The sequence below is a fragment of the Martes martes genome (genome assembly GCF_963455335.1).
Source record: "Martes martes genome assembly, chromosome: 2".
Lineage (NCBI taxonomy): Eukaryota > Metazoa > Chordata > Mammalia > Carnivora > Mustelidae > Martes > Martes martes.
Window position 1 is genome coordinate 158851118 of NC_137889.1, and position 72089 is coordinate 158923206.

Sequence of the window (72089 nt, forward strand, 5' to 3'; positions counted from 1 at the left end):
CATCCACGCTTGGCTGGTTCTCTAAATCCCTCAGACGAAGGAATGTTCGCCCGCAGCAAGGTGACACAAGAATCAGCAAGAGAGATTTTCTTTGCAGTCTTGACACCAGAACAATGGGCTAATGTGAGGGTGTGTGAGTGAAGTGAGGGCGCCAGACAAACTGGTTATTTGCTTTTGTCTAAACCCTAAATCCTCCTTCTCTGACTGAGCGTTTCACTCTAACACCTATGAGGTGGGTGTCGCCCTGAGCGAGCAGTAGCTCCTCCATTCTGGTGGGTAAAGGAATTTCCTGCTGGTTGTGTCAGGACCTGTCCAGTCTCCACGGGTTCTGACTAAGTTGCTTTGAATGAACCCAGGACAAAGCACATCAAGCAAGTACTATGTAGGGTTCCCTTGTAGGTGCCTCTCAGCGGTAGTTTAAGAAACATGCTTGCTGGGGCACCTGGGTGGCTCAGCTGGTTAAGCATCAGCCTTTGGGTCAGGTCATGATCCCAGGGTCCTGGGATCGGGCCTCATGTCGGGCTCCCTACTCAGTAGGAGCCTACTTCTCCCTCTCCCTGCTGCTACCCCTCCTTGTACTCTCGCTCTCTCTTTGTGTCAAATAAATAAATAAAATCTTTAAAAAAGAAAAGAAAAGAAAGAAGAAGAAAAGAAAAGAAAGAAATGTGCTTGCTACCCACAGTCCCTTCCTTCTGCATTGAATCTTTCCTTGATGGTGTGGGTACCAACATAAGGTGTGTTCTGTGTGTCCTCTTTTCCATCCCTTAGACACTGTATCCACTTCCAGCCTCTGTAATTTACTACTTGGGATGACCCTCACTTTCCTGTGTCCTCCCTCCCATGGTGTTGGCTTTTTTCTGTCCAAAGGCAGGTGCCCCCCACTCCAGGTCTCACCTGGTTCTCCATGTGGGCAGCAGCAGAAATGATGCCTATCATGGCAACAGACTTTATAAATATTTTCGAGCTACTACATTTAATATATATTAAGTATTAACCTTGCTTCAGGCCCTAACCTAGCTGCTAATAAGAACACAGTAGACAAATAATTCTAACCAAAATTGATAAATAGCACTGAAGGTAAAGTATAAAGCCTCAAACCTGTTGGATTGGCCAAGGTTGAAAAAAGGAAAACACCCAGCTTTGGCCGAGGTGAGGAGAAGCTCTGACAGGGTGTGTAGGACTATAAATTGGTAGGACCATTCTGGAAAGCAATCTGGTGATATGTGACTGAAATAAAAATATCTATTTCCTTCGATCCTAAAATTCTAGTTCTAGGAACTTTTTCTAAGAAGGTAACAGAACAAGGACACCAAGGTGTTCACTTGAGTTGTTCTGCAAACATCTACTGAGGACCTTCTATACACCGGGTCTGGAGCTGGGTACTGGGCAGAGTGTGATTGAGCAGGCAGGAGGACAGGAGAGCGTGGATCCCATCCATGTATGGGTGTCGGGGGTGGGGAGGAGAGGGGTTATCAGAGCAGAAGGCCGGCAGCACCCTCAAAGTCATGCCATGGCTGACCCATGCCACATTATGACAGAACAGAATACTAAGCAGCCATTTAAAACGTTGCTGTGTGTCTGTCGTCACTGTTGGAGGAAGCTCTCTGTGATACTGTTGAATAAGAAAAATGCAAATTGGGAAACAGAAAATGTCTCATTATGTCAAGTGACACATAAATGTCTACATGAGTGTATACATAGAGAAAGGTGTCGAAAACTTCGCTGTCAGATGTCAGAATGTTCAGAGGATTTGTTTCTGGCTCATAAGGTGTTGTGTATGTTTCTTTCAAACCTTTCTGTATTTAATTTTTTTACACGAGCAGGTACACAGAATGCAAATACCATCTTTGTAAACAGGATGAATGAGTGAATGAATGAGTGAATGAATGAACAAACCAACAAGGGAAAAAGCAAAATAGTATCAAGGCTCCACCAAAGAACTCAGTGCCTGGGAAGGCAAAACCCTCCCACTCTGCCCCAGGAAGATGTGAGCTCCCAGAGGGTACTGACTCCGGGGGGGCCGGTAGTAGGTGTGCATTTGCCTGGCTGCTGCCCTTCTCCTGTGTCCTAAGGTGACCCCCTCTCATCCCAGAGAGCCTCACAGGTCTTCCCTCCTCCAACAACAGCTGCACCCTGTGATTTTCCTGGGCCTCTTCCACCTGGGAAGCTCGGAGAGGCTGCGACTCAGACAACGGGTGAAATAAATCCAGGTCCCATCGGGCTGGGGTTGGCTGGCTGGCCCCGGGTTGTTGTTTCTTATCTGCAGAGGCTCCATGGAACTGGCTGAGTGACGAGGCACAGCTGAGGCTGTTAAATCTTCCCCGGCCACGCATGTGCTGTCAGGATTATTCACAGTGGCTTCGGTCCCCTGCCTGAGACCCCGTTTCTCCAAAGACACCCTTCCAAGCCCGATGCAAGGCTAATAAGCCTAAACCCAAATTGATCTCCCAGCTGTTCTTCAGAGGTGCTGCCAGCGCCCTTATCCGAGCCAAGCGGTTTGGGATTGCCATAAATTGGGGCGATTTTTCATCCGGGTCTTTTCATCGGCTTCAGAAACTGTTCTCATTCACAAAGGCTTTGTTTTCTGGGTTTTTTGTTTTTAATATTTAAATTTTTTGGAGCTGTTTTAAGTTTATAATAAAATTGAGAGGAAGGTATAGAGACTTTCCATATATCCCCCTTATCGCTCCACGTGCATAGCCTCCCCCATTATCAACAACACTTATCAGAAGGGTGTATTTTTTTTTATTATTATTAAGGATGAACCTACGTCGCCACATCATAATCCCCCAGAGTCCATAGTTTACTCTTGGTGTTATACATTCAGTGGGTTTGGACGAATGTATAATGGCATGTATTACCCGGAACCATAATGGTGTTGGCAGTTGTGGCAGAGGAAGAAACAAATATAACAACAAATACTTATGTAGAGCTTGACCTTTCGTAAAGCATGTGCCTGTTTATAATCCCATTAGCTTCCGTTGCAAAGCCAGGTTTTCCCTTAAATGCATTGCACTCAGTAGCCAGGCAGGATCCATTTACTCATTCATTCATTCACTTATTGACAAACACTTCTGTCTGAGCTCTAACTTTTTCCCAGGCACTCTGCTAGGTGATTGTAATGTCCAGGGTATGCCAGAGAAACAGAGCTGTTATGATATTTAAATATAAATGGAGAGGTTTATTTTAAGGAATCTACTTACAGCTATAGAGGATGACAAGTCCAAAACCTACAGGGCAGACAACCAGGAAAAGCTAATCATAGTTCAAGTCCGAAGACCATCTGCTGGCAGAACTCCCTCTTGCTCAGTGGAAGTGAGTCTTTTGTTCTATTCAACTGGTTGAATGGGGGCCTTCAACTGATTGGGTGAAGCTCACCCACATTATGGAGGGCAATCCCCTTTACTCACTGTCAACTGATTTAAATGTTAGTCTCACCCAAAACACCTCACAGAAACATCCAAAATAATGTTTGACCAAATATCCAGGCACTATGGCCCAACCAAGTTGTCATCACATAAAATTAAGTACCATACTAATGAAGGCACTCAGCTGAGTAAACTCAGCCCTCAACAGTATGTACTCGAATGGTAGTACAAGACGGAAAGTGATACATGCTATGAAAGAGACACAGATGGTGTTAGAAGTCTGAACTGTACTTCGTTTGGCCATGGGTAAGAGGTACAGGAGCAAGGGGTTCACAGGAGGCTTTCTGGAGTAGGAGAATTTGAGTGGGCTCTTGAAGGATGGGTGGTCTTTAGATGGGTGCACATAGAGGGAGGAACGTAGATGGCACGAGGTAGATGGAAGGGCGTGAGCAAAGAAAGAGATTCGAATCTGTTCATGGAGCAGCCAGGAACAGATTACTGGTATGTAAAGAACTAACAAGCAATTTTGCAATCAAGAGAGCAAAGGCATTGCACCCTAAATGTTCTTTCTTGTCCTTTTGTGCCTTCCTATTCCCTGTGATCTGACTTCTTCCTTCGCAGAGTTATAGTTAACTATGAGTAAGGGAGGTGTGTGACACACGCATCCACTGCCTACCCCAGCACCCGCAAAACGCCACCTGCGACTCCTCTGGGGGATACTCTTCTCCAATCTCCCAGTCCTGAACCTGTCAGAGCCCACACTCGCGCTGCTAGAGTGATTGGTCAAGAATGGACACGTGACGCCACCGGGCCAATCATGCCTTGTGGGCGGGGTTTCACTCTTAGTCTCCCCATGAACGTGAGAGGCGGTGGCGGTGAGCCAAGGCACACACAGGAGCTCAGTGCGGAGAAGGGAGAGAAGACGGGTCCCGGTACCTCCAAACAGAGTCCTCAGAACATGGAGGAGGCTTCTGCGGGACGGAGTGTGAGCTCGAGGTCTACAAGCATCTGGCAATGACTAAAACCCTGATAGGGATATGAGCAGCAACTGTTTCCTGAACACTTAGTGTGAGTCAGACACTAACGAGGTGTGTCATTTAGTTGTCCCACCCTTGAAAGGTAGTTTCTCTCACCCCACCACCACCACCATTTTATCACGGAGAAAACAGCCTCCAGAATCTAAGGAACATCCTGGAGGACCTTCATCGAAAGGTAGCAGGAAAATCAAGTTCAAACCCAGGTCTCCCTGGCGTGGAACCCCAAGCTCCTGCTTCTTCGGTGGTTCAGAAACACCTGGGAAGAATCTGAGGAAGTATGGAAATCCAGGAAGGACACCCGCTAAGCCATGTGGGTCACTTGACCTGGAGGGGGGCCCCTGGCACCCCTAATGGGCAGCCACAGCAGGAAATCAGGTGGGAGGCAGTTCCTAGTGCTGGCCACTTGCACAGAAGCATGTGACCCCCCCAAACTCCCAGCAGCCCAGGGCGACCCTAACTTTGACTAAACACCACCCTTTGGATTACATGATTCCAGTCACCCCTGATTCAGAGAACTTCCCTGTCATCTAGGGGGTGCAAGTGAGGGGTTGGGGGCAGGGGGCTAAGCTAAAACAGGAGACTGCTCCTTCTGTTTTTAAAAGCAGTCGGTGGTTTTTAGAAAATAGGCTGTATAGTCCACGAGGTAAGGAAAAGCAGCTGCAGTGGGAAACTCAGGGACGTTGGCTCCTGGCTTGTCACAGCTATGATCCACGTTCAGTTCCACTCCACTTAGGAACGGAAATGGCCCTGTGATGTTCCAGGAACAGTGTACACAGCTGGTCCCACCACACACATACCACCCCAAGGGCCAGGAAAGGGACTAAGGCAGGGCATGAGCCTGACTCCATGTCTGGGGGCGACTGGGATATGTTTAACTGCTGGGTGGTAGGGATGGGGTTCAGGGGGCAGATGGGAAAGAGGTTGGTGTTGTTTACCTGTTTTCTGGAGTTGGGCAAATGTAATCATTTAGGACTTCTCTTCTGAACATTCTTTTTGCCTAAAAAAAAAAAAAAAAAAAAGCCTGGGCCGCAATTTTGTTTTTATTGGCCTCTCTCATGAGACCAGCTTTTATTTCAAAAGTAAAACCCTAGCACAAAGGGTAAGGAAGGTTGCAAACCTTTTGAGGATGGCTATATAGCATGAGCTTTCCTTAAAATGCTTCCGTAACTCCTGTGTTATCAGGAAAAGACCTTTTGCATTACTCTAGAAACTCCAGGTTCCCTCTGGTTTTATGATCCTGTGAGGCTCTTGTGCCAAGCACAGTGCCTGGCATGTGGTTGGTATTAAGCAATTTTTGTCCCCCAAGGAACAAGAGCGGGAAAGAATGCTTTTTGACCAACTTTTGTCTTCATCAGCAAGTTGCCTCAGGGACTTCAGTATTACATGAAATGTGAAATTATTACCAAATTGAATTTTAATGAAACATTTCAGCATTGGGGGAAAGTTTAAGAAAAAAATGCAAATGCACAATTATCCTATGTTGTTACGATTTTAACATGATTCTACAAATGATCTTTAAAAGAAGGTTCAGAGGGAAAAAAACAAAATAATAGGAGTGGTGCTGGAGAGCATTGTATCTATTTCTAAAATGCAAAACAGACACATTTGGAACCAGGACTTAAGACCTTCCTCTCAAACTGGTCATTATTCAACATTCTTTGGCTACAATCAAAGATGAATCAGTCTACCTGTGCTATAGTCAGACCACATTTCTCCTTCTTGTCCAAAAGGCTGTTGTTAGGGTCTCTGATGATAAATCTCTCTCAATATCAAGGTCTTCCAAGTCTTTAGCATTTCCCAGATCCATATTAGCCTCATCCCCAAAAGACTTGGAGTGGGTTTGGCATGACTTACTTATAGTGAACCCATGAGAGTACCAGATACTCTATTTCTTCTAATCCAGGGATGCCCAAAGTGTCTAATATTTTTACAAGGGATTGTAATCGCGTCAGTTTGGAGTTTCTACAATTTACCCTTTTCTCTTAAAAAAAAAAAAAAAAGAATCAGGAAAACCCTTTCCATTCCTGGCTCTCTCCCACCACTCCCCTATCTCTTGATTCCTTGGCAGATACCGACAACAGCTCTATGGCTACGTCAGCAAGTTTTTCAGGGTCCTGGGGGTACAATTTAGCTGAGCCTTGGGAGTGGCCCTATATGCTTTCTCTCTCTTCCTGGTCTTTAGAATCAGTTGTCTCATTCTCTAGACAATTGTTTAAAGGTAAGCTCTCTGAAGAAGCTAGAAACAAACTAAGCATGGTCATGGTCTGTTTTGGGCTTCCCCACAGGCTCGCAGGTTCTGTGTAACAACAGCTTCATCTCCCGAGGAACATTCAACCTGTTAGACATTGTCCCACGGGCTTTACATACAGGCTAACAAGTGATTCTTTCAAGAACGGAGTGAAGAAGGTACAGCTATTAACCTTGTCAAGCAGATGAGGAACCTGAAGCCCACCAGCCTGAAGCGGAAAAGGAGAAAGAGGATGCAGAGGTCCAAGAAAGCTGCTGGCCCGGGTGGCCGTGGAAGCCACAGGAGCAGAAATAAGGAAAGCCTGAGGCTGGGGACTACATGACTACTGCTAGACCTTGATTCAGTGGGTTTAGAGTATCCATCACCATTTGGTCACAGTGACCACCTGTGAGAAACCCACCTTGCTCATACCAAAGCTGTCCCTTTGGGGCCTTTGCCCTGGACCTGTGACTTTTGGGACTAATTCTCTTTTCACCTGTGGCTACCTGTGATGGGTGTACAATAAATCATGGATTCTGCTGTCTTAGCTGAAGAAAAAAATGTTAAAGAAGATATTAAGGGGCAAAGTTCATGTGGGGTAGCATCCTGTATGCAAACATATGGATGTCTTCAGAGCAAAAATGGGTGCATATGCACGCAAAGTGGATTAAATGAAAACTAAAAAGAGCCCTACATTCAAGTCAAGTCAGATTTTTAAAAAAGATTTTATTTATTTTTAATTTGAGAGAGAGAGGGAAAGCACAAGCAGGGTGAGGAACAAAGGGAGAGGGAGAAGCAGACTCCCCACTGAGCAGGAAGCCCCATGTGGGCCGCGATCCCAGGACCCTGAGATCATGACCTGAGCCAAAGGCAGACGCTTGACCGATGGAGTCACCCAGGTGCCCCAAGTCAGATTTTTCTTTCTTTTTTTTTTTTTTTAAGATTTTATTTATTTATTTGACAGACAGAGATCACACGTAGGCAGAGAGGCAGGCAGAGAGAGAGGAGGAAGCAGGCTCCCTGCTGAGCAGAGAGACCGATGTGGGACTCGATCCCAGGACCCTGGGCTCATGACCTGAGCTGAAGGCAGAGGCTTTAACCCACTGAGCCACCGAGGCGCCCAGATTCTAAACTAGATTTTCAGAGGTTTCGGTGCCGGGATGATGTTAATGGAGTGTGGCTCTGTTGTGGAGCAAAAGCCAAACGAGACCCACATCTCTGCTCATATTCTCGTTTCTAAGAAGGGAGAATGCTCTGGCAGAGAGCCTTTCCCTTGTCTCTGTGTTCTAAGGTCACAGTCAAGGTGTGTTTGGGGTGGGGTTCCCTGAAGAACCTGTTGAAGATAAAACCGTTTGTTCACTATACAAAAAGGCAGTGCTTTTGCTCAATCCAAAGGTGAGAGGCAGGGACAGAAGTCTTCTCAATGAAACTCAAATCTTCCCTTTAGTTCCAGACTCCATCTTTCCCTCCCTAATAAACCTCATTTCCCTGGGAAAACGTTCCACAGACATCTTCCCAGCTATGCGGAGCCCAGCTGTCCCAAGCTGCAGATGGTCTGGGCGATATCCACGTGGAGCCCCGGGGAGCCCGCGGGGCAACTCCCGGGACCTGCTAAGCATTGAGAATGCTCCCCTCCCGAGGATTTGCCCTTGAACCTGGCTGTGCTTATTTGTGCATGACTGAGGCAGCTGCTCACATAGATCTGCTGTCACTCAAGGACCACAAAGCTGGTCCAAGCTCAACTTCCTCCACCTCATCAAGGGGTGAGGGTTAGGATAGGGCAGAGGAAGGAAAATAAGATTCAAGGCCAGGCAGATTTGGCCCGCAGGCTTGTCCTTGCCACTTGCTTTGTGACCTTCGGCATGTGGCTCAATCTTTCTGAATTTCAGTATCCCCCTCTATAGAACGGAAATAATGATTTCTCTTGCAGGGTTGCTGTGAAGATGAGACCAGATGGCATATGATAATATAGGAAAAGCCTAGGCCCTTAGTTTATAGCAACTATTCCTACATTTGCTGTTCCGTGAACCGCCCAGTGATATTCTTGGAACCAGTGGCCCACGGTTGCCTAGGCGGTATGTGGGAAGTGGGGTGATGGGGGTGGCGGGCTTGGAAAACATTTGGAGCAAGGCCCCAAGCTTCTCCTGTACCGGTCTGTACTCCCCAAACCTCAGGCAATCCCACAGCTTTGGGGGTCCTCCACGGACTCACCAGAGAAGGTTGTCCTGGGTTTAGGGCTGGTTCCTGGGTCAGTGTTTGCAAGCAGTCACTGATGCTCCCACCAGCTCATCTGTGGGTGATCTCACCTCCCTGGGGCTAGTAGATCTCTGCAGCTGGCCCTGCCCCAGTGCACACACCCCGCAAGCCTGGGCACAGTTGGGCAGGGCACAGCCCCTCCGTTCCTACCAAGTGAGCTGGTGCAATGGTTGGCAGTTCAAGTTTTGTGAAACTGTCATCTTCAGAGGCTCAAACTCCTACCTAGTTACTCTATCAGGCTTAGTGTGTCTAGTTTGGGGCTCAGGATGGTGGCTTGAGTTCCAGCCATCACACCTGAATTCTGTGTTAAGAATAGGGAAGCAGAAAAATGTGTATGACTTCCCTTTCAAGGAAACTTTCCAGCAGTCCCACACAACAACTCTGCTTACTTCTCATTGACCTGACCTTTCTATGTGGCTACACTGAACTCCAAAGCAGGCTGGGAAGTTTCACTGGAAGGGTGCCATAATTCCCAGTTAAAGTTGGGATTCTAAGGGAGAGGTGGGAATATTGAAAAGAAAATAGCAGTCTCTAGCCAAAGCTCGGTAAATCTTAGAAGGATAAATGCTGTAGCCCTTCCCAACCGTGCCCTGGAAATCCCATCCACTTGAAGCCCAGTTGACCTGTCATTTGCACAGGCTATGACTATGGTCTGTGTCAGAGTCAGAGGGTAGGAGGCAGTCTCAGGAGAGACGGATGGGCCAGGCAGAAGCAACCACTGTTCACATTGTGGCATACCCCCTCCTTCCCATAAACACATCCCCCAAATCACTGCCAGAGCTATCCCTGGGCACAGAGGAGGTGACTGACCAGCAACAGGGCTGCCTGGGGGAGTAGGCGTGGCCACAAGCTGACCTTCCTCACTCATGCTTCGCCCCAGGATGCCATCTTCTTGGCAACCCATGGTTCTCACCATCCACCACCCCGGGAGGAAAAATGTCACCTTGCAGCATGGTCAGCGGGAGCGCCGGGGGTCCCCTGGGCACATGCAGACATTCTAGCTGACCAGCTGCAGCTTCAGGCCCAAGAGGGCAGATACTCCGCACCATCTCTTGGGCTCCAAGAGCCCTGCTCTCACCTCTGGACCTGCGTCCTCCCGGGCTCAGGGGTGTAGAATCTACACCCCTGATACTCCTCAGGGGTGTAGAATCCGAGCAGGTGGGTCTCTAGAGGATTCCAGAGATAGGGTCTGCACCACAAGCATCTGCTCCTGAAAGGAGGGAGTGGGGAGGCAGATTTGGGCTGATGGAGGCCAGCTGCCCACACGCTGAGCAGACAGACTCGGGGCTATTACCTGGATTCAACCCCTCGGCAGCTTTCTGCGCTCACGAGCACCTTCTGCCGGCCTCCGTCCCAGTCTTGTCTGGTGATGCCAAGCCCCATAGATGATGACTCCTGGCTGGGGTCTGAATTCTCTGGGTAATAGGATCAGAATGCTGTTCCCAAAGTTCTCACCCTCTGCGTCCTCAGGAATCAGAGGTGCCTGTGTGGCTAATAGACAATCCGCTTGCCCCTGCACCACTGCCAGCATTGACACCAATGCCAGTCTCACTGGAACCTGAGCCAGGAGGGGGCCACTAACGAGGTACAGAACAGGGAGTTCACCTGCCCTGGAAGAGGGCTGACCCTATGCAAAGCACCAGCGTATGCCTTGACCCCTATTATCCCACTTGACCTTTCCCTGGAGCCTAGGAGGTAGAGTCTATTATTATTGTCCCCATTTTTCAGATGAGGAAATTAAGGCTAGAACACAGAAATCCCTTATCCTGGTTTCAGGTCAGGAAATCCAACAGGCAGTCTGTATTCATTTAGTTTGGGCCTTTATTGTCACTGACGAGATTATTTTTAAGGGCATAACTTTGGTTTAAAAAAAAAAAAGTATTTCTGCCCTGTGGGCATGTCTGGATTTCTCTTCAATACATGATTTTTCATTAGCACCAGGTGCGGAAAAGGCTGAGGTTGTTTGAAAGAGACAAGTAGATTTGGGGAGGACAAACGATTCCCCAGAATGTAGCATCAGGGAGTTCTGGCACCTCCCATCCCCCAAGGGCTGACTTCTAACGAACATTCTGCTGAATAACTAACGTTCTGCTGAAACTTCGCGGTCGTGACATTTCATCGTCCAGTCCCCGCAGGGAGAAATCATCACCTGTCCCACCTTGTGGCTGAGGACACGGGGGCTCCTCTGGATCTGCCCAAATGACACACTTCATGACCGGCCAAACCAGCTGTAAACGGGCGTCAGCCCACTGCGGCCCAGAGCAAGCTCCAAATGGCCTCCTTATTTTTGTACAGCTCATGAGCTAAGAATAGTTTTTACACTTTTAAATGATTGAAAAAAAAATCCCAAGAAGACGAATATTTCACAATGCATGAAAATTATGTGAAATTCAGATTTCGGTGTCCATAAATAAAGTGTTACTGGATCACCGCCAGGCGCATCATTTACATACTGTCTGGGGCCGCTTTCGAGTAATTACGGCAGAGGCTCTATGGCCTGCAAAGCCTAAAATATTTACTACCCGCTGCTTGAGAGGAAAAGTTCGCCTGTCCCTGTCACACAATCCTGTTGGAAACCCTTGCTCCAAAGTGTCCAAGGATGTTCTGAGGCTGGGGTCACAGCCCTGAGTGCTAGGGTTTCTAAGACCCTAGCCCTCAGAATGAGGCCACACAAGACACCTAACTCATCAAACTTCTCTTGTGCTTCACAGCAAAATAAGGATCACCACAGGGGCGCTGGGGTGGTTCAGTCGGTTAAGCGTCCAACTCTTAATTTCTGCTCAGGTCATGAATCAGAGTGCTGAGATCGAATCCTGGTTGGGCTCTGAGCTGGGCGTGGAGCCTGCCTAAGATTCTCTCTCTCCCTCTCCCTCTGCCCCTCTCCTTCCTCACACACTTTCTCTAAAAAAATAAATAAATAAAATAAAAATAAGATCATCGCCATGCCCTGCCTGGCTCCGAAGACTGTCAGAAGATGAAAAATCGATAATGTATGCAGAAGCATTTTGTAATCCGGAAAGCACTCTCTAGCAATGGGAGGGATTACTGCATTATTGGATTCAGAGAAAGGTGATTGGTATAAGGGAAGTAAGACAGTGGGGTGGAGAGGTAGGGGGTGGAGGGAAATATACTTTGCTCTTGCATGATTCATAAGAAAATAGAACAAACCTGCTAGAAACGGGCTTTTGTCATAAACCCGGTGCCCCGGGCTCATGTAGTGGTTTGTTGGGCATTGCCCAGTGAAATTAACCCTTCAGCATTCATATCTGAGACTGGTGCCTCTGCTCTGAAGTGGCTTCAGGGGGCCTCCCACGTCTGGCATTCTCCCCAAGGATTGGGCTTCCTCCCTAGGAGATCTTAAGGTGCTAAGAAGACATCCCTGCCCCCAAAGGGGCCCTGTGCCTTCTGCTCACTGGTTTGCCAGATTTCACAGAAATGTACTCCAATCTTTTTTCCAAACGTGTTAAAAAGGAATATTTCTAGAACAGGCTAACAGTCAACCCTATTGGTTATTGCTCTAGAGTGAGAAAGTCAGTTGATCATTTGTTCAAGAGATATTTACTAAGGCCCTTCCACATGCAGAGGAGAAGGAGGAAAATGTACCAAGTAGATCAATGATGCCCCCCAGAAAGGAGGCAATCCGGGGTATGGGCAGGGGAGGCTGGGCAGGCGAAATTGAATCTGGTGCCATCACCACTGTGCGCTGAATCGACTCTATTTCTCAAGGTGTCTAAGCAAGTGAAAGATGGAGAAGAAAAGGCAGCAGGAGTCTCAGAAGGTATGGTTAGGCTCGAATAGTTTTGCAATACAGAAGGCGCGGGCATGAGTCACATCTTGAGTGTGAAGGGGTATTTGGAGTTGGTGCCTGGTAACTCCAGGCTGGGGTCTGTGGCTGTGCTGAGCCCCCTCCCCCGTACAGAAGCCCTGCTGTCTTGGAGGCCCTCCACACAAAGGCCAGGCTGGAGCCCAACAGCAGCCCTGCTCTCCGGTCTATGCCCCCCGCCCTGCGTCCCCCCGCTGGCACTGTGCATGCCTGACACTCAGCCGATCTTTTTAAAAGTGAGAGACAAACAAAACTGTGTGCAGAATTGGATGTTTATTTCCACCATCTGCGTGGCAATACAAGTTCAAGTTTTAATGGCATCCGCTCTCCATCAGTATTAGGGGACCGTTTAAACATCCACAGCCATTTACTGATTATAAACACACACTAAAAAAAAGGCGGCAAGTGGCATGTGGCCCCCGCACCTGCTGCCTTTGTGTGCGTCAGTCAATTTCATGCCTAGGAAGTGCCGGGCTCCGTGGGGATGGCCATATACGCAGCTTGCTTGGTTGGGAGTTGTGCTGTTTTTCTTTTTTTCAGGGGGAATAGCACAAATCAAGTTGGCCCCAAAATACTCTTACTGCAAATAGATGGGAATAAATGGAAAATAGACAACGATCATAAATGCAAACCAAAAAAAAAAAAAATCCTCTGAATTTCCTAATGTCAAAAGGTCCATTTGCTTATAATTAGTAGATTAAAACTGGAGAGTATTTTTACTGGCTTTCAAGAAATGTCCCAGGGGTCGCTATGCAAAAGGCTCCTGTCTCCCGCCCTCCCACTGACCCTCCCACCTCACCCACAGCCACCCCTGAACGTTTGAGTCACCCAGCAATGGCAAATAGGGCATACACTGGACACAGTGAGACCAGCCATGGGAAATTGAAGGAACAAAGAGAACTTGACGCGTTTTATAGGGAAACGAAAGTTTACCCCAAAGCTGTGTGAATGTTCTTTGGATCAACTTTTATCTTGCAAGGGGTTTCTCCACCTCCTTCAGACCCGCCCCTGCCCTGTCATGGGTCCACCCATGGCTTCGGCCTCAATTCTGACCTTGAATTAGCTGCTCAATTTTGGGTCACATTCTAGAAACCTGTCTTCTTATTGGGGAAAGCTGAAGGGGCTGGGGCAGGGGTGTCCCATTGGACCAGTGTGCTCCCTAGGACCTGTGGATCTCACCTTTCCAGGTTAACCTCTCCAAGGAGAAGGGTTTGGTTTTTTCATTTGTTTGTTTTGTTTTTGTTGTTGTTACTGTTGTTTTTTGTTATTTTTGGTTTTGTCTTGCTTTGTTTTGTTTTGGGGTTTTTTTCCCCTGCCTCTGACAGCTTCCTAGCTGAAACTACTGTCTGCATTTGTAGTGTAAAGGATCCATTATTGCCTATGACCCGATTTTTGGAGGGGGAAGTACAGAACAGCACTCTCAGTTTCTTGCCTGGTCAAAAACTCCAAGTACCTCCTAAGAGTTCCTTTGTCTTTCTGATGTGATGCACAAGGCACATGAAACCCAAGGCCAACTCTCGCCACCAGAGCATCACCTTCACTCCTTTGATCCATCCCAGGGGGCTTGTCTGCCTCCTTTCCCACTGCACACTGGTTTTGGATGGCACTCTAGTTTCCATGGCTCATTAAACCTGGCCAGCTGGAACCAACATAACGGCTCTCTCCTTTGATACATTTATTTAGAACAAGGGTTCCTCTATACATCTAGAACGACTACCTCCACTGCCCTGTGGGCCAAAGTAGTTGGGGTTCTAATTCGCAGCCTTATGCTAAGGAAGCTGGCGTTGAACTTGTACACACATAGGGACTGAAGTCCATTTTTTAGGTGAACCAGCAAAACTGGGAGCAAGTCCGATCCTAACTTCCCCAGCATCCTGGGACATCTTTGGGAGCCCATGCAGAGCACAAATCTCCTTCATGAATCCAGTATCACCCATCTGTGGAAAAGTTGCTAGAAAAACACCAGCTCAGGTGTTTTGCATCTCCTCTCTCTGCACTGGTCACATTTTCACTGGTTCCTCGAGCTACTTCTCGCCTCTTTGCCCTTACCACTAAAATCCACCCCAAGGAAATCTTATTTGGATCCTGATTCAAACGTAAAAAGAAAGGTAATTAGAAAAATGGGACACTGACAGCATATTTGATGCTATCAAGATATTATTAATTTTTTAAAGTGTGATAATGGTATTGTAACTTTTAAAAAAAATGAGTCTTTTACTTAGGAGCTACATATTTAAATGAGCTATCTGTGAAATGATGCCTGGGAGTTAATTAAAATAAGGTGGTGCTGGGGACACAAAATTAGACGTGAGTTGATAAGTGTCAAAGCTGAGTAATGGATATGAGACTTCATTATATGGTTCTCTCTGCTTTTATATATGTCTGACATTTTCTGCCAGAAAAGGTCTTTTTTTTTTAAATAACCCGCTCCTGAGGCACCTGGATGGCTCAGTCAGTTAAGCATCTGCCCTCAGCTCAGGTCATAATCTCAGAGTCCTGGGATTGAGCCCAATGTCAGGCCCTCAGCTCAGCGGGGAGTCTGCTTCTCCCTCTCCCTCTGCCTCTCCCAACCCCCCGCCTGGCTCGAACTCTCTCAAGTACATAAAATCTTTTACAAATTAAATAATTAAACAACCCACTCCTAGGGAAACGTGATAAACTCATCTACGGTAAAATGTTGCTAACTGATAAGGATAAATGGCAGCTTTCTATTTCTTGATGTATCTGCATTTTATTTTATTCTTTTTAAGATTTTATTTTACTTATTCTGAGAGAGAGAGAGAGTGCATGGGCAGGGTGAGGAACAGAGGCAGAGGGAGAGAAAATCTCAAGCAGACTCCACGCTGAGTGCAGAGCCCAATGTGGGGCTTGATCTCATGACCCTGAGATGATGACCTGAGTCGAAATCAAGAGTCAGACACCTAACGGATTGAGCTGCCCAGATGCCCCAACGTTAGGGACCTATTAACAGGAGAAAACAGACTTAAGACAGAACTATGAATCCAACCGTGGCGGGTGGGGCAGAAGCAAAGAGCAGGGCGGGGAAGGAGCAGGCCAGGAGGGAACCCGCCACGTGAACCAAGACCTCACAGCGCAGTTCATCTCCGTGTTCTTGTTTTCTTCTGACCAAATAGGATCTAATAAAGATCACACAGCTGTATTGTGAAATGATGGTTTTTGGTGCTACTTAATGGAAGATACTCTCCATTTCTCTCACCAGGTAAAAATAGCTACCGTCAGACCACTTGCTCTGAATCCGTCTTCGCTCAGTACTTGACACACATGAGTTCATAAGACCTTTATTAAATCTTTTAGATTTTTTTGTCCCCATTTCACAGATGTGTCAAAAGTGACTTGTGCAAGCCCCCTTGACCCGGGGGAGCCTGCCTTTTAATTACTTCACAGCCACAACAGGGCCTTGAACGAAACTCCTCCCGAAGGTTGGTCGGTGGAGGGGATTTACTTCTCTCCCAGAATACTGACCACTCATCAGAGTTGTGCTAAATTACAAAGTCTTGCCACATAGTCAAAAAAATTAATTAGTATTTTAAGTTACAAAACAGCTAACAAATGATGCCAGACGAAAACAACATAAGAATCTGGGATGGCCAATAAGTGAAAGATTAATTAGGCTAATGAGGAACGTATTATGCATTCATATTATTTAAATAGTAATAAGCGGATGCCCTCTGGGTTTGTCTGGTCTGTTTAGAGCCAGGGAGAGGGGGGTGGGAGACGTGGTCCTGGGAAAGGTAGGCAGGAGACTACAGCGCACCCTGAGGCCACAGGTGTCCTAGGTTGGAGTCTCAGGAAAGCAGAGGCTGAGAAAGAACCTGCATTTTGTACTTAAGAATACAAGGGGTTTAAGGGGAATAAGGCCTGTCAAAGAAGGGGGGGCAGGCTGCAGCAGGGGGAGCCAGCAGATTGCAATGCAGAACCCAGAAAATTCAGCCTGCCCTGTGGCGGGATCTGAAGCAAAGACAACCCCTTTGAGGAATCCCACATCAGGTGGAAGGAACCAGGCCGTTGTGTCACTGCCTTGCTCGGAAATGGGCCAAAGGTGTGACTTTGGCTCAAAAATGGAGGTTTATGCTAAACTTGCAGGAGCTCAAGGCAGGGAGGCTGTCAGCTAAGTGCCCTCCCTGCAGCTGGGTAATTAGTCCTTTCTTTTTTTTTTAAGATTTTTTTTTTCAGTTACTGGTTTTATTATTAATGTCAGTTATTATTTTTTTTCTTTTCAGTGTAACAGAATTGTTTTTGCACCACACCCAGTGCTCCATGCAATACGTGCCCTCCTTAATACCCACCACCTAGCTCCCCCAACCTCCCACCCCCCGCCCCTTCAGATTGTTTTTCAGAGTCCATAGTCTCTCATGGTTCACCTCCCCTTCCAATTTCCCTCAACTCCCTTCTCCTCTCCATCTCCCTATGTCCTCCGTGTTATTTGTTATGCTCCACAAATAAGTGAAACCATATGATAATTGACTCTCTCTGTTTGACTTATTTCACTCAGCATAATCTCTTCCAGTCCCATCCATGTTGCTACAAAAGTTGGGTATTCATCCTTTCTGATGGAGGCATAATACGCCATAGTGTATATGGACCACATCTTCCTTATCCATTCATCCGTTGAAGGGCATCTTGGTTCCTCCCACAGTTTGGAGACCATGGCCATTGCTGCTATAAACATTGGGGTACAGATGGCCCTTCTTTTCACTACATCTGTATCTTTGGGGTAAATACCCAGTAGTGCAATTGCAGGGTCATAGGGAAGCTCTATTTTTAATTTCTTGAGGAATCTCCACACTGTTCTTTTTTTTTTATTTATTTGTTTGACAGACAGACAGACAGACAGAGATCACAAGCAGGCAGAAAGGCAGGCAGAGAGAGAGAGGGGAAGCAGGCTCCCTGGTGAGCAGAGAGCCTGATATGGGGCTCGATCCCAGGACCCTGGGATCACGACCCGAGCTGAAGGCCGAGGCTTTAACCCACTGAGCCACCCAGGTGCCCCAGTTAGCCCTTTCCTGAAGGGATGTCCAAGCAAGGTCTCTGTGTTGGCCACAACGACCAGGAGTTTGGGTACTCTGTTCTAGAAGTAGTAGAAAGCCACAGTAGAGTTTCAATCAGACATGATGGGATTTCATATATAGTTCTAGAAGTATTTAGTAGTGCCTAGCGAATCATTCCTACCACAAATATTTGAGAGTCTGTCACGGGCCAGGTACTCTTTGCGTGCTTGGGATACACGAGTGGATGAAACAAAGATCCCGCTCTAGTGGAGGTTCTGTTCTAACCGAATGGGCAGAGACAAACGACAGGACACAATAAATATGTAAACTACATGGTACGCTGGATGTATGCTTGTGTGTGGTTCGTGAGATCAGTATCCCCCCGGGGTTTGCTAGCAATGCTGACTTTGCCCCAGATCTACTGATTCCAAATCTGCATTTTAAAGAGAACCCCAGGAGATTCTTACACACAGTAAAACTGAGGCTTCATTCTCAATTTTAAGACCATTTTGAGAGACACTATTAAGGGAGGGAGGGGAGTAACCATGGTATGAAAAATGAATCGTCTGGGGGCATCTGCTGGCAGCTCAGGTCATGATCTCAGGGTCCTGGGATGGAGCCTCAAAGTCGGGCTCCCCACTGAGTGGGGAGTCTGCTTCTCCCTCTTCCTCTGTCCCTCCCCCACTGCTCATGCACATGCTCTCTCTCTCAAATAAATAAATAAGATCATTTTAAAAAATAAATAAAAATAAATAAACAAAAGAGATGGTCTGGGTAGACATCATCAAAAAGATAAATTCTGATTAAAAACAAGAAGCAGGGGAGGTGTGTAGCCAAGCATCTGGGCTACAGGGTTCCCAGGCGGGAGGGTTGGGGGGAGGGGTGCAGGGGTGGGGTTAGAGGTATCCGGGATCAAGGCTCTGAGGCAGAGTGTGCCCGCAGTGTTTGAGGCACAGCAAGGCAGCCAGGTGGGCTGGAGCGGAGGAGGCAAAGGTAAAGCGTGGGAAGAAGAGTCAGAAAAATCCCGGAGGTGGGGGCAGGCAGGCCACATGTTGCAGAACCTCTGGGGCCAGCCAGGACTTTGGCATCTGCTCAGTAGCATACAGAGCCACCACCAGAGTCCGAGCAGACAACCGATAGGATCCGTGTCTTAAAGGTTCACCGTGGATATTGTATTCCCAATAGACTGCAAAGGGGCCTGGATAGAAGGCAGGAGGGTTCTTTGGGGGGGACGCAGGGAGGGGTGGGATACTGCAATAGTCCAGACCAGGAACAGACAGTTCAGATGTGGCTGGGAGCAGAGGAGGAGGTAAGGAGGGGTTTGATTCTGGATACTTTCTAAAGGTAGACACAATATGATTTCTTGATGGGTAAGACACAGACTGTGAGAAAGAGAGGAGCAGAGGATCTCTCCAAGGTTTTTGGATTAGGTAATTGAAAGAAGCCTATTCAACTGAGAAGGGGAAGGCTGTGGGTGGAACACGTTTTCTGGGGGAAAAGATCAAGGAATCACCCTTGGCATGAGGGAGATAAATGTCTAGCACATCTAAAAGATGAACAGGCAGTTTCATTGAGTGTGGAGTTGAGGGAAGAGGTCTACTAGAGATGTAAATTTGGGAGCGTTAGTCATTCTGCTGAATGTGGAAAGTCATCTAAGAATAGGGCTAAATATAATGAACTTAGCTATGCTTGCAGGTCTGCTGGCTATCCCAAAAACTTTAGTCCATAATACAGCCAATTTGGAAGTCACTATGGCATGAACTATTTCTGTCCATCTCTCCTGAGTTCTCCTGAGTGATCCGAATTCAAGTTCATAAAATAGTGAATGCATTTTAAATGTTTCTTGAAAATAATTCTCAAGTGTAAACAGAAAACAAAAAGAAATTCATAGAAACCAAAATAGAAACTCTGAAAGTTAAAAAAAAAAAAAGTGGTCATCTAAAATCAACTATACTTTTTAACTTCCACTGGAGAAGGGACAAAATCCATTGATGACCCCCCCTCAAAAAGAGTTCTACTAAATTAACTAGAAAATGAATGTATTTTAATTTAACTCTATTACAAATTAACTTTATGTAGAGCATCATAGCAGTTATAAACAGAAAGTGCTATATCAGGCACTGAGTTAAATCTTTACATATATTATCATCTTATTTAACCCTCAATCCTGTAAGATTGTACCCATTTCACATATGACGGGACCAATACTCAGAGGTTAAATATGTGAGCTCACATGGTTAATAAGTACCCATGCAGAGATCCAGCTCCAAATCAAATGAGAACTACCTGCAAAATTCAAACAGCACAATTTAAAAATGAAATCTGAAGAGGGAAGTAACACATTTTATTTTCAAATAAAAGATAAAGTGTTTCTTTTAGAAAAGATGAAACGCATCTAACTTTCTGTAGTCAACAGATCTTTTGCAAAAGGTTGCTGTAATGTCATCTCCTTCCTCTTTAAACAACAACAAACTAGCCCCCAACCCTGTGAGACTCGTGATTCCCATTATAAATAGGACTTTTCTTGCTGATTGGTACTGATGACTGAATCAAAAAATGAGTAAGTAATCTGTGTTCATTATCTGTACTTTTCAGATTTTATCTGCAGCCATGATTAGGTAAACTAAGGAAATGCACTGTCAATGATTTATTAAAAATTTATTTCATGTTGTAAATTATTTAATTCATTTTTAAACAGCCTACACCGAAAATATTGTTTGAAACATCTTTCTCTTTTGGTAAAGCATACAGGGTAGCAGGCCGACATAGGTTTTAATTCTAGTAGGTAGAGTCCCTCACAATTACACAGTGAAATGTAGCTTTTCTTCACATTTCTCTAGAAGTTCAAGTTGACACTGCTTACTAAAAACAGGACAGTATAAACACTTCCAGATTCTGCCTAAGGCCTTAGATTGACCTAAATAGTACGCAGGAGATTATAAAGATATATTCATTAGCCCTGCACTTATCAGCTGATCTGTGTACACACCATATGGCTGAAGGAACAGGAAAACAAGACGAAAGGCACAAAGGGACATGGTGGGGACGTCTTGCACCTGTACACTAGGCGCGGCCACAAGAGACAGAGAATCAACACAATGGGACAGACAAGGAAAAGCTACTGATGGGAACTGTTTTTTAACCGCTAATAGAATATTCATAGTTTTTATTTAGAAGGTACCTAACTTCTGAGATAACCAGGCTTCTGTGTATACAAACTGGATTATATTTTTATTCCCAAATAAAGTCAACCTCATGAATGCAAAATACAACAAAATCACTTAAGGGCTTGGGAGAAATTAGGACATCTTAGAAAATGAGAGGAGAAACCGCAAGTCTTGTGTGCACCCGATGTGTATGTATGCAAAAACCTTTCTCTGAGCGTTACATGAATGAGACTCACCAGTTTGCTTCAATTACTTTCAACTGTTAGCTATTCTCCTCTTTGAAAGAACACAGAATTTTACTCTCATGATGAGCTACTAATTCAAGATTAAGGTAATATCACTGGTTAAAAAAAAAAGTCTTTAGTTCATTTAACTTTTACTAAAGCCTCTCATAGACATATTGTCTACAAATGAAAACAGCCTATAACTTAGGCTCGATGACAGTCATGATGGGGAACTTACAGAAACAGAACCACAGGAAAGTTATGTGCTGGGGAGAAAATCAGAAAAAACTTAATTTATATTTAAATTTACCATTCTGTATATCTAGGGCCTATTGGCTGAACAGACGGTATTCAATAATTCACAGTCTATAACTTCACTCAACTAATGCAAAAAGCTAACTAGAAAGATTTACGGTTGAACACTGAACTCCTGAGGCTGGTATCACGTATCATTCCCTGATAGAGTGAGAATTCATCAACAGAGGACATGAGAGCCAAATTGAGAGCTGGATTTTAAAATACCTTTCCCTGCTGTCTGTAGAAGTAACACATTGTGTAGTGACCTAAAGAATATTTTGTGTTATTCAATTTTCTTTTCTGGGAAGACTACCACAGTCCAATGACTTTAAAAACCAAACTCCAAAACTCTACCTGAGAGCCTTTTTAAGGGCAGCTGGATCGTAAGGACAGGTCGTCTTGGTCATGAGTGGAAAATGGATCAGCCATTGCCCCTCCACCGCAGTTCAAGGGTAATGAAGGCCAATCACGAGGTTTACCGATCAGTACTAGCAACTTAAAGTGAATTTAATTGTACATACATACTTTTTTTACACTTACATGTGGAAATGGGCGAGAGTGAACAAAAACAACACTGGGGTGGGAGCAAAGGCAAGCCCGAATCAGCAGAACTTACAGCACCCCTTCAAAAACTCTTGTGAATTCCAGGACCTCAAGGTCAAATTTAAACCAGCAGGAACAGAGCTGTTACTCCAAAACCTCTGAAAAGAAAGAACTAATAATAAAAACTGCAGCTGATTTTATGCACCAGGAATGAAATGTTACAACACATCTATCATTCACATGTGGGTTCATGTAATTTATCTTCAATTAGAATTATTATCTATTCAGCAGCTGAAGCCCAAGAACTGCTGATACACTGCAGATGAGAAAACATTTGCTGGTCTCTCGGCTCCGGCCTTCTCAAGCTAAATGACGCTCACACGGTATAGATCACTTGTTCTAGAAACCCGCTCTGGCTCCCACATCCAGGAAGCTGTGCCAGCAGCACTTAGCATCTGCAACACGGCTCCATTCCCTCTTGCAGACTCCAGAGGGGTCTGGCTGGGACCCTTTCGCTTTATTGGTTCTACAACTCGGTCCCAAATCCGCATAAAAAACCTCACACCACCTTTTCACCCAGGTATTACCCCTCCGGAGTGTGTTGCTATAGCTATTAAAAAAAAGATATCTAAAATATTAGAACCCCAAATACAATAATTAATTTAAAAGTAACCTTTACAATATCGAAAATTAAGTACTTAATGACATCCAAGGAGGTCAAGCTAGGGTTAGAGTATTTTAACTTATGCACTGACGGGAGTGGTATCTGTCTGAGCTCATGTGAGATAGCTTATACCACCAATTGACAGAGAAAAACAGAACCCAGAAACCAAGGCCACATTCTCAACTACAGTGTTTTTGAAAGCATGTTCAGCGGGATCTCAGTAGGTTTTTATTTGAGAAAAGGGTTCCACATTTGGATAAGGACACGTTTAAGTTGGTTTCCAAGGAATTCTCAGAGCCTTTAATGAGCTGATAGGCAGGTTTACGAAGGCCCAAAATGATCTGCCCACAGAATACTTTCTCCCTGTGAGCATCTCGTAGGAACATCGCTCCAGCGAGCAGGTCTTGAGAAATATGGCTTTGGCATTTTGGTGTATTCAAAACTTTCACTCATTCCTCAGGCTTGGCGGCATTAGTCTATTTCTTCAAACGTAAAACAAAAATTGTTATAGCCAGTAAGTCTGGAATATCAGAATAAAAAAGTGAGTGTGTGGGAGAGGGGAGGAGGCAAATACACCTGTTCATCCTACCACATCATTTTCACCTCCCTAGCAAAAACAGATCCCCAAATACCCAGGTTAACCACTCTTGATAATGGCTGTGCACAACACCTGAACTAACCAGTATGCAAAGCCTGCTTAGAGCAGAAACAGTGGGAGAAAGCTTTCACTGGCCCAAATGGAAAAACGCACAAATGCCATATAATCTCAGGTTTAGAACAGGCAGCCCAGCTTATCACTTAAGAATCTATCGCTGTATAATTTGGTAACATTTACTGCTTTCTTCTTTGAAGCACTACTGAATAATGAAAGTTGCTGCGGGAAACTTTGCTTGAGGAGTCGGGTTAGAGTGGTACTGCTCCTTCTCAGCATTACTGAGATTTGGGGCTGTGTTCCAGAAAGCCGGCTCATCCACTGTGGGATGTTGAGCAGCAGGACCCCTGGCCTCCAGCTCTAGATGTCAAGAGCACGCCACTGGTTGTGAGCACTAAAAATGTCCCCAGGTGTTGCTTAGATATAAGCAAATCATCCCCAGCTGAGAACCACTAAGTGAAAGCTAAAGCTTATGCTGGACTCTGCTTCCCTGGGGAATGACCATTTCACAGGCAGACTGTGACTTACAGACACCAACATCTTGTAAATAGCAGTACTGGATCATTCTCAATTCTCTGTGACCAGAAACAGAAGTCATTTGTGAATGGTAGAGAATGGTCAGGAGGAAACAATTTACACATTTCGAAAAGAATTAGAAGTTATTTTACTTGTCACGTTAGTAAGAATGATCTGAATCATAATGCTTTAATTGACAAATATTCTAACAATTAGAAAAATCCTAATTGTATTTTATCTGTTAAGGAACATAATAATTGAGGCAGTCTAAGAATAAAAAAAACATAACAAGTCATCAGATGGCTAGCTCAGACCCCAGTCTGTACCTTGACCAAATATCCTCCATATCCTCCATGTCCTCCAAGACATTCTCAGTTCCGAAACCTCAAGCCTTATCTTTAAACTGCTTGTTTGTACTGGAGCCTCATCACTTCTTTCAAATAATCAAAATGAAACCTTTCACATGTCATGAAGAATTCTGGGACGTGTCAAGAAGCACATTATCTAGTTTTAAAGCCATTTCTTCAATATCTACATCTTCAGTTTTGTTGTAATTGTCAACTGCAGGTGCATTACTCTCTTTATTTTGTTCTTTTCTTACTGTCTTTAAACACTTGTCAAGTCTCTTCACGAACAAGTCCACATCCTGTGTCTTCATTCCAACGGCTGCTGCAGCGTTGAGGTAAGCGCAAGGATAATTATTTGTATGTGCCATAAAGCCTCGGAAGGTGTGGCCACTCACGGCTTGCACAGACCCAAGAGGCACAACCCTGAAAGGGAGAAGATTTAGCAATTTAATATGTCTGGTGGTGTTAACAGAATATTACCCATAAACAACAGATATCAGTGTTACTAAGCCTTAGATCTACTGATAAAGAAGTTAAAAACAGCCAGAAATCAGGGCCTATGAAAATAGACGGTGGCAGCCTGAAAATAAAATTATACAATACACGGCTATTCTCCATAGAAGAGTGCTGCCTGGAGATGACCACTGACTTATCTTCCATTAAGAGCTATTACTTCTAGGAATCACAAATACCTTTGCACCTTCTTCAAAGAGAAAAAAAGAAAATTATTTCTGTTTTTGTACTAAATATGGAATCTGACTTCACATATCTATACTTCAAATGGAATACTGAAATTTCTAAGTCAAACCACGTTGACGAATTGCTGTGTATCACCTCCAACAATCAACAAACCGAAATTCCACCTATCTGATCCGTGCTGTGCAATGGAGGGTTTTAAAGCAAGGATCCAGAAAGAATTCTGTGACTGCTTACAGGGAGTGGTGGTCAGCATAAAGGGATATTTGGCGATGGCACATGCATTCTGTAAGCTTGATTTCATTGGCATACTTGATATAAGCAGATTTCTAACGGTACTTTAAAAAAAAATTAAGTCAATTAAATCATCCTAAACAAAAAGACAAATAGTGGCAACACTAAAAGCAAGACCAAGAAAACCATTTTAGAAGCGTCAAAACTATGCCATGAATGGATATAGTTCATCAAGGTAAAAGCTGAATTAATCTAAGATTTTTTTTCTTTTAAAAAGTTGTCCTTTGATGTGAAATCTCTAATCTCTGGTAGTCAGAGAGAAATTCTTTAATAAAGGCACGTAAAGAAGAGTACTTAGAGCAAGATATTTCTTTTCAAGTCCTTTTTCTCTGACCTCATCAAATATAAAATGAAAAATGAAATGCATTTTTAAGCCATGTACATGTAAGAGCAAAAAGTACATTTTTCAAAGGCAGTACTTAGACAAGAATTGCCTAACTTTTTGGTTTAGGAAATGAGCATTTCCTTAAAAATGTTTTCATCTGAATTTAGTCATGAAGATGACTTATCTCTAGCACCAAAATGTGACACCACTGAAGATGATCAAACAAAGGAAAATAACAATAAAAATTTGTACGGAGGGGGATGAAACTTTGTTTCTGGATGTCCATGAAAACAGACAAGGTCCCTATCCTTCTGAGACTGCTTCAAGTGCAGGCCTTGCACACATGGGCTACCATAGCCCTACACACTCTCCACCTCATCGTTCCTTCACCCATGAGAAACACTCACACGGAGCTCAGCATATACTTGGGGTCAACTGTTTAGTAAAAATACTTTACAGTTAAGTTTTTGGAGACGCAAATAAGTCCAGGCCTCTTTCACACATACCTACCTGGCTCCAGAAACCTGTCTGGTAAAAAGCATTGAGCCAAGCTGAGTGACAGATCTGTCCTGGTATTCACTTAGTGTCTTAAGTGTCATAGCTGAAAAAGAAAAAAGGATCCCAATGCACCTTGGTTCACCAGCACAGAATCCCTCAAAAAATAAACATTTAATGAAGGAGACCCTACTTTTGTGTGTGTGTTAAAATACACATAACATAAAATTTACCATCTTAACCATTTTTAGGCATACAGCTCGGTGGTATTAAACACATTCACACTGTTGTGCAAACACCACCACCATCCATGCCCATAATTCTTTTCATCTTGCAAGACTGAAACACTGCACCTACTCAACAGTAACTCTTCATTCTCCTCCTGCCCATCCCCACCCCCCACAACCGCCATCCTATTTTCTGTCTCTCTGATTCTGACTACTCTAGGTACCTCTGACAAAAGGAATCATATACTTTTTTGTAACTGGCATGGAGACATTACTTTTTATTCATTGTCAAGTGGCATGATTTCGTTTTAATGCACTAAATAAATAATAGTAAGGATCTGTTTACCTATCAGACAAAAAGATGTTAATACAAATTAACACAGTAAGAATCAGAATAGAATTTCCCTATCACCCTTCTAAAGAGTGAACTTACCAATTGAAAATGGAACACTGACACGATCAATAAGGCAGTTTATTCAAATTCAACCGTGTTTTAAGAACATATAAGATGAGAACGTGGGAAATTTTCAGTACACATGTGAGGCTAAGTAAAATCAACTTCTGCATATGAAAAGAAGAATGATCTTTCTGATGTTATGTGGGTAAACTATATTCTCACTACTACTGCTTGCTACCATTTCCTGATATGGTATACTAGATACTTGATAATCTCAACCATTTTTTAAAAAAGATTTTTAAAAATTTATTTGAGAAAGAGGGAGGGAAAGCAGTAGGGACAGGAGCAGAGGGAGAGGGACAAGCAGATTCTGCGCTGTGCTCAGACCCCAACATGGGGCTCAATCATGACCCTGAGATCATGACCTGAGCCTAAATCAAGAGTCAGATACTTAACCGACGGAACCACCCAGGTGTCCCTTAACCGTTCTCTAACAATTTTGTATGTGAGGGATCATTGTCTCTATTTTATAGATAGGGGAAAGGAGGTTAGAGGTTAGTAAATGGCAGAACTGGGATTTAAACCATACCTTATCATCTTCGACAACATTTACATAGATTAGAAACCAGCCAAGGACTAACTAGGGTGGGTTTTATTATCTATCAGTGGCAAATGGTTTTCCATGGAAACCTATTCCTGAAATAGGCTTCAGTTACAAATGATTGAGTCCTTACCTTCCTTAGATACACATAAAATATGAAATTGGGGAACTGTCATTCACAAAAGGGATAATTAGTAAAGTTGAAAGTTAAATGCGTAAAAGTCAACATTCATATTAACCTGTTTCATAGTCCTTGTACTATGTGACAAAAATATATAGTCCTTATACAAAGGAAATTATCATAAACACAGAGTTCTCTAACATAGACACTCAGGAAAACAATCACAGCATTAAAAACAACACAGATTTAATTTCTAATATTATAGTTTTTTGCTAACTGGTAGAAACTTTTTAAAATTTTTAGAGTTCTTACTAGTGACTAAATTATTTTGGTTAGAAGCAGGAGTTAAAGTATCCTTTTCTGCATATGCATTATAACACTTAATATTGATTTGGATTCTTTTCAGTGTATCCTTTTTATCTCAGAAATACATTAAAGCATTTCAAAAGGCTAAACTTTTTCAATTTCCAAATTAATACTGTAATGAATTTAGAAATATTGTTGTAACCACAAAGAATTCATACTCTTTCTAGAAATACCAGCTCCCTGCTGGGGAGGGTTAAGAAGCAATGATTTTTTTTTTCCCTTAAGAAAAATATATTACCTAAAGATATGGGATTGTGAGGTGTATACAACAGTCTTTCACTGTAGCATTCTGACAGCTTCTCTAGTTGGCTGGACAAATATGAAAACATTTCCTGCAACAACAAAATGGTACATTTTTAAAAAAATCAAATAAATGCTTACTGCAACTTGCCAGATTAAATAAGACAAAATCTGTTTGGTGTGATGTCTGTGCTGTAAATTAACTCATCTACGTGCCCTACGAGCAATTCTTCCTTTGACACAATATAGTGAGATTCAAAGCTGCCACAATGATCAGAAACCACAGGTTTTAGGTAAAGAAGGCAAAGGACCAGCATATTTCCTGCTTTGGGGCTATTATGTATCTATCACAAATTCATCCTCTTTTCAGAACCTCCAGGGCAACCACTGGAGTCCAAGCAGCCATCAACCCATTCCCTGGACCGCAGCAAAGATTCTAAATGATTTCTCTGCCAACTTCCCGGCCCCTCTAATCTGTTCTACCTGCACAGGCCCTATGCAGTCTTTGAAAAGCATAAATCAGATCATGTCCCTCCCAATGACTGACTCCCTTCTCTGTAAGTATTACCTAGAAGGCCCCAAATGAACTAGCCAGCCAACATAGCCAACTGAGCAACAGTCATTCCCCCACTTAGTAGAGCACCAACAGCAGCCAGTCTCCTTTCCAACTGCTGAACGTGTCAAGCTCCTTCTAGGGTCAGAACCTCGATGCCTGCTTCCCCTGAATGGGACCTCCCTTTATGACTTCCCTATTAATGTACTCCCATCTCCCTCCAACCACTACATATTCTGGGTTCTCCACTATACTTATCACAATCTGAAAATACCTCACGGACTTGCTTAAATGAATACTCCCTGTGACTACCTGCTCAAACGGGAAAACTTGAAAGCAGGGACTTGGTGTTCTTCACTGTTTTCCAAACACCAAGAAGAATGTGCCAGACTTTTAGTATGTGAGTAACTCAGGAAAAAGTACTTTAAAATGCATTTCCTTTAAATTGCACAAACTCAAAATTAACAATTCCCTCAAATCAAAAGAATATAGCAACTAAAAATGAAAAACTATATTCTTAGTCTTACTCTGGAAAATAAATAATATCTAATAGTAGAAAATAAAAATATTTTAGAAGTATAAAATTTCATGTACACATGTAAGTAGTTCAACAAAGTTTAATAAAATATTATAAATAAATATTAAATTGTCAACTGTCTGAGAATTATACTTTCTTCTAGTAAGCTCTTTATAAAGTGTTAAAATAAAAATCTGCCCTAATAAGTCTTTCCTGAAGAAGCCCATTTGCACTCACCTCTTCCAAGTCATATTCAAAACACATAAAACTCTAGAGATACACCAAGGAGCCAATGACCAACAGAGCTGGACCCAAGCGGAGAGAGCAGGAAATGATATTTCTACTTCAAAGGCCACAAAAACTGCTTCCATTTTTTCTAAGGTAAAAAGTTAGATAGTCTGATCCTACTAAATCCATCTTTTGTTAAGTAAAGATTAAGAAGAGGAAAAGTTGTACCAAGTTTGTTAATTATTAATGAGTCTATGTAAGACCACAAACATTTTTATCCTTGTCAGCATGGTATATTTTATACTCTGACCTGAAAAAAATCTAAATAGTCATTCTTAAAATTTTAGACTATTTTGTAATATCAATTCTCTCAGCAAGTCAGAATTGGGAAATCTTAGATCACTAAAATAAGCTGATTTTTTTAAATGAAAAAGTTAACATCCATACTTGTCATACCTAATGAAGCTACGAGGAAATGTTACTATTAGATGTAGTAAGCCTTTCTTTTTTAATAAAAAAAAAAGTGCTGAGAAATATTTAAGGAGGCAACTGTTATCACCACTTGCAAACTGTAAAAAGCTGTTTAGGGCATCTTTTCTTAGACATGTAGAAAGGCCTTCCCTCCTAAACTACTATTCTGACATTCACTTCAGAAGGTGAAGCAGTAAGATAATCAAATGGAATGCATAAAATCAAGAGTTTTCCAGGCAACTGGAGTAATTCGTCATCTTTTAGTACTATACCAATGTTAATGAACAGTAGAACTTCTGGGTTTCATTTAATATTTTCAACAACTATAAAGTAATTAGATCACTAATTTAAATGCTCTGTATTGTTTAAAAAAGAAAAAAAAGCAGTGACATATTTTAATTTAGATACAAACTGCTGATTTTTCATCAACTCTGTTACACACCAAAGTCTTAATCTGCATCTCTCTTAGTTTCAAACTCAACTTCTCATAAGCAGAAACAAATCTGACAGACAGGAAATGCCTTTTATAGACTCCTACATTTTCTACCCGAACAGTAACATCAAAATACTTATTTCAGCGATGAGGACAAATCTGAAATACTATTCTACCTAGTATGGCTGCCCCCGTAATCACACTGTGGTCACACATAAACTAAGAGAAGCCTGATGAGTAATTAATATGTACTTAATTTGTAGTTAGCTATTTCCAAAAAAAAGAGGAAATGTTTCCTTAGTAACACCCCTAGAGGCTCTTTTTACACTTACTGAGGCACACATGGCTATTAAAAAATTGAGATTTTCCTAATATTCCATTTCTAATACTTTAACAAATCAGTTTTAAATGGTTCTAACAATCACTTCCTAACGCCACTAGAATGCAGTTTTAACTGCAGCTAACATCTTAAGACTACAAACATAATGCTAAGGTAAAATAAATCTTACCTATCACTAGTATGGGAGTAATTAGACAAAAAAGAAAATATTTGTGAGTCAAGTTCACATCCACCTACAAATACTCTGTGTAAAGGGTAATGATAGGTAATCCAATAAGCAAAGAAGCTTAAATACCTTTTTTTTTTTTTCCATTTTTTTATTTATTTTCAGCGTAACAGTATTCATTGTTTTTTCACCACACCCAGTGCTCCATGCAATCTGTGCCCTCCCTAATACCCACCACCTGGTTCCCCCACCCTCCCACCCCGTCCCTTCAAAACCCTCAGGTTGTTAAGAAGCTTAAATACCTTAATGAATCCTATAATATTTGACAGCTTAAGGTCCTAAATGCTCTCCCATTAATATCACTACATTTAAAAAATATCATTTAGGAGATTGTATCACTATTTCCTACACTACTACTTAGCTAAGCAGTTTTTTCCTGATATATCAAAGGTACTACAAAACCTGCACTATTTTTTTTTTTTGCCACAGTTAAATCTATAACTGACATTTATTATAAAATACTTCTGTAAAGGGAGAAATTTATAAGCACCCAAAGCAAATGTATATAGAAAGATCCTACTTAAAAGAAATGAAATATTATTGATTTTCTATGTCTTTTGTGCTATATTTAACTTAATTTTAAAAGACTCTTTGCTAGAGATAAACTGAACTGCATACCTGAATGCTAATGTCAGCTATATTTCTAGAATAAAAATACAAAACTTTACACCATAGTTCAGGATGTTAATGGACGGGAAGCTGAATTATATTAAGCATTATCTCTCACATGGCCTTTTGTAAATTGATTTGCAGTCATGAAGCCCAACATTTAGCCTATCCCTCTCCATAGCCCCCAAATGTGCATAATTCACAAAATTTTAAGGGAAAATGTCCTATGTAATCATGTTTTCTGAAACATACTGTTTCATGTTACAAGAGCAGATGAAAAGAGAACTTCGCAAATTATTATAAGATGTCTTATAGGGTTGGTAATAAATCAGAGGGGAAACCTAACAAGTGGTCTAACATGTTCACAATACCATGGAAGGGCAGATGGACAAGAGCCTATGGGTACGGATCCATGCACACCGAGGTCCGTAGGTGTGGATACCAGTACTAAATGCAGCACACGGTTCGGCCTGCGGCCTGCCGAAAGAACCTGGGCATTCTCGGCCAGCTGTGCAGCTCAGGCTAAAGCGTGGCTTCCACACGCTGTTCTGTCAAGACCCCACAGCCAGCCCCAAAATGAGATGTTTCTGTTGACATCAACAACTCCACTTTCAGGGCAAAATCTACTCATGTTTCCAAACTTAGCTTTGTTACAGGACAGTGTTTGCAGCTGTATGTCTGATGTTCTTCTAGAAGTTAGCTTGTCTTCCAGAGCCTCAGCTAACAAATGCTAGCCACTGGAGCAGCCATCCGCTGTCATTCCTGTTCTGTACTCGTCCAATTCAGCAGGTATTTGCAACAATGAATGATTATCTGCTTGCCCTGTTCAGCAAAGCACTCTTTTAAAGGAAAGCTAAGCAGAATGATGGTGTTCTCTGGAAGCAAAGAGAAGTCAGGAGAAACTCCTAAGACTGATCTTTCTTTCTGCTGAGAGAAACTCCTAGAAACAGTGTCTTAAATTTTAACCCCTTTTCTTAAAGGCCTCTTCAGTTAAATTTATGGCCATTTCTCCCCTGGTGAAGATGTGTGGCTCAGCAAGGGGCTAAGGGCAGAGGTTCAATTCACACACACAGTTCCACTCTCTCTGATCCTTTCACCCTTCAAAAAGAAGACTTGAGAAGGAATGGCTTCAAGCTGAGTTCTTGTCTGTCTCTACTGTGAAAAGATAAAGCCCTTTCTGAAGAGATATACTAGATGAAATAACCTCTAAAAATATCATTGTGGTGAATAAGGGCACAGGAAAAAAAAATCCTAAGTTTTCTTTTAACACTCCTTTTTTTAGTACGCAATAACACCGATAATATGAAAAGGAGCTCTCAGTGATGGTATATAAATAGCTCTGGCTGAAGCAAAATAGCTTTACCTCAGCTTCTCCAGAGCTGAACTGATAAACTATCACGATTAAATTTTCACAGTTCAAAAGCAAGTCCATTTAAACAAAAGAGGCCCTTACTTCTGCAACAAGTCCAATAAAAAAACAATATTTATGCTACATATATGCAATTAGGGTTTATCGAGGACATTCACATTTTTCAAAGAAAAGATCTGCCTGTTGAATGAAGTTGTTAAAGAGTAAACTTTTACTCACTTACAATGACAGAGTTCTCAAAGGAGCACTTCGATACTTTGAGGATTACTTCAGGTAGTCTCTAAGTAAATTCTATACAAAGAATTTTTAAATAAAACCAATTAATATATTAGAGGCTTTGGGGTTTTACATACCTCCAGTAGCTAAGAACAGAGATCATCATTTTTAGGGCGCCAATGCCTAGCCCAGAGCGGGAAAGCCCTCCCTCGATGCTGGATGAGTGAGCGGAAGCAGGGAGAAGAGGGTGATGAGACACAAAGCACAGAGGCTTTAGAATCACGCAGACCTGGTTTCAGGGGCAGTTCTGGCACTTTTTGTGCTCTTTGGATAAGTACTTAATGTCTCTGAGACTCAATTTCATCTGTAAAACGGGGGTAATACCTACCTCATAAACTTGCTTTAAGTAGCACATGAAATAATAAATATAATAAACCTCACAGAGCTCCTCGCACACAGCAAACATTCATAAAAATGCCGACTTCCCACCCACCTACTTTTCCCTCCTACAAGTTTCCAGATAAAATAACTAACATTAGTGGGCGTCTGGGTGGCGCAGTCAGATGAGCATCCAACTCTTTGTTTCGGCTCAGGTCATGATCTCAGGGTCGGGAGTTCGAGCTCTCCCTAGAGCTCTGCGCTCAGTCCAGAGTCTGCTCGGATTCTTTCTCGCTCTCCTCTGCCCCCCAACCTCATACTCGCACTCGCTCGCTTGCTCTCTCTCAAATAAATAAATAAATCTTTTTAAAAATAACTAAAAAATAATAACTAACATTAGCTGGCAGGACCCTTACAGACATATGCTAACACCCTGTAGCTACAATCCTATTCTTGTCCTATCCCTGTGAATTCAACTCTACTCCATCTAGATAAAAGGAAAAGAACAAAGTTCTGGATGTTACAAAGAGAGGTTACCTCTTGATATCTGAGATGGAGCCATCTGATTCATAAATATCACTAGAATATAAAATCTGGCCCACAGAATATTTATACAATGATTAACAAAGTCCCCATGGGAAGCAAAGCCAGGCTACCTGCTGGATCTATTTACCAGTCAAGCTACATATTCCTACAGGTCATTCCCAAAGCAGGTGGATTTTCTTTTTCATGCTAAGCAAAATTTACACACAGATGGGTATTTGGAATTCCCTAAAAGTATCTGCAAATTTTAAAGTCAAAACCTCAATGTCAAAAGTCAAAAGAACCATGGCATCATGGAAATTCTTAGATTCCAAAAAGATGACAGGGCACCCCTAAAATCAACAAGTCCAAAATCCTAACGTAAGGAAATTATCTTGGAAGAGAAGTACCTGCTAGTGAGGAAGACCTACTTCCAGAAGTATAATACCTGTTACACACAACAGGTATCACCATTTCAACTCACTTCTTTTCACAAATTTCCAACTATAACTATATAGAGAAATATTTATATGACAATATCTAACTCATAATGTAAGTCAGGATCAAAAAGTTAATTTATTTTCTAATTATCCAGAAAGATACTTATTCTGTGCAACATAAGAGATGACTATATTAAACTAAACCCAGGTGTTCCCAAATACCATCCATTAGTTCATTCCACCAACATCTGATGAGCATCTACTAATATCAAGCAAAGGACACGAAGAGTAGAGGGATGAATGCAAACTCCAAGGTGGACGCTAGTCTCCCATACTACCTATAATCAAGAGCCAAGTTTCATTTCAGAGACCTGATGGTGATTCTGGGGGGCATGCACTCAGATAATCAGCTTAATTTGCTAGTTAAATAAATTTAACTACAAAATCACTCAAGACCTGTTTTAGTTTATTAGAGCAAATATATAATAATATTAGTTATCATATACAGTTTCAATTCAAGAACAGAAATAGGAAATATTAAATAGTATACTTGCTTGATATAATAAAAAGAGCATATAAAAGTTTTAAAGTTTCTATCTATATTATAATGAATAATCTTTAAATGTTTAACTTAAAACTTTATGTAATAGTCTTATCAGAGCTATTATAGATTCCAAAAATGAATTTTTAGCCAAATCTGCAGAGGGATCACTGTAAGGTAAAGAGCAGCCATAATATAAGACTGTATCTAGGCTAATGGAAAAGATCAGAAATAAAGAGGTAACTAGCAAGTTATACTGTTAAGCTTTGGTATTTGGGATATTTATACAGTCCGTCTCAAACTCCATAAAATATTATCAACCTATGTATTCAAATGCTAGGACACTGTTATGTTTCTTCTCCAAGTTTCTGCTATAGATACAAGTGACCTGTGTGCCCCCCAAACAATGGGTTTCAAACTAGGATGTGCATCAGATTCACCAGGGAAGTCTGTTACAAATGCAGGTGCTTGAGCCTCACTCCAGAGTGACCGACTCTGAATTTATCCCAAAGGAAGGCCAGTTTTATGAAGTGATCTAGAACAAACTCTCCAATAACTGGCATAGTACTTTGCTTTCTAGATTCAGTCTAAAATACCCTTTAAGAGTTCAACAGTTATTTTAGCCATCCATTCGAGTTAATGATGACACCACAGGAGTCTAATAAATGGACGAGCTGTACTTCTGTAGAACAGATGTCTCTTCCTCAGGGAGGCCTTCCCCACCCCTGCTGGAACTGGGTTAGCTGCCACACACTCCCCTACCTTCTGCTTGTCCTTTTCATAATGCCGGACAGATTTTTAATTGTTTATTTAATATCTAGATTTCCCCTGACTATAATTTCCATGACAGTAGAGACTATGCAAGTCTCATTTGTGAATTTACCTTAGGGTCTATGCATAAACATTTCTCTGCCTGAATAAAAGAATGACAAGTTCCAATACTGCCAAAGAAATGTGAGCACAGACTATAAAGGATCATGATGGCAGGCTAAGGAATATGGACTTTGTCTTGCAGGCAACCGTAACCCAAAGCAGAATAACTTGAAGAACTTTAAAATATTAATCTAGCACTATGCTATGCTATAACATAGCAAATTAGAGTAGACTAAGATTGGGGACTGGGAGAAGAACTGGTCAATTACTGTAAGCATCCAGGTGTACTACGCTAAGGGTCTGAGCTACAAGTGGTGGCAGTGGAAGGGGAAAGGAGGAAATGTATGTTGAGAAACATTACAAAGGACTCAAAGGTGTAAGGGGAATCAAAATATCAGTGTTAGAAATCTAGTTTATTATTATTATTATTTTTAAAGATTCTATTGATTTGAGAGAGAGAGAGCAGGAGCAGGAGGGAGAGGGAGAAGCAGACTCTCTGCTAAGCAGGGAGCCCGATGTGGGGCTCGATCCCAGGACCCAGGGATCACGACCAGAGCCAAAGGCAGACGCTTAACTGACTGAGCCACCCAGGCACCCCAGAAATCTAGTTTAAAACGGAAAAGGGAATTTGTTGGTTCAACTCACAGCCAAGTCTATAAGCAAGCATGGCTCGATCCAGAGACTCAAATGACTTTTAGCTCATTTCCCTCTCGTATTCTCGAGTCCCAAGAAGGCTTTCTTGGCATGGCCAGAAATATGGCAGGTGAGTATTATCTCCTTATAGTTTACTATCTGCAAAGCAGCAAACCCTCTCTCTCTAAAGGACCTATCAAACCTGATGGACAGAATCTACCTCCACATGCCCACCTGCGAACCAAGCTAGCCAGATCACATGGCCACTGCTCTGAACAGAGCAGAAAGGGGTTTTGTGATTGATAGTCTCGCTAGGATCACCTGGAGTCAGGGATGGGCCGTTCCCAAGAACAGTAATTCTGCACAAGGCAAATAGGCTTATCCTTTCTAAAATATAACTGAGCTTTTTTGGCCAGGATCACTAAATTTATTCATTGTTTTTGCCTCCACTGGCTATTAGTAGACCTAAGTCTTCAGATTTATAGCTATATAAGATAACTATATAGCTACCAGGCCAGACTATTTATCCACGTAAGGGAAGAGCAGTAGAGTTTAGAGGTTAAGACAGTGGATCAAAGGCTCAACTGCCTAGCTTTGAACCCAAGTCTCACAGTTTACCTCATACATGTTACTTCTCTATCCTTCTACTTCCTGTAAAAGTGAGGATAATGGGAACACCTCACAAAAAAATCTGTGAGTTCAAACACCTTTTTCATAGTGAAACAATCAGTTATAGGAGAGCTAAGGCCCACTGGCATCTAATACAACTAAGCTCTCATATAAACAATATAAACCCATGATAGTTTTGCTCATCTATAATCAGGCTTCATCTGTCATATGGAAAAGGTTCCTTGGAACATTTATTGAGGTCTTCTCTTTGTAGCTACAACAATCTAAGCCACGATGATTACCTTTGGGAGTATATCAAACCGGACTTTTATTCTAATCATTTGAAAATCTTTGTTAGGTTTATTGAGGCATAATTTACATATAGCAAAATTTCAGAGGCCCAGTATTTAGGGGTCCACTTCTATGAATTTGGACAAACATACACAGTTATGAAACTATTCCCATTGTCAAGATACAGACCATTTTCCCATCCCATGAGTCCCTTCCCTCAACCCACGATTGTCCACCACTGATTTTTTTTTCTGTCCTGATATTTTTTGCCTTTTCCAGAATGGCATATAAATGAAACCAAACAACATGCAGCCTTTTGAGTCTGGCTTATTTCATTTAGTATAATGCATTTGAGAGCCATTATTTTGTTGCTTATATCAGTAATTTGTTCCTTTTTATTGCTGAGTATATATGCACCACAGTTTGTTTATACACCAGATGATGGACATTTGAGTTGTTTCCAGGGTTTGGCAATTATGAATAAAATCACTATGAACATTCATGTATAGGTTTTTGTACACACATAAATTTTCATTTCCCTTGAGTGAATAGCCAGGAGTGGGAAGGCTACTTTACACGGTGAGCATATGTTTAACTTTATAAAAGCCGTGAAAGTGTTTTCCAAAGTTACTGTACCATTTGTGTTCTTACCAGCAATGTCTGAGAGTTCTCTACTTGCTTGAGGTCTTTGCCAGCATTTAGTATTGTCAGTGTTCTTAACATTAGCCCTCCTCCTAGGTGTGTAGTGGTATCTCCCAGGTTTTCAGGGGCATTTCCTAAAGACTGAGCTTGAGACTCTTTTCCTGTATCTCGTAAATCTTAAGAGATGTCCTCCTCATAATACAAAGTAAGCAATTACTTTCCTATGGACTGAACTGGTGGGGGGAAAGGGATAACTAGAGGAAACCAGGAACAAAATTTTTCAACTTCTGTTACATATTCATAAGGCTGTTGAGAGGATCTATCAGAAAATACATAAAATACATAAATATATTATAAATCTCAGGGATTATAATTGCTACTAAATGTTAAAATTTACACAAATACAAAAACTGTACCCGGGGCCTCTAGGTCTCCCAGATGGGAGATGAATAAAACATTTTAGTCTGACCCACCCTGCCAACACTGTCTCTGTCTACAATTTTGGAGTTGTCCTGAATTAATTAAGCCAGTTTTTAGTGTTGGAGACAAAGTCCAGTTTTCAAGCACTAATGTCACTTTTCTTTTCATAGCCAACATAACCAATGAGTTCAGCATTCCAGTAATGACAAGAGATGAATGTATTACTTTAGAATAAGAAGCTGGCCAACTTCTGACCTGGTTCTTCCTCTTGTGTCTGACACCTCACACCTACACAAGTCTTCAGACTTCCAAAAACTAGAAAGAAAAAACTTGTCCATTTGTCTCTCAAGAGCCTCTATCTTTAAGTGATAAATGAACTGAATTTTACTAAACTTAGTAAGAATCTCTGATGTAAGAGTTTCTAAAAAAAAAAAAAAAAAAAAAAAGCAAACTCACCTGTCCAAGATCACTCACAATATCTGAATAAACAGGACAAAATGATTAACTGAAATCACCTGGAGTGATTCCACATCAAAGTAAATCCCTTAGGACCACACTAGCCATCTATACTCTCAAAGTGGCAAACCAAAGGCAAAAACACCAATAATTTGGAATAATTCTAGTCAAGATTTTAGACCTATTTTATACCTAAAGGGAAAGCTTACCTTTCTTTCTTTTAATAGCTTCTTATAGCCATTTGATCCAAGTGATAATAAAGTAATAAGGACATCTAAAGAAGGTGAAGCTGAAGCTCTTCCTGAGATAAGAATAAACAAATTATATTCAGGAAGGGGGGAAAACCTTTAGAAATTAAGATTTTTTTTTATAGTAGCCTAGGTATAAATGGATTTTTGTTAGTTATTTCTTTACCTGGATACATCTTGCTGATTTCCTGAATGAAGGAATCATTAAAGCCAGCAATTATAGCGCCACCTACTGGAACCATAAAATTTTTGTCCAAGCTCTGAACGAAAGCATCTATTCTGCCAACCCTAGCCCCCTAGAATGAAAGAACATGTAATGTTAAATATTGGCTTCTAGGAAAAAAAACAACAACTGCTATTAAGAAATAAATACCATTAAATAATGCAAGAAAAATAATAAATAGATCAAATATCTTATTTTCTTTGTAACAGTGCCAATAAAACATTTTTAGGCATGAAAATGAGTTTTTAAATGTTGCTCCTTTTATGTGAAAGAGTTCTTTATTTACAATCTGCTTTTATACAACAACAAAAAAAATCATTAAATCCTCACAACAACCTTGGGAGGAAGGTAGAGTTTTAGTATTAGTTTAGGTGGGGACTCAGCTTCTCACTGTAAAGTTGGCTAGGAGAGTAGTTTCCTCCCCAAGAATACCAAACAGTCCATCCTGCAACTATTAAGTCAATTTAAATACCCTCTGTGAGTTCAAGACTGGCCACCAGTATATAATTGACGGCAGCCACCCATGTTGCCCATCAATCAGTTATACATTTACATCCTTCTCTTTGATCCTGGGACAATCGACCACTTGCATGACCACTTTAAGCAACAAGCTCTGCTCCCACCACCACTCAGATCACAAAAAAGAAAAAAAAATTTATTTTTAACATCAACTAATGGAATTTTTTTTTTCTATACTCTTGGCAATGTTTCTGTATAACTCACGTTTCCTAATGTTATAATCTTAGATGATCTCATTCTACTGCAAATGAACTTCAAGGGAAAATCTAATATCCCAGTGAAAAATTGAATACTTACTTACCGGAAACGTAAAAACTAAGTTCTAGTCCCCATCCAACATAGTCTGTGACCTTCTATCTAATGTGCTTCAATTTTCTCCTCTTAAAAATAGAGATATTATCTAAATTTCAACTAAGATCGTTTTTTTCTTTATCTGTAGTGACAGATTTTCAATCTGTATTCACAATCTACATTCCTATTAATATTACAACCACATTTGACCTTCATCTTCACACTTTCCCTCCACATCCATATCTGAGGGAGAATAGAAGGAGCAGATAGCTGGCCTAATCTGAGAGACCAGATCCAGGCAATAGGGGAAAGCACAAAAGCAGGAAAGGGAAGCAGACTACTTTGGAAGCTACCTCATGATTGTTTAAATCTTAACCTTTCCCTGTTACTCTTCTGATGTCCTCATAAATTAAAATCAAAGAAAATCTCACCATATCACAAGGGAACAGAAAGAAGCATATAATGACTGATGGAGTAAATATCCAAACAACACGCAAAGTAGTAGAACTTAAAAATAAAGAGGAATTCTTAGCGTTGTCTTTTATTAACATTTAAGTACTGTCCAAGGCTTCCTGAGAGAAATGTGAGTCTCAGTCAGGAGCAGGAGTTTTAAGTGAACAATCGCTGCCAGACTTTGCTAGAACCCTTCGTCACTAAAACACAGAAAGCATAAAGGGCAGCACACTCCGTGGCAAGAAAACAAACAGCCTGACAAATAACAAATGGTTTTATCAAAGAAACAGAGTGAATAAGCCCCAATACATACCTACATATGTTTTAAAGGAAAAATAAAATAAATGTGGAAGTAAAATATGGCTTTTTCATTTTTTTAAATGAAAACATTATTTTGCCAGTTTTACTGAGATATAACTGACACATTCTGTGTATGTTTGAGGTGTACAATATGATGATTTAATATATGCATATATTATGAAGTGACTACCATAGTAAGTTTAGTTAATATCCATCAAATATGGCTCAATACGTTAACTGCTTAACAAAAAAGAACAATAACAAAAAAAAGCAGCAAGTTGGACCCACTCTCGCTGAAGTCAGAGGATATCAATGAGGAGGGAAAAAAAAACACCAGAAGACTGAAAGGGCTTAAATAAAACAGGGAACACATGAGCATGTGCTATGAAGGAAAGGGCTACCATTTATCAGTTCATTTGTTTCCTTGTTTATTCACAAAAGAAATATCTGGGCACCTATCAGCTGCCAAACATTGCGTAAGGTTCTAGGGGTCCTGGTAGCAAATAAAACAGATAACTGTTCATATAATAAAAATTTCTGCCGGAATTTACTGAGAACTTACTAAACATCAGGCACTGTTCTAAGCACTCTATATTTTTAACCCATTTAGCCCTCATAATAACCATATGGGTAGATGCTACTATAATAGCTATTTTACAGATGAGAAAATTAAGGCATAATAAAATTAAAGTGGCCTACCCAAGGTCAGAAATGTACTTAACAGCACAGCTGGGATTCAAATCCAGGCAGTTAAAGCACCTTATTGAAAGTCACACAGGCAATCAAAGGCACAGCAGGACCTAAAACTGAGGTAACCTGGAGGAAAAGCCCACGTTTATAAAACAAAATATTATTCCTGTGGCATTTCCATTCTTCCAGCTACCCAAGCCAAAGCCCTGGAGTCCCTGGATTATCATTTCCTCATACCTCACGTCTGATTCATCAGCACACCCTGTAAGATCCACTCAAAATACATCTGAATCCAACCATGTCTTAACCCTTAATGGCCACCACCCTGGCCTGAGCCACCAACACATTTCATGTGGGCTCTGCAACAGCCTTCCACTCTTGCCTTCCTACAGTCTACTCCGCACATAGCAGCCAGAATGAGGGCTGAAAACTGTAAATTACATGTCACTCTTCTGCTCAAAACCCTCCTGTGGCTGACAACCATACCAAGGATAAAATCCCCAATCCTTAGGGCACCTCAAATCTCTTACTACCATTGCTGTCCTCATTCGCCCTGGTCTAGCCATATTGGCCTCCTTGCTCTTCCTCACATCCTCCGAGCACACCCCTGCCTCAGAGTCTTGGCACTTACTTGCTGCTGTTACCTTCTGTCTGGACTCTAGAGAGCTGCAGGGCTCACCCCTTCCTATTACTCAGGGCTCTGCTCAAATGTTACTTCCTGGAGAGGACTTCCCGGATCACTCCATTTACTCTGACACCCCCTCCCCAATCCAGAGCATTTATCAAGACCTGTCATACTTATTGTTTACTGTCTCCTTCTGCTCCAGGAATATAAGGACACTGTGGTATTTACTACTGTATCCCCAGTGCCTAACCTGATGCCTGGCACATCAGGGGGAACCCTGTATCTGTGGAATGACCTGACAAGTAGGTCTGTGAATAAGCAGTATAACACCTACTTTTTGCAAATTCTTAGTAAGCAAAGCTGCTGCTTCCCACACTTTGGGAGCTTTATAATCCATTCCAAATCTAAAATAATCAATCTTATGTATTTCTGTGACTCTACGACAACCCTCTCCATTAATCTGTCCTACCATCCATATTCCATCAGTCTCCTAAATTAGTCAGTTTACTATATAAACAGAAGTACTGGTTCCTCAAAGCCACCTTCCTGGGGATGACACGTGCATACCAAAATATTTTATATGCTCTTCATTAAACCATTCTGGAGCATCATCTTTAAAAACAAAAAAAAGAAAAAACTGGGGTGCCTGGGTGGCTCAGTCAGTTAAGCATCTCCCTTTGGCTCAGGTCATGGTCTCAGAGTACTGGGACAGAGCAGAGCATCACGCTCCTTGCTCAGTGGGGAGACTGTTTCTCCCTCTGCCCCTCACCCTGCTCTCATGCTCCCTCTCTAATAAATAAAATCTTTCAAAAATAAAAATAAAATAAAATGAATAAAGCTGAAACATTTTAGTTATAGCTCTTTCTCCACTGACTGATTACTACAATACTATCTTCTCAAGAATGTATTTGCAATTTCAGCACTCTGTTTTTTAAGAGAAAATATGAGGCTCTGAAGTCACACTGAACTAAATGGGCCATTTTGTAGCTACGGGATCTAGGGCCAGTCACTTAATCCTTCAGAGTTTGTTTCTTCATTTGCAGAAAGGAAATAAATAATAAGTACACCTTAAATTGTTAGGATTAAGCTAATAAACTTTAAAAGTCTAGCAGAATGCCTGACAAATGGTGGGTACTCAATAAATGGCATTTCTAATGGCATATTACTAAGAAGAACTATGGAGATGAATTAGAGCTAACTATAATTTTTTTTAGAATGTCATCAACAGCAACTCTCACTCAGTAAGACCCAAGTATTTCCTTGGCTTAAAGCAACAGTGCCAACACCTCATTTTGTGAGGGCCAATTTGGGAACATTAAAACATTTAAGCACAGTTTTTTTCCTTTTAAGAAATGCTAATTTTAGAAGTTAATATAGTATCTGCAACAATACAGTAACTATTTAAATATCACTCACCCATCTTAAAGTGTTATTTTCTGATTAAAGTTTCAGTAAAATCACCTCACAAATTAGAAGTGATGACAAAGTAGAGCATGCTTTCAAAAGAATTGAGGCTGCTAAAAATTAAAGAGGAAAGGGGAAAAGGGAAATAAAAACAAATCACTGAAATAAAATGTTTTCAAGAATTCCAGTATAGAGGGTGCCTGGGTGGCTCAGTTGGTTAGGTGTCTGCCTTCCGTTCAGGTCATGATCCCAGAGTCCTGGGATCAAGCCCTGCATCGGGCTCCCTGCTCAGCCAGGAGTCTGCCTCTCCCTCTGACCCTCACCCTTCTCGTGCTCTCTCTCTCTCTCAAATAAATAAATAAAATCTTTTAAAAAAAAGATTTCCAGTGTAGAAAATTATACAACCCTTCTTGGCTACCACTCACATTGGAAATAATCTAGTCTAGAATTATGTTGGAGGGGTGCCTGGGTGGCTCAGTGGGTTAATAAGCCTCTGCCTTCAGCTCAGGTCATGATCTCAGGGTCCTGGGATCGAGCCCTGCATCGGGCTCTCTGCTCAGCGGGGAGCCTGCTTCCCCCCCCCCCCCGCCTGCCTGTCTGCCTACTTGTGATCTCTGTCAAATAAATAAAAATCTTTAAAAAAACTGAATTGTGGTGGAAAAGTTCCTTAAAAAGTTAAGGAATAATGGAAAAGGATATGAAAGTAATGATAAATAGTCTTCCTCTGGCATAACATGCCTACCAGCCACTCCACCTGGGGACTTATGTTATATAAACTAATCATTTCCTCATTGGTTAGCTGAATTTGAGTTGGACTTCTATTACCTGCAGCCAGTTGTGCCCTGATACAACCTTTCAGTAAAGAAGTTAAGCAAATCAGCTAATACTATCATATAAACTATATTTATATGAGAAATGATACTAGTATACTCCAAAAATTATTATTATTTTTTTTTTACCAGCTAGGACCTACTGAGGAGCATTCACCACTGCACTGGAGAAGCCCACAGATAATCTGTGAATAAGTCTTCCCCAGGTAACACAAACCACATGTGTGTCAAAACTGAGTATGTGATTAACACCATTATGCACATAGATTATATAACTCATACCATACATGGATAATAGCTATCCACATCTTAATACAAGTAATTAACCACTCTAAGTAAATATAATATTTTATTTATTCATCCAATTTTTCCAGGAACCAGTCACTGAATATCAATTATGTACCAGATTCTGTCTTAAGTATTGAAGACATAACAGTGAACAAAACAAAGTCCTTTCTCTAACAGAATCTTAATTCTAGTTATTACCAATAACTAAACAATAAAAAAAATAAATATCATATCAAATGGTGATACGTGCTATGGAGAAAAAGAACAAGAGGCCATCAATTTTAAGAAGCACCCAGATTTTCCATACTACTAGGTAAGAAAAAACATTGTCAATAAACACTTTAAGACACCACTGATTCTAAGACACCCCAATTTTAGAGACGTTATAATGTAGAAAAATGTGTACTTTAGAATAAATGAGTATGATATAAAATAGGAAAAGGGAGTCAGAAAATGCAGGCAAAAAAAAGGAACCTGAAATTTTAGACAGGGTGAAAGGTAAAAAGCCATGCAGCTCTTTGGAAGAGGAACCCAGTGAGAGGAAGGAACAAGAGCAAAAGCAGGGCAGTGCGCACACACATGGCACAATGAACAGAAAAAATGTGCCCGGAGGCAGCGGGTCAGAGAGAGGGGGCAGAGGCCTGAATACACAAAGCCTTGCAAGCCATGGCTATGCCTCTAATTCTGAGTAGGACGGGATGCCCAGGAGTATTTTCAAAATAAGAATCTACAACAGGGGTGCCGGGGTGGTGAAGTCAGTTAAGTATCTGACTCTAGGTTTTGGCTCAGAGCGTGATCTCAGCATTGTGGGATGGAGCCCTGTGTCGGAGGAACCTGCTAGAGATTCTCTCTCCCTCTCGCTCTGCTCCTATCCCCCACATGCACTCTCTCTCTCTCTCTCTCTCTCACTAAAATAAATAAATAAATCTTTAAAAAAAAAAAAAAAAAGACTTTATGGGGCGCCTGGGTGGCTTAGTCTGTCAAGCGTCTGGTTCGGCTCAGGTCATGATCCCAGGGTCCAGGGTGGGAGGGCTGAGTTGGGCTCCCTGCTCAATGGGGAGTCTGCTTCTCCCTCTCTCTCTGTCCTCCCCCAGCTTGTGTTCTTTCTCTCTCTCTTTCCCTCAAAATAAATAAATAAATAAATAAAATTTTTTAAAAAGAATCTAAAACAGATGACTAGGATCTGGTTGATGCTTAAAATAACAAAATCATAACTTTTTTTTTAAACCTGCCAACTTCATAGTTATACACTCAAATGTTTACAAATGAAGCCATTTCCACCTTAGGATAATAAGGTATAGTGATTCCTTAAATACGGAATAAATCATCAGTATAGTTTTAAAAATACAATAACCCAGTATATTAGAAAAGCAACAATATGGTAATGAAACAATCTCAGAAATTTAAAAAAATAAGCTACTAAATATTTCTATGTTGGTCCTGACCAAAGCTGGTCAATTGGACCAAAGCTTGGTCCAATTTACCAGCAAAGAAGAGTCACTTTTATCATATGGATATTAGATGCCAATTTCTAATGCCCCATGAAGGTGAAGATGCCACAGTCGATTTTACTATATTAAGTAGTAAGAAAAACAAAGGAATAATCTTGTAATATATTAAAAGCATTTTTTCCTGACGTTATCTTTTTAAACTCTCTTACCTGCTGGATGAGGTGCATACACTTTGAAGACTGCACTCCGTATGCATTGTTGACTATATGTGGGATGCCATAATTAGCACAGATCACAGCCAGTTCTTCTACTCTACAAACATAAATATTCAACAGAAAGACATATTCCTACTATGCTTTTATAAATTACAGTGTGAAAACTTCTTTAATTCAATAGTTATTCTTAATGTACACCAGAAAAAAAATGGGAAAACTGAAATTTCTACAGTGGTATTTTAGCATTTTCAGCAGCAGGCACTTTAGGATAAACCTAAAAAAGCTTTTAAATTAATATTACCAATAAATGAGAAAATGGGTATTTATAAAAATCTGTATGGATGGTAGCTTTTAAATCACTTTAAGATTTCCCATATAAAAAACAAGAAGCAGATTATAATGACCCCTTCACAAGGTGGTATGTTCATTTTTAAATGCTTTTGGTTGCTTATCATACTAAAGCTAATAGCTGCAAAATAATTAGCATGTCTTGAAATCTTAAGAAATCTTACATTTAACATCTCGTAAAGTAAAAAATACATTTTCAAGTAGACTTTAATGTATTAAAAAATACAGAACATTAAATGTTTCAGTACCAAAATAACATTTTCCAACAACTTGCAAACTAAAGGATCTTTTAAATAGCTGCTGGTTTTAAATTCACTCTTAGTTTTTCATTTGACGCTCCTTATATTAAAACAATTTGAGAGTCTAACTCTATGCAAAGTAAGGTAATAAATTTCAATTAGAGTGTAATAAATGATGTTCCCTTGCAAAACCAAATACTACTTATGACCGAGGCCATTTCTAATAGAAATGTCTTCACATGCTATGAAGCTAAAACTAAATCCTATGATTTAATAAAGTTAAATTTTTTTAAAAAATGTTCTTTCTACAATACGAAGAATTTGGAAGCAAAGCATTTTTACTCAATAAAAGTTCTTTCCCATAAGGATGTATTTCAAATATATATTATATGGTTTTATTATTTATTTTTGCAAAATACATTTTCTTTTTTAGATGTTTATTAATATGTTCTTAAAGTACAGATAGGAATGACATTATTCTGTTCTTCTGTCACAGGTTTTCAGTTTACTATTTCCTTAAGATATTATGAATTAAAAAGTCATTTTATCATTCGTTTTCATAAACCTCACAAACTGACAGAGGAACCTTTCTATTACTCAAATTAATCAAATGTTCTTTTTAAAAAACAGAACTTTTCTGGGTACAAACAAGTATTTTCTTCATAAAAGTCACTTTTGTATGTTTGTGTTCTAATAAAAGCATTCCTTAATAATAAAGCTCCTTGAAAGTATGATACTATAATAACATAAAGTACTATTTTAAGAAGGGAAAAAAAAATCACTTGTGAATTATTTTAAATATTCAGAATTGATTAAATCTGCTAGTATTTAGGGGGTGCATAAAGGTATTTAATGAAAGGCAAGGAGACAAAAAATATTCTCCATATGGATCAAACTGTATAGTAACTTAGTGGCCAATTTAAGATGTCTGTCAGAGAGAAGAAACGATATGCCTTTTTTTTACATTTCCTTTCACTGATCTGGTCCCACAATATTCTGTCCAATTAACTGATAAAGACAATATATATATATATATATACCTGTTCAAATTAAGACTATAAAGGAATAAGCTTAATGTAAAGAAATCAAAATATATTTTAAACTTAATAAAATCAGAAATTCAAACATATTAATAACTGTGCATCATTATTTTCCTAAAGTTTACTCTTGTCAGAAACATTCATTAGATAACAGAACTAAAAAGTGGCATTTAAGAATTTGCTGATAAAAAACTTTTGTGATTTATTTCCAAAGGAGAGAACAATGTAAAATACTTAACTCTACACCAAGTATACTGTAAACATCTAAAAAAAATCAAAATGAAACAAAACTAACCTCAAGCATAAATAATCTAACACAAATACCCATGTGCTATTTTTAGAAATGTGACTTATTTCTATCACATGAAAATTTTTCTAGATAGGAAAATCATCAATGAAGAATGAATAGAGATGTTTATTTAATATTTCAATGCAAATTTAAAAACTGATTGATAAGTAATGCATAAACAAGTAAAGCATATGCAATATAATCTTAAAATAGAATTCAGAGTCACAAATGAAACAAGGTAAATTTTCAAGAGCATGGTCTTAACATGTCTCTTAAAACATGCCTATAAAATAATAAACAGTAACATACATTCATTAATGCCAAATTGTGTGATTCCATGAATTAAATAAAACTAGAGTATAACTTGATCTTAAAAAATAGCCCAAAGTCAATATAGTTTTTAAAATTACTAGCACTTCTGTTCAAAATGTTAAAATGAAACAAAGAGTTGCTGTCAAAACTAGAAATCTGTATTACTATACCCAAGCCTATTACATTTTCAGAATTAAATTTGTGGACATCCTTTAGAAAAGTATGCTTTTATTTTCTTAAATATATGCATTCTTCTCAAAATGCAGAGACATCCACTGTGTATACTTAAGTGTACATGTGAGTTAATCTTGTAATTAAAAAATTCAAAAGGCAATAAATAATCCTAAAATTTCCTATTCAAAAAATCTGTTAATACTAATAGTTCTTATAGAGGAAAACTAACTGTAAGATCAAAGAGATAGAGATAGCAATGAAAACAAGTAAATCCAACATTATGCTTAAAAGCTTCTTCTAAATAACGAGGAAAAGATGCAAAGAGATCAGAAACAGAAAAAAGCAAGAACACAGAGATGTTCTGTGTCTACACAGGTGATAAAGAGATCTCCACTTGGGATTAGTTGTTTTTCCTTCTTCTATATCAAATTTTTATTTTCCCAAACCACCAAGCTTTTTCTCCGCTAGTCCATTTACCTATTTACCTATTTACCTATTTTTGCCCAATGTTACTTAAGCATCTTTGAGAATCAGCATATCTGCATTTTGTTTAAAAGACCAAATGAAAACCTAAAGGACAATATTTGCAAATGATTTACCTATCAGGCACCCTTGGAGCAAAACAGGATGTAGTGGAATGAACACACAGAATGGAATCAGGCCCAAGTTCCTGGACTTTAGACTCCACTGCTTTCAGGTCTGTGCGCAGCTCGTCACCTTCTAAAACATTCTCTATCACCACAGGCTCAAAACCTAACCAAGCCAATCAGAAATCAAAATGTTAGATAAACTAAAATAAGGGAAGATCCTGGAACTCTAGGAAGCAGTGCTATTCCACACAAGAACTCTAAATCTGGTCAGTGAACCCTCCCCGAGTAATAGAGACATGGCTTGATATTGGTAGGACTCAAAAGCAGGCCAAAATAATGTGAAGGACTAGTAGACCACAAATAAGACCACAAATTTACTTAACATTTAGATAGGGCTACAAAGACTAATTCTGGGAAGGAAAACAAATGTCAAATAAATACCTATAAAAGTAATAACACAGTCACTGATGACAAAAAGGATCATTTGGCACAATTCAACTTCAGACCCCAGAAAAATAAATCTACTCATTCTCTGGCAACATTTCACTTTTTTTTTTTTTTAAGATTTTTATTTATTTATTTAATTGACAGAGAGAGAGAAAGACAGCAAGAGAGAGGGAACAAAGCAGGGGGAGTGGGAGAGGGAGAAGCAGGCTTCCCGCAGAGCAGGGAGCCCAATGTGGGGCTCAATCCCAGGACCCTGGCACCATGACCTGAGCGGAAGGCAGACACCTAACTGATTGAGCCACCCAGGCACCCCTGGCAACATTTCATTTTTAAGTTCACTTTATTTCAGAGATGGACAAAAATAACAATATAATTCAAGTACTAAAACAAATCACGATCACCAACTTAATATTTTACTCCTAAAGAAAAAGTAATGAACTTTAGTAGCTTACCGACCACTGACCCATCCCACAGTTTCACAAGGGCCTTCTACAATTTAAATATAAAAACTATTTCTCAATTTTCAATTGAATTAGTACACTTAACTAGCATATGATCTCAAAGGTCGCCCCAAATAATAACTGTGTAATCTTGTATGGTGAACATTTAGGTATTCATAAACTTCAAGAGTTGTATGTGCAATATATACACCAAACACTGCACAGAGCACTTAGATAACCAAATATTTTGTAATGCTACTAAGTACTTAGGGTATAAGTAAAATCTAAGTGGTCAGAGTCTTACAAACTGGATAGAAAATAAACTTGGGAGATTTTACACATCAAGTTATTATGTAGTCACATCTTCAGTATTCCTAAATAACAAATCTACAGCAGGCTGGACTTATGCATTTAGGGGCTCTAAGAGACTTAGAAATTATTTACCTCAACTCACTCGTTTCAAAGATAAGGGAGCCAAAGTTCAGGAAAATTTAGTGGCTTCCCCAAGGTCACACAGCAAATTGAAGCACAGTTATAAGCAAGTAGTATTCTTCTGTGCTTAATAATCCATATCAAGTTGTCTGCATTCTATCTATAGAAATATAAAAACCTGGCCACTCTAAAACCATCAATTCAATTATAGTGGCTCAGCGATGTCCAGGTTTTATATCTATACCTTCATAGCTTTCAAAACAAACAAAACTTAAATAAGTAGTCTTCCTAATGACAGCTTATTTTCTATCATTTTTCAAATTCTCTCGACCCAATCCTATTTTTGCCTTCAAACATTTAAAACGCAAGTTTTTTTTGGAGGATACAACTATCTGGTTTCCTAAGAATATAGGCTATCCTAAGAAAGGATAAACTGTACATTGTAGTACAAATCCTAATATCTTTTGGAAAAGTTTCCCATTTTTCAATATGGCAACCTTTCCCATAAGTTTGGTAATTAGTTCTTTGGTTAACAGGATGTAAGTAAACAGACTTGACAACTTTATACTACTTAACATAAATCAGTGTATCTTTTTCTCAATTTCTGCTATATGTCCCTGTTATGTATCCCTTTAAATAGATTTCTTTAGGATTATTTATGCAGTTTAATTACGGACCAATATAGTTTACTTCCTACAACAGACTAAGGCTATTCAAAATTAACCTTAAGTTCCCAAATTCACCTTGATTTAAGCAAGCTAAATACTAAAATACCAATGTAAAGTTTTTGCCTCACCTATATGTAATGATGCCTGGATCCTTACACTTGGGTTTATGGTAATAATTTATATGTATCCCATTTATGTATCTACAACCACCATTCCTGAAGCCCCTTAGCACCCTTTATGCTCCAGGGATTACTGCTGGGTATTTCATATGTCATCCTGCTCAATGCTCAAAACAATGTTGTGAGACAGATAATCATATTCCCATTTCAAAGAATAGGGATGTATGATACAGCCATTCCACTTTGGAGTACAGACCCTAAAGAATTCAAAGCAGGGACTCAAACAGGTATTCTTGCACCCATGTTTACTCAGCATTATTCACAAGAGCCAAAAGGTGAAAGCAATCCAGGTATTAATCAACGAATGAATGAATGAACAAAATGTAAGATATAAATATATACAGTGGAGTATTACTCTTAGAAAAGGAAAGAAATTCTGATACATGCTACAACATGGATGAACTTTAAAGATATTGTGCTATATGAAATAAGCCCAGTCTCAAAAGGACAAATACACTATATTCCACTTATATGAAGGACCCAGAGTAGTCAAATTCATGGAAAGAGAAAGTAGAACGGTGATTTCTAGGAACTGGGGGTAGCAGGGAAGGAGGAGTTATTGTTTAATGGGTAGAGATCCAATTTAAGAGGATGGAAAAGTTCTGGAGATGGTGTTACGTAATGACTGCACAACCCTGTGAATGTATTTAATGTCATAGAATCATACCCTTAAAAATGATTAAAATTGGGGCACCTGGGTGGCTCAGTTGATTAAGCATCTGCCTTAGGTTCAGGTCATGATCTCAAGGTCCTGGGATGGAGATGGCATTGGGCTCCCTGGTAAGCAGGGAATCTGCTTCTCCCTCTCCCTCTGCCTCTCCCCGCCCCTCCTCGTGCTTGCACTCACACTCTCTCTCTCTCAAATGAATGAAATATTTTTAAAAATAAATAATCAAATTAAAATGATTAAACCAGTAAATCTTATTATGTATATTTTATTACAATAAAAAGGAGGAATAAGAACACAATAAGTTTCTTTTTCATTCATCCACCTCTAAAAGGGTGAATTTTCTACATTATATATGTCACTTTTCTTCTTTTACCTGCAGTGATCATGGATTTAAAGCAGGACTTCTGGTCTATTCTCGGCCATATAATATACTTTGCCTTTGGTCTTTTATGTCGTAATGTTAAGAAACACAAGGTTAGACTCATCCCAGTTGCCATGGGAACTACAAAGCAGCTGGTCACTGTAGGGACACCTACAAATAAGAAGTAAAGGAGAAATCAGTTATTTCACTAAAAAACCAGCATCCTTCTTGAAGAAATGATATAATTCTTCAATCAAATAGTAAGAGTTATAGACAGTGCTTCCTCTGTACTTGACTTCAGGAAGCTCACTGTCAAATTCATCCTCCAGGCTTATGGCTCTGATTTTCTATTTTTTCCTAAAGGATTTTTAAAAATATGTATGTCTTTATGTCTTTTCAAGAGCCCTTCAGGACCTGTTTGGAAAGAGGCATTAACAAAAGATATTAAGCAAAGGTGGGTGTTGCTGGTCAGCCAAAATATGATGATTAATATAGTACATACCAGCCAACTTTAAGATGTCCAGGACCAAAGAATTGGTAATTTTGTTCAAAAGGCTAGAACCTGCGGCTTTTGGTTGCACAGCAGAAATATCACCCGATCGTCCAATTCCATGAATGAACCTAAGCAAAAAATGGGCCAACAACTGGACAAAAATATTCAGAGTTCTAAGTAATTCACTGTATAAGTATACAGATACAATAATAAAAAAAAAACACTAGAGGCAACACTTGACTATTGCAGATATATTTCATAAACTATTAAAAATGTGAAAATATCCTAGTTAAACTGAAATCAATTATACTGCAGTAGCTAGTCTCCAAAGATGGCCACCATCAATTCCTTTTCTCCCTATGCACACACACTATTGTCAACACCAAGAGATGGAATCAAATTCCTCTCCACTTGAATCTGAATTGGCCTTAATGACTTGGTTGGCCAGGAAGAATCAAGCGGAAGTGATGCTCTGGAATTTCTGACCTAGGTCAAAGAAGACTTAAAGCTTCACCTGGCCTCTAGAAGGGCCTGCTCTTGTGGGAGCTCCCTCCTATAACCCAGATGCCATGCTGGAAGAGGCCCATGCCAGGTGCGAAGGCCATCTGAGCTCCCAGCCTTCTAAGTCAGTCAACCTGGATAAACTGCCCCAGTTGACCTAATAACTAAACTCTCAGCCAACTTCTGACTACAACTGCATGAGAGACTGGAAGCAATAATCATACTACTGAGCCCAGTTAACTTACCACAGAACTGTGAAAGACAATAATAAATTACTGTTTTAAGCTACTAAGTTTTCAGGTGGTTTGTTAGCAGCAATAGAGAACCAGAATATATGCAACATTAGATTCTCTTCTTTCTTTCATCTCCTTAACCAGAGCAGTGGACTAAGTTCCAATGGGGATGAGCTGCTATTTCAAATATAGCCTTAATTTAAAAAATACTACAGGTGACCCTTGGGAGGGGGGGTTAAGGGTACCTGCACAGTCAAAAATCTATGTAAAACTTTGATTCCCCCAAAACTTAACTACTAATAGCCTACTACTGACTGGAAGCCTTACCAGTAACATAAACAGTCAATTAGCACATATTTCATATGTTATATGTATTGTATAGTGTTTTCTTACAATAAAACAAGTTAAAGAAAATGTTATTAAGAAGATCATAAGGAAGAGCAAATACATTTACAATACTGTCCTGCGTTCATTGAAAAAAATCCACATGAACTGCACAGTTCAAACCCATATTATTCAAGGGTCAACTGTATACACTCCTTGAAAAATCAGTGTGCAAATCCACTCATTTTAAATAAGATGAAATTATACACATGAAAGATACATCTGAGTATTTTTCAAAATCAAAAATCTGTTTGTACTACTTATAGTAATATCAGAAATCCATCACACTGGGGTTATCACAGAACACTGGTGTCATACTTCATCACTACTGAAACCTAACGTACAAAGCATTTTTTAACAAATATTATAAATCATGTTATCAGCACATTTTAACCACGAATTATTCAGCCAAGTTACGATCATTATCATTAGTTCTGACTGCAATGGTTTTGATTGAAATAAAATTCTACTATGCTCAGAAAAATTTCATCACTGAAAATTTCAAGACAGGAGTTTTTAAAAGTTTACCTATATTTCACAGAAAAGTGGAAGAACAGAGAAATGATCATATTTGAAAACACTACCAATTAAATGGTTAGCAGAATTGATGAAAAGCTTTCTAAAATATCGCAAAAGAAAACTGACTTAATAATCTAAAGTTTAGCATACCATTCCTACATCTACCGCAACAAAGCAAGTTATTTATAAAATAGGATTCGGTTTTGATACTGACAAACATTGTAAAGTTCTACCTACGTAACATTCTCTAAAGAAACGTGCAATACCAGAAAAGAAATATGGCAAACTATCAACAACCTTACCATAGTTTAAACTCTCACAACCAAACAGATTTATTATGTTAAATGCATAGGCGGTATTCTTAAACACCCAGAACGAAACAGGATAACTAGAACCTTCTCCCAACTGTCTTGAAAAGCAACTACTCACACAAACTGTTTCCATCTCCCTGTTGCAACTGGTTTATATGCCCATTTGAATAGGGAAGAAGTAGGTCACCAACAGATGTTTTATAATTTAACATTAGTATTAACACCATTGTTTTTAACCAAAAAAAAGAAAGAAAGAAAGAAAGAAAGGTTTTCTACTTTAAAAATATACCTGTAATGACGGCGAGCAACTAAGGCAGATGCCACTCTCCCTTCCCTTTCTCCCACACCACAATTGCCCAGGAAATTGTTGCTATCCATGACTGCAAGTTCATGTAAAAAAAGTTCAAGTGTACTTTCATCCCAACCATCCTCTGGACACTTGCCCTAGGGGGAAAAAAAAAAAAGCTTATATTTCAGAAAATCATCCCCTAGAACTGTACTTCAATGAATTTTTTTAAACTTTGCAATGTGTATTTTGCCATGCTTCTTGCTTTCTAATCTTCAGACACAAATTCAGCACAAAGAAGAAACCTCGAAGACGCAAAACATTTGTTACACTGCATTACAATTATCTACAGATTCCCAGAAGGGATAATAAATGAATACGATGACATTTACTCGGGTTTAAAGTTACAGTAAGTTAAGGTAACTGAAAACCAATAAACTGTATCTTCAATGAGTTTTCTTCAAACCAGACTGCTAAGACTAGGTCTTGTCAAACTTGAGTGAAGTTAAAATTCGGGTTACTGGCAGGAACGAGACCTATGAGGTTCTGCGGCAGTTCTCGGTTTGAGTTACTGTGTCCTGGTTTTCAAACACAAAGCACTCCCCGAGTCCTTGGGATAGTGAAAGAGAGAAGGTGCAAACTTTGCCCTCTTCGCAAACAAAACAGTAAAGCAACTGGGACTTCCCCTCACTTCATGTCCCCAAGTTAGGGGAAAAAAGGACTCAAAACCCGGACTCCCACAAGCTCCCTTAACCACACGCTCTGGGTTTTGCTGGTTTATGGTGAGGCTGAGAATTTGCTGAGAGCAGCAAGTCAGCACAGCGCAGCAACCTGCGAGACACTCAAGGCACAGGTCTCAACCAACAAACAACCGCGGGTGGGCAGTGCGCGGGACTAAAGGGGCGCTGGGCGGAGCCAGAGGCTCTGGGGGGCGCGGCAGCTGGGGAGGGACCCGACAGCTCGGTACCTTCTCCAGAAGCAGCCTTATGAGGTGCTCATGTGAGCGGCGGGCCTCACAGCCCTGCCGCACATAAGCCGGCGACACCAGCCGCTCACCCGCCGCAAAGCTCTCGCGGTTCATTTTGTTGGTGGCAACACTGATCAGCAAACACTCGACACACGCCGTACACACTAACTGAACCAGGATGCAACTCGCCGCCCGGACGGTACGGCAAGGCCTTGGGTCAAAAATCTTGTCTCGTTTACGCACATGCGCAAATTGTCCTAGTTTGTGCACCAGAAACCGTGCATTTGAGCATGCGCAGGGCTGTCCGTGCGTAAAGCGGGTTTCGGAGAGTATCCCTGAGACCGACTTGGAGGAAGACTTCTGCCCTTGTGCAGAGAGGCTGAGGAGAGCAAGGGGGAATGGAACTGTCTGGGCTTCTCTGGAGAAAAGCTTCCGTAGCTTGCTCTGTGTTCCAACCCTGTTGAAGGGTGAGATTTGTGCAGTCTGTGCTTGTCTGTCTTACACCGTGTTTCTCATATTCCAGAACCTTTCCTCCTTACTTTCGTAGGTCTCCGTATTTGCCATTGCCTGACAGCCCGCTACGAAATAGCAGTGCCTCTGCAATAGAGAATTTTTACCCCCAACACTAATCACCCACCACCTGATTTTACTTTTTTCTTGTACACCCCACCCCAAATGTAAATATCCTAAAGGTACAGATTTGGTTTTCGTTGCTATACCCCCAAGCGCCTAGAACAGTGCCCAGAATACAGTAGGGGCTTTATTTAAAAAAAAAAAAAAATCATATTGATGAATTGCTTTGACCCTTCAACAACCTAGCGCTCGATATGGGAGATACAGAAATGAAAAGGTGGGATCCCTGCCTTCAGTGTCCTTGCGCTCGTCTCCTTGGGTGAGCCTACAGTAATTCCTGACATTGCTCTTGTTCAATGGTGTGCTAGAGTCCACTCGAACTGGTTCATACTTGCTTTCCAAGAGCTGATTGTTAAATGTTCAGTAATTTTATGGGCTGGTTTTTAAATACAGCTGTTTTTTAACAATATGTAAGTGTATGTAAGTGTACAGTAAAGTTAACTATATGAAAAGCAAACGTGGTAACTACACAAACTTGTCACTTCCTACCTACTTTTTCTACATTTTACTGTTATCTGTGATTTTGAGATTATTTACATCTCTTGTGTCTGGACAGTGGAGATAGGACATGATGGTGTACTGCTGCACATCTCTTTTCAACTCCCTTTTAGGTGGCATTGTATTGTGAGTTTGAAATTGGCCATGGTGGGAGTATTTATATAATAAATACTCAACAAATGCTGCAAACAAGGCTTTGACCTTCCTGCCACTCCCCCAGGAATTAATTGTTTAACAAGTACCAACTCACTGCTGTTCCTGCTAAGTGTTCCCAGGGTATCGATAACCACCATTTGTCAGCCTGGCACTTGTCAAACTGCATTTCAGTTGTTAATTTTCTGTTTTCCTCAACTAGACTGTGAGCCCCTGTTTGACAAGGCAATATTTGATATCTGTGTTCAAAGCACAGAACTAAACACATAATAGATATTTGACAAATATTTATTGAATGATAGACCATTGAGAATTTTGTGAAATTATGCAGAAAGATAAAAACACAAAAATAATGAGAATTTAGCTTATTTTTTAAAGTAAGCATCAGCCTTTAAACTTTTGAAGTGATGAGTTCTTATTCCCAAAATATAACTCTTCTTGCAATTTCTCCTTTGGGGAAGCCTTCAAAACTGATTTGTCGATCACAAGCAAATGTGCAAAAATCACAGGATCCATCTCATTACCGAGTGGATACACTAGGTTTCTGAGCCAGCAGTTTCTCTCACCTTAGTTTCTGGTCTTAATTTGGAAAAAAATGTTTGTTTCTACAAACTAAATCCATAATCAAGCTCTGCCTTCATAGAAGTTATTTTAAAAAATACAAGCTCTGGAGACAGTTGCAAAAGAAGTGTTCCGAAATTCTTTTCATCCATTCTGTCACCCAATGAGTACTTATTGAGCATCTAATATTTTTAATAGGACAACATCAATAATTTCATTGCCCTTACAAGACATAACATAGTTAAAAATAGATCCAACATTCATAGATCTGAACTTTGCTTGTGTCGCTGGTTGTATAACTTTGGATACATTACTCATATTCCCTGAGTTTTGCTTTCCTCACTTGTAAAACAGAGACATGGAGAAGACCATCATGATGATTAAATGAGATGTAATTGCTCAGGCCATCTTTGCCTTGATAGACTTGACAAGGACCAGCCCTGTCTGATAGGAATAGAACCCCAGTCCATAATCTCTGCAACAGGTGGCTCAGGAAACCAAACTAGAACCCCTGGATCAATCTTGCCAGAACATTTAGGACTCAGTCAATGCCTGCCAGCTTCCCGGGTTTTTCACTCTCTTCCAACTCAGGTCCAAGCAGAGAAAGCCATATATGCTCTCCCTAAACCAGTGATCTAATTAAGATGCTCTTTTCTAGTTAGCCTACCTCCCTCTTCCCCTTGCCAACAAACCTCAATCATAGCTCATCTGAACCCTTCCCAGTTTTCACCATAAAGCTTTTCCACTTCCCTGGCTGCCCTTGAGTTTGCCAAATGCAACTGATGGTGACTCTAGCGAGCTCTGAATGAATATTTTCTGTTTATTATCTGGGTGGTCTTTGTTTCTTGCCACAGTTTTCCTAAAGACTGCACTGAGGCATGGTCTGCACTGTCCATCACCTCCTGGACCCCAAGCTTTGATCCAATGTGGTCCTTGTGCCTTGTTACGTGTGGTTTGTAATGTCTGTGCCAACATCATCAGTGCTGGGTCCAAACTCTGCTATCTTTGCATTGAGTTCCTCAGCTATTTATTCTACTTACGTTATCTTTGGTGGAATCACACTATTCCTTTTCATTCTTTTGGGGGGCCTCTTTTATACTTTCATTTTGTATTGTGTTATCTAAAAGTATGATTTGTCATAAGAAGGAGGATCATAGGGTAGGACACAGCCCTATAAACCTGCTGTTCAAGCCAGCCTCACAGACCAATGAGTTTGCAGTTCTCACCAGATGGGCATCCATTTGGACAAACTTCACTGTGGATCAGTTTTATTAACTGGGTGAGGCACCCCTTCCTAATTTGCCTGTAATTTAGAGGGAGTGCTCTCTCTAATTTTCTACCTGCCAGGGAGTCAGTGTTTGGATGGGGCCAGCCTTCAGGCGGGGTGCTTGACACACAAAGAACACAAGCATCACTTTCAATCAGTCTTTGCAGGCTCTTCTGGGGTTGTCTGAGCCTAAATCCGCTCCTTCTCCAGGAAAAACTGCTGCTTCTTATATGTGTTGTCATTATAATCCCAGCTCTGGTGGCTGTCTCTCTAAATGGCAAAACTTCAGCTGTAAGGATTTGCGCCTTCAGTGGCCACTCTGCGGAACATTTGACTTGAATAAATTTTGTATTTAATGGGCACCCTAGAAAAGAAGGGGAATTAGGATTTCCTAGGTCAATGGGCAGCAGTTTTTAATTGGTATACCAAAGCCTCCAAAAGAAAGTCTGGTTCAAAAATTATTTCATTAAAAGATTATTTGGCCAAAGCTAGTGAGCAATTTGACAAGCCTAAGCAACAAGAAACTAAACTCATTTCCTAGTAAATCCTCCCTCTCCTTGTCTTCCCCTTGCCTCCCTATATCCAATATCCCCTTTCCTCTTTATCCTTCTCATCTCTTTCTTCACTTCTGTCAATTACGTCTGTCTCTTCCTCTTGAGCAGACGCTCTATGACTTCCCAACAACCTTCTAGCACCACAAAATGTCAGTTGTCTCTAAAGATCCATCTCTCTTATGAGCCAGATATACAGAAACTATAGAATTTAAACTTTGGACCCAAGATGAATTAAGAGCTATAGTTAAGGGCCTCCCTACAAGACCCCCAACAAGACCAGGAACTATTCCTAGAAGAATTTACAATTATTTTGTGTGTATATGATTCAGGGTTACCCAGCCTACTTCAGCTTGTCCACGTGTTGGTCAGGACCACAGATGCTAAATCTTGAATAGCAAAGCTGATTGGATTGACCCAGAAAGAGATCTACAGCATCTCTTTTGCCATAATAAAGCTAGGGTCAAAAAAAAAAAAAAGCCTGAAAAGTAGGGCAAAGCCTCTTACCAGTAATATACCTAAACATTTCCAATAAAAATTGGTTGGACCATAATTTAATAATGAAAACAGAAAAGTAAAAATGTGAGAGATTTTTGTGCTAGACTAGAAAATCCCTCTGACAACATTTGGGAGTTCACCAAAGGTGTCAGTGTGAAAGAAGCCCTTTCATCTCAATCTGTCAATGGAGTTAAACCTGAAGCTGAAGACTGATTCAAAAATAGAATAGGAAATAGCACCTTTCCTGAACAGTTGTTGAAACATTTTAAGAAGGGTTTTGAATAAATGGGTGATGGGTATTAAGGAGGGCACTTATAGTGATGAGCACTGGGTTTTTTATGTAAGTGATGAATCACTAAATTCTACTCCTGAAAATTAGTAGGTCTACTAATAGACTTATTATTTTGTCTTTCAAACAACTCCCAGATTTTTTTCCTACCTGCCAGTCCTTAACTGTAGCACTTGAATCCTTGAATGAAAAACATTACTTTCTGCTCTGTGATAGCATTCCTGCTAATTTAATAAGGAGAGACTTACTCTACAAATGGAATTGTAATATTAAATGCTTAACAGAGGAACTATTAAGGTTCTGGAGGACTCCTCTATTCATAATCAAGTTGTGTCTGAGATAGATAGATAGATAGATGCCTTTGTCCTCCTAGATTAAAACCTTGTCATCACACCTGACATTTTATGACCTTCAAAGTCTCTTGATGCAGAAAAAAATAATTGGAGCAGAACCCAGAGAGTAGATAGATCCTACCAAACTGCTACCCAATATCTCCAATATCCTTTGAAGCCAGAAGCAAAGGAAGGGTTCAAAGCTATAGTTGAAGGTCTTATATCCAGAGGCACCTCAGCGGCTCAGTTGGTTAAACATCTGATACTTGACTTTGGTTCAGGTCACCATCTCAGGGTCCTGATCTCAGGGTCATGATCTCAGGGCTGTGAGATTGAGCCCTGTGTCTAGGCTCTGCACTCAGTGCGGGGTCTGTTTGAGATTCTCTCTCTCTCTCTCTCCTTCTCCCTCTGCCCCTCCCCTAAATAAAATCTTTGAAGGTCTTATATCCAAAGGTCTTCTCAGACCATGCAAAAAACCTTGTAATACTCCACTCTTGTCAGTAAAGAAACCAAACAGGTAAGGATTATCAATTTTTTCAAGACTTCAGGAAAATCAATAAAATTTTTGTCCCTTGCTTCCCACTAGTACCTAACCCAAATATCATCTTGGCATAATTCTACCTAAAGTGAGTTGCTTTCTTGTAGTCAATCTTTGCTTTGCCTTTTTCAATGTGCCAATCCAGGAAAGCATATTGCATTCAGTTATCATGTCTCCTTCATTTCTTGTTTTCCATGACTGTGACAATTTTGAGTAATACTGGTCAGGTATTTTCTAGAATGTCCCACAATTGGAGTTGGATATTTTCTCATGGTTAGACTAGGGTTATTGGTTTTGGAGAATGCCACAGAGGGGCACTGCCCTTCTCATATCAGTGTACATGATATTCAAATGACTTAATCACTTATGGTATCCTAGATTGGATTCTGAAGTGGAAGGAAGACACTAATGAGAAAACTAGAGAAATCCAAGTAATGTCTGAAGACTGGTCAAGAGTATGTGTCAAGTTGGCTTCTTAGCTTTGGCAAATGTATTATGGTAAGATAAAATTAACATTAGGGGAAACTGGATGAAGGATATATGAAAACCTTCTGTTTTATCTCTGTAATTCTAAAATTATGGTAAGATAAAATTAACATTAGGGGAAACTGGATGAAGGATATATGAAAACCTTCTGTTTTATCTCTGTAATTCTAAAATTATTCCAAAATGAAAAGCTTATTTTTAAAAAATTAAAGGGACATTTTCAGATAAAAACTGAGAATTTTCGCCAACAGAGCACCATGAAAGGAAACCCTAAAGGGTGTCCTTAAGGCAAAAGAAAAATGGTTTCAGATGGAATATCAAATGCAAGAAGGGGTAAAAAGCAACAAAAATGGCTAGTTAATTGTGAGTGAAAGTGGGTTAATATTATCTATATAAAAAACTACAGTTATGTGTTGAGGGGTTTATATAAGAGCTTAATTGATATTTAATTAGGGAGGGGTGTAGTAAATAGAGGAGAAGTGTTCCAAGGGCTTTGTACTCCTAGAGTGGCCCATAGAGGTTATTAGAAGGGAGAATATTGGTGCTTTCTCCAGACTTGCTAAGTCAAAATTCCCATTTCAACAGAGTCTTCCTCTGTGATTTACATACACATTAAAGTTTAGGAAATTCTGTTCCAAAGGTATTTGTATTATCTCAAAAGAGAGTAAAAGTACCAATTGACATTAGATTTTTACAAATATAGAACTTATTCTTTAATCTCTAGGGTAACCAATAATGAAATAGTAAAAGATTATATAATTTCCAAATGAATACAGGAAAAAAAGAAAAATAATAAAAAATGACCAGTTCAAAAGAAGGCAGGAAAGAGAGAAAAAGAAATGGATAGGACACATAGAAACCAGTATTAAATATAAGTGAGCTAAATGGGACTAGGGAAGAAGGTCCAGACCAGGCAGGCAAGAATTCAAGAGCCAACTAAAAGAGTCTGGACTTGGGGTGCCTGGGTGCTCAGTGGGTTAGGCCTCTGCCTTCGGCTCAGGTCATGATCCCAGGGTCCTGGGATTGAGTCCCACATCGGGCTCTCTGGTCAGCAGGGAGCCTGCTTCTCCGTCTCTCTCTGCCTGCCTTTCTGCCTACTTGTGATCTCCGTCTGTCAAATAAATTTAAAAAAAAAAAAACTTAAAAAAAAAAGAAAATGATGATTATCAGACTAGATTTTTAAGATTTTTATTTATTTATTTATTTATTTATTTGACAGAGAGATTACAAGTAGGCAGAGAGGCAGGCAGAGAGAGAGGGGAAGCAGGCTCCCCACTGAGCAGAGAGCCGATGTGAGGCTCGATCCCAGGACCCCAAGATCATGACCTGAGCCGAAGGCAGAGGCCTAACCCACTGAGCCACCCAGGTGTCCCAACAGACAAATTTTTTAACAACAAAAGCAATTGCGTGCTCTTTCCTGAGAGTACATCTAAAACCAAAACCTATGAAAAAATTAAAAGTTGAAAGAAAAAGAATGGGGAAAGTTATAACTTGCACACATTAACAAAAAGAAAGCCAGCATAGATTACTAATATTACTTTAAAAGTAGACTTTAAGACAATTAGCATTATTAAACATAAGGAGGAATACATCATAATGATAAAAGATTCAATTCACCAGGAAGATAGAATATTTCTAAATTTGTATATACATAATAACATAGTTTAAAAATATGTAAAGTCAAAACTTGAAAAATGAAAAACAGACAAATTTACAGTCATACTGGGATAGTACAAGTTGAACTGATAGTACAAGTTAACCTCCCAAATTAGTAAAGACACAGAAACACGATGTTTGGCAACTTGACCTAATGTACATTCGTAGAATACTATACCAAACTGCAAAGCGTACATTCTTTTCAGGTCCACAGGAAACATTTACCAGAATTGACTATATCCTGGGTCATACAAGTCACAACATATTTCAAAGCTGTGAAATCATGCAGAGCACACTCTCTGACATAATGCAACTAAGCTAAGAATCAATAATAAAGACAAGGCTTATTTGGAAATTAAGCATAATCCATGCATCAAAAAATAATACCGTAGAAATTAAAAAAGAATTTTTAACTGAACGATAATAAAAATACCACATATCAAGATCTACAGGAAATAGCTCAAACCATCCTTAGAAGGAAAGTTTTAAAGTATACAAGAGGGGAGTGGGGGGAATAGGAGGGAAAGCATATAGTAGAAAAGGAAAAAAAAGGCTTTACTCTCTGAGCTAAGATTTAATCTCAAAATTTAGTAAAAGAAAAGAAAATAAACCCAAAGAATATGGAAGGAAAGAAAGAAGAAAGACCAGAAATTAGGGAAAACAAAAAGGAGATTAGCGAAACCAATGGTGGTTTCTGTGAAAAAAAAAAAAAAAAGATACAGGCGGAATGAGGAGAGTCCAGGTCCAAAGGCCAGGGAACTGCAAGAAGGCAGTGTGGGGGGAGGTTGATGGGCAGCAAGGGGCCAAGGAGGGAGAGAAGGGGCCAGATTTTCAATGGGGGATTTGAAGTGAAATGCTGTACCTTCTGGAAGAAATCCCCATCCTCCATATCCTTATGAAACATTTAGTAAAATAGTCTTTTCTTATTAATCCACTATAGGTTTGGGTGTATTTGGGGGATGCCTTGAAGCACTAAATCCTGCTGTCAGGGTGGTCACAGAGTGAAATAAAGATAGCTCAAAAGCACCTGGTCCTCTGATTTACACTAATAAGCATTTGTACCGAGCCCCCGTACTGGGTGCTGCTCTATTCTTACCTGCAATGGCTCATCCGATCCTCCCAGGAACACTACAATGCAGGTATCAGTGTCTTCACTCCACTTTACAGCTGGCAAAGCTGAGTGTTAAGCAAGATGGCCCCGGTGGTCAAGGGAAATAGCCAGGATTGTGACCAGACGTCTGACTTCAGGGACTGTGCTCTCTCCCACTCTTCCACCCTGTCAATATGTAGTCTCAGGGTTCTATCCAATGGGATGTGCATGGAATGACAAGATTAGAACCAGAAGGGGAGAGAGAACAAGTTGCCAAGAAGTGTACTGAGCCACAAAGCTCATTAGACCCTATGAACAGAAGAGCACACCACCGTAGTAGGACCGAGATTCCTTGATGCTGAAAGTGCAGAAAGCATTATAGACCCTTCTGCTCCAGAGCCACTCACACCTCTTCCGTCAGCAATGTCGTCATGCCTCACTCCACCCCTTTCTCCCCGTCCCCCCTGGCAATGCCACCACCTAGACCAGGCCTCTGCCATCTCCCCTTGGACAAATGCAGTGGCCTCTCTGCACTCCACTCTCCACTCTCCACTTTGGCTTATCTCCCTTTATCCCACTCCAGTCCCCACTCAGCAGCAAGAATTATCTTTTAACTCTACATCAAATCACATGCTTCCCCTTTAAAGTTTGCCCAGCAGGCTGAGCATGCAATCCACGCTCCTGATCTTGACTTGTAAGTCCCTACAAGGTCCAGCCCTCCGCAGACACTGAGCACTATCCTCCCTCAACTGGTGAGCTCCCACCTCACTGACCTCCCTACAGACCCAGAAACACACCTGTTTCTTGTCTCACCTCAGGACCTATACACATGCTCTGCCTGCTGCCTTCAATGACCTTGCCCTCTTCATTTTGCATGGCTGGCTTCTAGTTCCCCTCCAGTATAAGTGTCATCTCATGTGAGAAGCCTTTCCTGAATGTCTTATCTAAGCAAGAACTTAATTTGAAGTAAATGTTATATATATTCACTTAAAATTCTTTTACGAATCGATTGCTTATGTAATGTCTGGAATGGGAGCTTCTGGAAGCTTGTATTTATTCACCTAATCTTCCTAGCACTTAGCACAGGGCTGGGCACATGGGATGCATTCACAAACATTTTGAATGGAGAAATGATAAGAATGGATTCCAAAGATTGCTTATCATTTGGTGGTTGCTGAATGAACCCAGGTGAGGAGAGAGGGCAGAAGGCAGACACACGGGAACAAATTGGTGACATCTCAGATTATGAGGGCATTTTGAATTGTAGAGGAGATATTTTCCATTGGCAGATGCAAATAACAAATAACAACTGTACCATTTTGTCATTCCAATCACATGTGTTCCAGAATGTTTGGGGTAGGGGAAATGACAAGTGTCTTGAGAAGCATGGCAGGATATGGCTGTCATCAACCTCATTAACGAGGCCTCTTAAGCAATTCAAAGCAAAATAACTTCCACGCCAACGCCAAGCTTCAAAGAGCAGTTGGAAGGAGGGAGTCGGGGAAGAGCAGAATCAGTAACTAGGTTGCTCAGAGAAGTCTCCTGTGATTAGGGGGGGGAAGTAGTAATTACATTTTGCTGAGACTCAGAATTCAGAAACTTGGTCTCGCCTTCATCTTCTCTATTTCAGATGGAAAGAGATGACATAAAAGTCGATGTGGATGTAGCAGAAGGTTATTTAAGACCTTTCCTGGGATGAGTAAAGCAGTTCTCTCTCCAGAGGGTGGAAAGGTAGGTAGAGAAACCTCCTCTGAGCACTAAATCTGCAGAGATGGATATAATCCCTGTAAAAGCAGGAGAGAGAGAAAAGCTGCAGGAAACTTGTCTGGGGTCTATGAACTGGCCCAGAGCCTGGGGCTTGCTGACACTTGAAAGACAGAGAGGATGAGTCTCCCAGGCCTTTGACATAGAGAAAGGGCGGGAGGTAGAGCCCAGATAAAGGCGAGTGGTCAAGCGGTGCTGGGGAAGGTGGCTCTGGAATCAGGCAGATGGAGTCCTCAACTGGCTCTTTGTTTTCCTCCCCATAAGTTTATGTGAATTACCAGATCTCTCTAGGCCCCAGCTGTGTCTCTGCGAAAGGGGAATCATAATAATGAGGAGAAGGCAATGCGGGATGGCAGGGGCTCAGCTCAGCACGGGGCCCAGAGGAGCACTCGGCAAATGTGAGGCCATGATCTCTGCTGTTACAGCTAGTCATGGCCATAGTAGCGAGGGAGCCACAGGACCCGGAGTGTGCACTGGCTCACCCAGCTTCCTTCTCAGGGACCTTACCCGAGGCTGGATAACTACAAACTACATTCTCCAAACTCCCTCCCAACGTGCATTCCGGAAGCAAATTAAGCGTAACTCATTAGATGTACTTGCATCAGACTTGGAAGGTGGAGAGCATTTTCTTGTTTCTTTCAACTATGTTGTCATTGGTAGGCAAGGCAGTGGTGCCATGAGGGTTTTTTGGCCTTTTAGGGTCCATCCTCTGGGTGTCCAGAGGCAGTGTGGCTTCCTGACACAAGAACAGTCTCGGAATGGCTTCTTGGCATCATAGCCCCCATGGTGGTCTTTGAGGTGGTAGCTCCCTTGGTGGGTCAGTTCTGCAGTATTCTGGGAGCCAGTTCTAGAAGCCCAGTCTAGAGTCCACATCTCTAGACCACCTAATGATTTTCTAAACATCTTATTCCCTATGCTAAGTCCCCTCATAGCTAAAATATCTAGAGTCACATCTGCTTCCTTCATTCAATCCTAACTGCTACTCTAGGCATTTGCATTTCTTTTCTCCAAAATCTCACTCATGTACCACATTTTTACAAGTGAAAAACAAGTTTAAAGCATCATTCACTTCACCAAAAATAAATAATAACTTTTCCTGCGTTATTCACAACTACAGAAAGACTGAAGAAATGCTCTATCCCTAAGTAACTAAACCTAAGACATCATCGTCCCCTGTAACAGCTGCCCAAACTGCAATTACAATGCTGGGAAGGGAATATCAGAGTCAGAGTTATTAGAATACAGCCAAATTCACAATCCCAAACCAAGAAAGTGAAGCCCAATCAATAGACTTTCTTACGGAATGTCGAAAATGGAGACATTGAGAGAAAAGAATTTGTCCAGTACTGCCCAAGAAAGATGGAGAAATGATGACTCAATATGAGTCTTCCCATTAGTTTGACAGATTCAGCCTTTTCATCAAGAATGACTCATCATGCCTCCCTGATGACTGTATGACTTAAAAATACCCACTCCCTTTGCAATGGGCTCAAAATGTTTTTGGAAGGAGCAGGAGATAAGCACAGTCTGCAACCTTCTCATCGTAGTTGCCCTATTGATAAAAGATCAGGCTGACCATTGGACTCCTATGCTGGTGGGGTTATCACTTCTCTATCTCTCCAAACATGAATACGTTAGCATTCTAGACTTATTTCGAGCCTTGTGAGTCTGAAATCATCTTATCAGTGCTTCAGTTCTACAGAGCCTGAGAACCATTTCTACAGAGAACTGAGAACCATTTGTGAACCTCTAGACCTGAGTCAGAATCTTGAGCTTGACTCTATGAAAGCCCATCAACTCTGAGACTGTCTTCTGTCCTCAAAGTCTGACTTGCATTCCCAAGAAGATAAACGTAATCTCTTTGGTCAGTTCTTAATTATGAGCATGTGGCTTATTCAAAACCATGTATTTTCGTTCAATTGGGAGACTAATTGAAAAGACAAACCTCTTGGATTTAAGAGATAGAGGTTCAAATCCTGACTCTACAGCTTCCTGGCTCTGTGCTCTTGGACAAATTATTTTACTTCTCTGTTTCACTTTCCTAATCTATAAAAAGGAGCCAATATGAATACCTCCTTTGTATGACATGATGGATCTACAGAGTAACTATGTTCAGTAGATAGTAGCATTCAATAAATTGTAGCAATTGATATTATTTGCTGAATGCTGCAGGAATACAAACATGGGCAAGCCACAAGCAAAAACCCTTTAGAAATATCTCGTCTAGTAGAGGAAGATGCCATCTGTATATAGGTAACTATAATTAATTATCTGAATGAGATGTGCTATATGGTTGAAGACCCCATTCAATTTAGACATCAAGCTTAAGTGGGAGGTAGCATTTGAAAGTGGATTAAGGCTCTGTCTAAAAATAGAAAAAGTGCTCCAGGAGAAGGGAAGAGAAGAGGGAGAGCAATAACGGTAGAAATAAAAAAATAAATAAATAACAAGCCTGGTAGGCCTTTCTGGGGAAGGCCCTCAAGGCCAATTAGAACTTGAATAGTTGGATTGCAAATGCAACCACAAATGCCTCTGCTTCCCAGCCTCCACACCCTTAGGTAACTGTCATCCTGGTGCTGAAATTGGTCATGCAATTTGCTTTGACCAGTAGGGTGGATGGTAGCAAATGTGATTCAGGTAGAGGTAAGAAAAGGGCTCGCACATATGGACTTACCTGATGCCGCATGTGGAATCTTTCTGCCAGTGAACAAGCCTGCTCTATCCTGTTGGATGATGAGGACAAAAAATGTAGTCTAGTTCCCTTGTGTTGCGCCAGTCCATAGTCAGCACGGCCCAGGGAACAATGACCTAGTGTCCTGCAGCTGGCTCTAGATGTAAGCCTCAGCCCAGTAAAGACCAGCAAAAGAATCCTCAGCTGGACCCAACCCAAATTAAAACCCACAAGACTGTGAATGAAATAAATGGTTGTTGTTTTAAGCCACTGCATTTTGGGGTGGTTTGTTAATGCAGCAAAATCTTACTGATAATGAGGAACCATGAAAAGTAAGGGCAGGTGAGAGATGGGATATGCTACCCAGATGGAAGTACACTTGGGAAATTGGAGGTCCATCATAAATACTAGATTAGACAGAATAATTATTAATGTAAATAGGGTTCAAAATAAGTAAGTTGGTAAGTGATTATTCAGTGTGAAGGTTATGTAATAATAATAATATCATACATCCATATCATAATATCCTACACCCTTGCTGCTCGAGGGTTGTCTATGGGCCAGAGGCATCAGCATTTCCTGGAGCTTACTGGAAATATGGAATTTGGGCTTCACCCCAGACATGTTGAAACATATTATGAATTTCAGCAACATCTCCAAGTGATTCGTTGGCACTATTAAATTTTAAGAAGCAACTATCCTATCCTAAAAATGCAAACTGAATCCATGTTGAGCACTCGCCTAATCTTTCCTATTCCAGTCAGATTGTTTTACTTTAGATATTTCAGTATACCCTCTTTGCTACCTGCTTCCCACCATAGCTTTAGTAAAATAGGAAGAAAGACAAAGAAAAAAAATCTTTATTATTATTATTTATTATTAACATATAATGTATTATCTCCCCAGGGATGCAGATCTATGAATCATCAGGCTTACACATTTCAAGGCACTCACCATAGCACATTCCCTCTCCAATGTCCACCTCAACCACCCTCTCCATACCCCCACCTCCCCCCAGCAACCCTCAGTTTGTTTTATGAGATTAAGAGTCTCTTATGGTTTGTCTCCCTCCTGATCCCATCTTGTTTCATTTTTTCCTGCCCTACCTCACAACCCCCCCACCCTGCCTATCAAATTCCTCATATCAGGGAGATCATATGATAATTGTCTTTCTCTGATTGACTTATTTCGCTAGGCATAATACCCTCTAGTTCCATCCACATCGTTGCAAATGGCAAGATTTCATTCCTTTTGATGGCTGCATAGTATTCCAGAGTGTGTGTGTGTGTGTGTGTGTGTGTGTGTGTGTGTGTGTGTGTGTACACCACATCTTCTTTATCCATTCATCTGTTGATGGACATCTAGATTCTTTCCATAGTTTGGTTATTGTGGGCATTGCTGCTATGAACATTCGGGTGCACGTGCCCCTTCGGATCACTACATTTGTATCTTTAGGGTATATACCAAGTAGTGCAATTGTTGGGTCATAGGGTATCTCTATTTTCACCTTTTTGAGGAACCTCCATGTTGTTTTCCAGAGTGGCTGCACCAGCTTGCATTCCCACCAACACTGTAGGAGGGTTCCCCTTTCTCCGAATCCTCGCCAGCATCTGTCATTTCCTGACTTGTTAATTTTAGCCATTCTGACTGGTGTGAGGTAGTATCTCAGTGTGGTTTTGATTTGTATTTCCCTGATGCCGAGTGATGTGGAGCACTTATTTTGTGTGTCTATTGGCCATATGGATGTCTTCTTTGCAGAAATGTCTGTTCATGTCCTCTGCCCATTTCTTGATTGGAATTTTTGTTCTTTGGGTGTTGAGTTTGATAAGTTCTTTATAGATTGTGGATACTAGCCCTTTATTTGATATGGCATTTGTGAATATCTTCTCCCATTCTTTCAGTTGTCTTTTGGTTTTGTTGACTGTTTCCTTTGCTGTGCAAAAGCTTTTGATCTTGATGAAGTCCCAGTGTTCATTTTTGCCCTTGCTTCCCTTGCCTTTGGCAATGTTTCTAGGAAGAAGTTGCTTCAGCTGAGGTCAAAGAGGTTGCTGCCTGTGTTCTCCTCAAGGATTTTAATGGATTCCTGTCTCACATTGAGGTCTCTCATCCATTTTGAGTCTATTTTTGTATGTGGTGTAAGGAAATGGTCCAGTTTCATTCTTCTGCATGTGGCTGTCCAGTTTTCCCAAAACCATTTGTCAAAGAGACTGTCTTTTTTCCACTGGACATTCCTTCCTGCTTTGTCGAAGATTAGTTGACCATAGAGTTGAGGGTCTACTTCTGGGCTCTCTATTCTCTATTGATCTATGTGTCTGTTTTTGTGCCAGTACCATACTGTCTTAATGATTACAGCTTTGTAATAGAGCTTGAAGTCTGGAATTGTGATGCCACCAACTTTGGCTTTCTTTTTCAACATTCCTCTGGCTATTCAGGGTCTTTTCTAGTTTCATATAAATTTTAGGATTATTTGTTCCATTTCTTTGAAAAAATATTGATGGTGTTTTGATAGGGATTGCATTAAATGTGTAGATTGCTTTAAGTAGTGTAGACATTTTCACAATATTTGTTCTTCAAATCCATGAGCATGGAACATTTTTCCATTTCTTTGTGTCTTCCTCAATTTCTTTCATGAGTACTTTATAGTTTTCTGAGTACAGATTCTTTGCCTCTTTGGTTAGGTTTATCCCTGGGTATCTTATGGTTCAGGGTGCAATTGTAAATGGGATTGACTCCTTAATTTCTCTTTCTTCTGTCTTGGTGTTGGTGTATAGAAATACAACTGATTTTTGTGCATCGATTTTATATCCTGACACTTCACTGAATTCCTGTATGAATTTTAGCAGTTTTGGAGTGGAGTCTTTTGGGTTTTCCACATAAAGTATCGTATCATCTGCAAAGAGTGAGAGTTTGACTTCTTCCTTGCTGATTCGATGTTTTTATTTCTTTTTGTTGTCTGATTGCTAAGGCTAGGACTTCTAGTACTATGTTGTATAGCAGTGGTGATAGTGGACATCCCTGCCATG

The 72089-nt window shown here is 40.6% G+C and overlaps 1 protein-coding gene across 2 annotated transcripts; it reads right to left on the minus strand.

Moving 5' to 3' along the window:
- Positions 1-21897: 21897 nt before the first annotated feature.
- Positions 21898-56332, minus strand: SEPSECS (Sep (O-phosphoserine) tRNA:Sec (selenocysteine) tRNA synthase). Of its 2 annotated transcripts, XM_080796635.1 has the most exons (11): positions 56080-56332; positions 55116-55270; positions 52888-53006; positions 52398-52556; positions 49198-49351; positions 46191-46293; positions 39074-39203; positions 38869-38960; positions 27891-27984; positions 25956-26046; positions 21898-24553 (listed from the first exon to the last, which is right to left on the minus strand). In XM_080796635.1, exons 1-11 carry the CDS (start codon positions 56191-56193, stop codon positions 24250-24252), a joined length of 1515 nt encoding a protein of 504 aa, XP_080652761.1. In that variant the 5' UTR covers positions 56194-56332; the 3' UTR covers positions 21898-24249. The 2 variants fall into 2 exon arrangements, with proteins under 2 accessions (XP_080652761.1, XP_080652762.1); XM_080796636.1 differs by lacking the exons at positions 52888-53006; positions 56080-56332 and having other exon boundaries at positions 55116-55240.
- Between the last annotated feature and the right edge of the window lie 15757 nt (positions 56333-72089).

Excerpts from the sequence above, each read along its gene's own strand:
- SEPSECS (XM_080796635.1), bottom strand. The coding sequence starts at position 56,193 with ATGAACCGCGAGAGCTTTGCGGCGGGTGAGCGGCTGGTGTCGCCGGCT. Across the intron at positions 49,352-52,397 it reads TAAATCCATGATCACTGCAG|GTTTTGAGCCTGTGGTGATA; the intron begins GTAAAAGAAGAA and ends TGGCTTGGTTAG. Across the intron at positions 27,985-38,868 it reads AGCTATTAAAAGAAAGAAAG|GAAATGTTTTCATATTTGTC; the intron begins GTAAGCTTTCCC and ends TTGTTGTTGCAG.